The 72,089-nt window shown below is 36.9% G+C and overlaps 4 protein-coding genes and 1 long non-coding RNA gene across 8 annotated transcripts; 2 read left to right on the forward strand and 3 right to left on the reverse strand.

The window, feature by feature from the left end:
• Positions 1-7,543: 7,543 nt before the first annotated feature.
• GPR15 (G protein-coupled receptor 15) lies at positions 7,544-10,295 on the reverse strand. Its single transcript, XM_002813372.5, has one exon. The coding sequence runs from the start codon at positions 10,237-10,239 to the stop codon at positions 9,157-9,159; it is 1,083 nt and encodes a 360-aa protein (XP_002813418.1). The 5' UTR covers positions 10,240-10,295; the 3' UTR covers positions 7,544-9,156.
• A 5,489-nt stretch (positions 10,296-15,784) lies between these two features.
• LOC100443952 (large ribosomal subunit protein eL38-like) lies at positions 15,785-17,160 on the forward strand. The gene has a single exon (XM_054551198.2). The coding sequence runs from the start codon at positions 16,972-16,974 to the stop codon at positions 17,158-17,160; it is 189 nt and encodes a 62-aa protein (XP_054407173.1). The 5' UTR covers positions 15,785-16,971.
• A 2,015-nt stretch (positions 17,161-19,175) lies between these two features.
• CLDND1 (claudin domain containing 1) lies at positions 19,176-26,731 on the forward strand. Of its 4 annotated transcripts, none has more exons than XM_009238655.3 (6): positions 19,249-19,402; positions 20,530-20,580; positions 20,787-21,096; positions 23,210-23,320; positions 25,017-25,154; positions 25,327-26,731. In XM_009238655.3, the coding sequence occupies exons 3-6, from the start codon at positions 20,805-20,807 to the stop codon at positions 25,545-25,547; spliced, it is 762 nt and encodes a 253-aa protein (XP_009236930.1). In that variant the 5' UTR covers positions 19,249-19,402; positions 20,530-20,580; positions 20,787-20,804; the 3' UTR covers positions 25,548-26,731.
• LOC134760973 (uncharacterized) lies at positions 23,408-35,751 on the reverse strand. Its single transcript, XR_010139107.1, has 2 exons — positions 35,249-35,751; positions 23,408-23,561 (listed from the first exon to the last, which is right to left on the reverse strand). It is a non-coding gene; the product is annotated as an uncharacterized LOC134760973 (long non-coding RNA).
• A 7,833-nt stretch (positions 35,752-43,584) lies between these two features.
• LOC100443592 (olfactory receptor 5K1) lies at positions 43,585-44,587 on the reverse strand. The gene has a single exon (XM_009238657.3). It carries the CDS (start codon positions 44,533-44,535, stop codon positions 43,585-43,587), a length of 951 nt encoding a protein of 316 aa, XP_009236932.3. The 5' UTR covers positions 44,536-44,587.
• Between the last annotated feature and the right edge of the window lie 27,502 nt (positions 44,588-72,089).

Below are 72,089 nucleotides of genomic sequence, written 5' to 3' on the forward strand. Positions count from 1 at the left end.
CACTCCTGCAATGATGGAATTAATCCATTTAGGAGGGCAGAGCCCTCTTGGCCCAATCACCTCCCAAATTTCAACATGAGTTTTGGCAGGGGCATTCAAAACACAGCAACAGCCTTTATAGAAGTTATCTTCTGATCAATTGTTTGACTTCATAATCCCACTCTCACTCTCTCTCAAAAGTGCATAGTCATATAAGTTACTTATTATCTAATGCAGAATATATGTTTGAGTTTGTGGAAAGATTTATAATACCCTGGCAATAGCTGGTGGAACTCCTGACTATCACACAATGATTAGAAATCACTATTTTTGGTTACTAGTCATATTGGACCTGTATTCATAAAAGTCTTCCATTTAAATAGAAAATCAATGTTACACCAAGAAAGGGCTGAAGTAAAGGATATTGCATCACTTATTTCTCTAGTCAAATACAGCTGGAATGATCAAAAAAGTTAAAGGACAGTGGCAAGATTGTTCCTGATGACCTGTGACTGTAATAGACTCCCTGTCCCTCATAGTTACAGCATATCAGAAGCAAAAGACATTCAAGCAAAAATATGAATATAAAAATGTAATATTTAGCACTTGCAAATGTTTTTCATTTTCATTTTAACCAATGGTGAGATTTTCTAGCATATTCAGTTTAGTTCAACAATGATGAGTGCTTGATATGGAAGAAGTCAAACATATGGCTACACAAAAATGAAGATGTGGCTTCTTCTGTTCCCCTACCCCCAGGGTGGAGGGAGCTCTCTTCCTACCTGGTGGACAGACATGGCACCAGATGAGTCACTATGCAGGATGCAGTAGTTGCTGTGCTAAGAGACATTATGGGAAAATAAAGGTCCTGCCTGCATGCTGAAATGTTCACCACCATTTTCAAATTTTAAATGCATAGCAGTTCTACAACTGTTGCTTTTAAGGAATTGGGTACATGTAAAGGAAACAGAGGGTCATCCTAGAAAGAAACAGATGATTACTAAGGGAGGTTTCAAGGCCAATGTAGGGATTATACTCACAGATCAGAAACACAGTAATTGAAAAACTAGAGGACCTACAACTCAGAAATGATGTTTTATAATAAATTTAGCTACTGTTTTTATCTTGTGTACTTCATTGAAAGCCTAAACTAAATTTTAGCCTTTTTTATTACTACAAAATTAATGCATGTTGTTTTTGGAAAATACAAGTAATAATAAATATAAAAATCACTTGTAACTTCACAAAGTTAACATTTTGCTGTATAGGGTTCCAGTATTTTTGCATTCATATATGAATAAAATAGTCACAAATAATGTGGTCATCCTATAGATATAGTTTTGTAGTCTGCTTTTTTCCCTTAATTTCATTGGATTTATTATTAAGGTCTTTCCACTTCAGTATATGGTACAGTATTTTTAAAGACTGCATAGTATTCCATTGTAAGAAAGTACATGAACTTTAATTTACTCAGCCAATTTGGACATTTAGATTGTTTTCACTTTTCTGCTTTTATGAACTATGCTGCAATAAAAATACACGTGCATATATCTTTTCACCTGGCCGTAATGATTTTTTAGGGCAAAATCTTAGAAGTGGAATTGCTTTTGATATAGGTTTCTAAATTTTTTCTACAAAGCTTAATCAATTTACACTCAATAAGCTTCCCTCACACCCGCAGACCCAATCCTGGTCAGCCTTAGTATTTAATGTTTCACTCTTTGTCAGTTTAATAGGTAAAACCATATTTTGTTTTTTTTAATATTATGTATCATGCTAAATATAAATTTACAAACTTTTTGGCAGTATTCTTTTCTACGTTTGAATTATTATAGGAAAGACACATTGATTTGAAATCCTGAGGACTAAGTTATACAGTTCTGAATTGACTTTTACTCAATTCTTTACTAATTTTCTGATGTTTAAGCTATTTCTATTAACATACACAAGTCAGGTCTGAGTTGCATAAACATCTTTTTTATTAGAAATAAGGTAGCCATTCTCATCTATCTTCAAGTGCTCTGAATCTGTATTTTTGCTTTAAACATGAAACCACAGGCCAAGTTTCGTTTCTCATTTACCACTTCTCCACCTGAGTTGTCAGTTTTGCTTTTGCTCTAACTCAAGGGCAAATGAAAGGGCATCTCATTAAATCACTGTGCTGGGCAAGGTTCATGTAGAGTTACCTACTTTGCTTTGCATACTTTTTTTAGTTTGTCATTTGGAAATAAATGTAAACCTAATGCTGTTCCAGATGTGTTCTTGTGTTTAAAATAATGAGTCTATACTTTTAAAGTCTTAAAGATTTTTAAGACTCGAGAGTCTTAACATCTATAAAGACAATGATAGCATTTTCATTTGAGGATGCTAATGTGAACATTTTAAGGAAATGTAACAATGTTTAGGAAATAACCATATCAAAATGACAATTACATAAGTGACTTGTATATGGACTAAGTATGGGCTTCTCCTAAACGTTGGAAAAGACCAAGGAAAGTTATTTGACTTGTAATTTTCATTGTATATACCAAGCTCTTCTTGGGTGTCACAATTTCATTCTCTGATTAAAAAAAATAAGCAACTATGTGGATTCTAAACTCCACGAGAAACAAGTTCTGCTTCTACCTTTTTAACTCCTATAGAGTCGAATAAAGTGATATACATATATCACTATATGTATTTATTGTGAACAAATACAAATATATATATATATATTTGTTCAACCTTTTTTTTTTTTTTTTTTTTGAGATGGAATTTCGCTCTTGTTGCCCAGGCTGGAGTGCAATGGTGTGATCTCAGCTCACCGCAACCTCCACCTCCCAGCTTCAAGCGATTCTCCTGCCTCAGCCTCCTGAGTAGTTGGGATTACAGGCATTTGGCACCATGCCCAGCTAATTTTGTATTTTTAGTAAAGACAGGGGTTTCTCCTTGTTGGTCAGGCTGGTCTGGAACTTGCAGCCTCAGGTGATCCACCTGCCTTGGCCTCCCAAAGTACTGGGATTATAGGCGTGAGCCATCACGCCCGGCCTCAACCTTTTTTTTTTTTTTTTTTACATAGAGATGGGGTCTCACTGTGTTGACCAGGCTGGTCTCAAACTCTTAGCCTCAAGTGATCCTCCCATCTTGTCCTCCCAAAGTTCTGGGATTACAGGCCTGAGTCACTACGTCCAGCCTTGTTCAACTTTTTAGTAGAAATTTCAATCCATTTATATGCTTTTTGTAATTGCTGATATATTTATGCATACATATGCCCTTTTATTTTGTGTTTTTTATTTACTATGCTTTTTCTTTGCTTTATTTTCTCCTTTCTTGTATTCTATATTTTGTCAGTGGATAAAATAGTTATATTCATCTCAAGTACTTCAGTCTGAATATTAAGAGCAACATTCAACAGATGCTTTTCAGCTGCAACTGTATACAGTATGTTTGTGTGTTTTTGTATGTGTATAAGAGAAAGAAAGGCTGGGTGCAGTGGCTCATGCCTGTAATCCCAGAACTTTGGGAGGCCAAGGTGGGTGGATCACTTGAGGTCAGGAGTTTGAGACCAGCCTGGCCAAAATGGTGAAACTCCATATCTGCTAAAAATACCAAAAAAAAAAAAAAAAAAAAAAGGAGCCTGGCATAGTGGCGCATGCCTGTAATCCAGCTACTCGGGAGGCTGAGGCAGGAGAATCACTTGAACCCTGGAGGCGGAGGTTGCAGTGAGTCAAGATCGCGCCTCTGCACTCCAACCTGGATGACAGAATGAGTGAGACTCCATCTCAAAAAAAAAAAAAAAAGAGAAAAAAAGATATTTTGTGAATGTGTAACTGCAATATGCCTGTTTTAGAATCCACCAGTTACAATAAAAAGATTTAACAATTTTTATGGTTGTCATAGTGCATTGTGTACGATAGACATTTTGCATTCACAGTTTGATGTTTGAGATTTTGGCTGAAACTCCACAGTTGTGTGACATAAAAAGCAGACATTTAAACCACTGACCTATGAGGTGATGCGGAATGAGTCACTTAACTAGTGAGTCAGGCCAAACACTTAGGATAGATATCTCCTTTCAACTTTTCTTTTTATACATTTCGCAATAGCTCTGAAAACATTACATTTTATTCAATTTGTATGAAGTACATTATATGCTGTATTGAAGTTGGCAAATTTAGGGATTTGTGAAGGTTTTACAATGGATGGTTATGAAATACAAAGGGTCTATATATACTCTGTAAGGAAAAGAGCAGTATTGCTTGCTGAAGACTTTGCCACAGATCTTTTTAAATTAAAAATAAAGTCTCCAGTCATATGTAATTTTTGATGCACAAAATTTTAATTTCTGCATAAACATCACAATAGTAGTTTATATCTCCTGTTTTGTATATAATTAAGAGCAAACGAAAGAGTGCATTTATAGTATACAGATCACAAATATGCTAGGCAGGAGTACTTTTTTGTTTTATTTTGAACTAATAGAAACACAGAAATAAAATATTTTAAATCAGAATTGATAGGACCTAGCAAGTAAAAATGTTAAATCTCCTATCAATGTTGACAAACATGAGATACTCATAGATGATGTTTAACTCTCTCTAACATGGAAGTGTTAGAAAACTAGTTAATTATTACATATATTTAATTAGCAAATAAGAAAAATCACCGAATAATACCAAATTGATGAACATCCTTTACTAGGTTGGCAGATAATTTTAATAATAATGTGAATATTTTATCATAGATCCTTAAGCATATGCAGCTAACTCAGAAAGTTTCACTGTAATTTGAAAGTACCTTTGGATCTTAGAAATTTGGTGCTTATATATATAAACCAGAAATTTTTTAGTTTAATAATGTCTGCCCAACTAGCAGAATACTTTCCCCCTACTTTTAGGTGAACAATGAACATTTTATGTAAATTTACATTTCACTACCATTTACCTTGTCATAAGAACCTTTATGAATAGTTTGATACTTTGGATATTTAAAATAGCGTTTTTTTGTTTTGGATTTTGTTTTCAATGCATAGGTTTATCTTAGGATGCAATTTCCACTTGTCATATATGTTTAGGAAATATAGCTCTATTAAGGAAATGACAAAGATAACAAGAACCAATGAGTGTAACTCACCCTAGGGTGGATTTTTACATTTGCAATATAAAATCAAGTCAGTGGCACATTTGTTTTTCCCTGTACACTTATATGTAAAGTCTAGTCATAATTGTTTACTTCTAAAATTGATAAAAACAAAGACTGTTGGCTCAAAAAAAAAAAACCTTTAAATAATAACCGGCATTTGCAGGGGAAAATCCAATCCACATCAAACTCCGTGAAAGACAAAAGGAACTCGCATTAGTCAGTAACTGTTCGCAAATATTTTGGTAGTTAAAATTACCCTCTTGCTTTTTCTCCTGTGGCACCTCTTTCTCTAATGGGGCTGGAGCCATTATCTTGCTGGCAGGTTACACCAATGGTCTGGTTTTAGAAGCAAATTTGTAATTCTTTTAGTTTTGCTCAGCTTTTATGAATGAGCTCTGTAGGAAAACAGGTTCTTTGTGGCATGCACATTTGACAAGTCATTTCTCACTTCTGAGATCTCTAGGTAGAATAGAGAGTGATTTGAGGAGTCAAGATGAATCACAGAGGAAGATTTTTTTCCACTCACCTTACCACCATACTGTGCATTTCTGCATCTATTTAAAAATTAACTTGTGACCCCTAGTAATAGTCCGTTCTCAGTCACGCACATAGCTTCCCTTTAAGACTGCTGTTAAAACTTTTCACTACAGAAGTGATTTTGACTTGTTAAGAGTGGACAGGTTAAGGGACTCCCAGGAATATCAGGTTAGTTTCAACCTAAAATTAATTATAAACTATCAGACAACACATTACCTAGGATTTAATGGAGAGCTTTTCTGGGGTAAGTTTAAAAAAGTGATTTGAGAAATGCTTGAGACATCACTATCTTTTTATATTTGTCATTTACATCCTCGCAGTAACTTTGGACTACTTATGCAAATGACAACAAATAATGTTAACCTGTAGTGATTTCCTTGTGTATTACTCTGAATTGTAAAAATTTTATTTTGTTTTCCTAACTTTGGATATAACTGGCAAGGCATGATTGTGTTAGGATGAAAGGGTAATTTTCCGGAAATTCTTGGCCATGTGTTGATTTGTTCTTTAATGACATTAAATTATCACAAAATAGCCTTTAGGCTAGTTTAATTCAGGTAATAAAAATAATGAAAAGGTATAAATATGAGTCTGTGATTCTATGTATATCTGTGTGTATATGTATATGTAGAATATCTACATATGTATAGAAATAGAAATTGTTCAAATTAAAAATGAAGAAATATTATTATTATTATTATTATTTTTTTTTGAGACAGAGTCTGGCACTGTCACCTGGGCTGGTGTGCAATGGCGCAATCTTGGCTCACTGCAACCTCCGCCTCCTGGGTTCAAGCGATTCTCTTGCCTCAGCCTCATGAGTAGCTGGGATTATAGGTGCCTGCCACCATGCCCGGTTAATTTTTTGTATTTTTAGTAGAGACGGGGTTTCACTATATTGGTCAGGCTGGTCTCGAACTCCTGACCTTGTAATCCGCCTGCCTCGGCCTCCCAAAGTGCTAGGATTACAGGCATGAGCCACTGCACCCAGCCTGTGGTTTTAAAAATATGCAAAATGTCAGACAACTAATTTGTAATAAACTTTTTAATGCTATTATAATGTAAATTACATTTCATACCAGCAGAATCCATATATGACAAAATAACATGTGAACTTAATCAAGCTTTGAACTTTTTTCTATTAGAGTTATACTACCTACAAAATTATATCTATTTTTTTCTTTCACAACTGGTACATTATGAATATAAAATAAACTAAGATTTTATTAAAGCCTACAATTATTATATCTATTTAAAGTACTAAAAAACCAATAATACATATTTTTATTTGGTGTTATTTTAAATATTCTTAGCAAAATTAAAGTGAAGAAGTAGAAATAAAATCTCAATATTTTAAAAATGAGAATGATTAAGTATTATTTGATGTTAGTTTGAAAATTTGTAAGGAGTAGTCAATAATTAATAATAGAAATCAAATCACTTTATAAAGTAACTTTTTACTCCACATTTAAAACTTTATTTATATTTATTATTTTTACAGTATCCTTGATAATTCTATAGACATAGATATTACCAACTACATTTAGGTATGAAAGATTAAAATGACCTTATTAGTATCACAACATTAAGGGTGAAGCTAAAATTAATAGCACAGGTTTTCTCCTTTCCCAACCAATAACTTAGCTGATTGATTCGCTATTTTTTTAAAGGCAGTATTTTTTAAAGACAGTAACTTTCATGATTAGTAACAGTGCTTTTGCTGATTTGTTTTAAAGAAATATGTGTCTTCTACCTTCTGTATTTTGTTTTTGTTTAACTTTCGGAGATCTATTCAATTGCATTGAATTTAGTTTTGAAGTTTTCCAAGAATATTTATTTGTTATTATTTACATGGCCTTTTTTTCTGTAACCATAATAATTTACTAAAAGGTTATTAGAATTAGTATTAATATTAATATGTTGTTAGAAATTAATATAGTCCAGAAGAATACTTATGTAAGGAAATTATATTTTTATTTAATAACAGTTTAAGAAAAATTAACAAGTTAGCCAATTTATAAAACCAAAAACTGTATTTTCAGCATCTAATTAGGCTACAAGGAGATGTCTGATATTTGAGGTTTCTCTTAATGTGAAAGACACATGAGATGAAATTAAATTGGCTAGTCTTTGAAAGGATTCTAAATTTTTTCTGATTTTCAAATCTGATATTTAGAAGTAAAATGGTAATTCATCCAAGTCAACAGTGGAGGTAAAAACATAACCCACTTTCCCTTGAATCAAAAGACGTTTACAATAGCATGCTTGCTGCTGCAGACTCTTTTGTGGTTGCCACTAATTAACATGTTTTTCACATCAAAGTCTTCAAAAGGAATATAGGTACAAATTGACTCAATAAATATTTATTGGGTAAAGGAATTCAAGAAGGTTTCTGGGTATGGAAAAAAATATATAAAATACTAGTGAGATCTTCGTTAGAGATTTTCTACTTCGGCTGAATACAGAGCAGCCTGTCTCCCTATATTACTGGATCTTATCTTGAAATTATAGGTACCAAGCAAATGATACTACAGGGAATGTGTAGCACTAACATTTTAATTAAAATACAAAATGATAATCTGCATCGGGGTACAGCTAAGCATTTGATGAGTTCCAATTATATTAGTAATAGCATTTTCATTTGATAACTAGATAACTGGGTAATTAAAAACATCTAATTAAAGCAAAGTCAAATCCTAATTTATAAAGGCAATGAAAACAAAAGAGCATAGTAAAACCCCATTAAAAAGTAGTTGCTACACCATTATGAATGAGATACATTTTTATCAATATCTTATAAAGCAAACAGAGGTTGAATCCTGCCATATGCTGATGTGTTAAAATACTAGAAGACCATATGATAAAGTAAGTCCCAAATCATAAACACAATACAAAATCCCCATGAGTTTTTTTTTTTGCCAGTCCAAAGCCATTGTGAATAGGCATAGGATGAAGCACAATGTTGGGAGATGATGAAGAATCACTATACAAAGCTTTAAAGATTGAGGTCAGAATCTAGCTTAGTAACTCAGAAACAATTAATTGCACAGTGCAGGTATGTTATATTTTTGTTACCTGCATTGTTACTGCATTTCTCATCAGATGAAAGTAGGCAGAATCATTTAAATGTAGTCCAATTTGGAGTCCAGTATGAAGGGTGGTGGGGATGAAGTTACCACGGTTTTTGAGAAAGGAAAGGCCCAAATGTGCATTAACAATCGTGAAGAAAGGGACTGGTTCAAGCAGGAGCCTTTATCCAAGAGTTCAAGGACAGATGGGTATTGGATTTTGTCTGGTGGACTTGATTGGCAAGGGTCAAAGAAGGCTGCTCAGCTGAGAAAACAGCACATGGCCTAATTATATCCACAACACAGGGATTTTTCAGTCCTCTCTTTAAAAATGAACTCTTCCTTGCATCTATGAAACAACGTGAATCCTATCATTAACACTTCTTTCTTTGTTGCTGACAAAAATTAACTCCTAAACCCACCAACAGAGCTTGAAATGTCACAGTTCCCTTTAGAGTGACACAGACCTCTTCCTCCTCCTGGCAAAATCTTCTGCATGAATGAAGGTTGAGAGAGCCTTAGTGAGGTGACTATCTGATGTCTCAGTGCTATTCCCAAAGTCATAGTTTTTCAGGCAAGGGCACAAGCAGTGGACAATGGCCCGGCGGATGTAGCTGTCGAAGATATAGTAAATGAAAGGGTTGACACAGCTGTTGGCAAATGCCAAGGGTCCACTCACCTCCATACCAAGCTGAAGAATGGCTGAGGGAAGATAGTGTTCCTGCTGCAACCCAGAGATAATGGCCAGGAGCTTGAAAGTATTGAAGGGCAGCCAGGAGACAAGAAAGGCTGCCACGACAATAAAGATGATCTTTATAGATTTCTTCAGCTTTTTGTTGTGCTTTCCTGACTGCTGGTAATGGGCACACAGCTTCCTTGCAATGCAACAGTAGCAGGTCACAATGCTCAACAAAGGGACAAAAAAGGTGAAAATTAAGGCCACCAGGGACCATATGAGTTTAATTGGAGTTGCCTTTTTCTCTGCACAGTATGGCTTATCATCAATCAGCGTGAGCTCCCTGGACAGAAGAGTAGGTAACCCCAGCAGGCAGGAGATAAACCAGATGCTGGCACAGACTACATATGCACAGTCTGTCCTTCTGAATTTCCTGGATACGGCTGGCCACACAATGGCCAGGTAGCGGTCAACACTCATGCAAGTGAGCAGGAGGACACTGCAGTGCATATTGACGGAGATCATGTAGGAGCTCCCTTTGCACAGGAAGGAGCCCGTCCTCCACAGTCCTAAAGATGCTTCTTTATCCACCCAGAGAGGCAATGTGACAAGGAAAATGAAGTCAGAGGCAGCTAGATTGATGATAAAGATGTCGATCAGTCTTCGGCTGCCGGGTTTGAAATGCAACGCTCCCATGAGAACAAGGTTCCCCAGCACTCCAGTCAGGAACACAGCTGTGTAAAAGACTGGAAGGAAGACAGAGGTGTAAGGAACATGGGAGTGGGTCTCCCTGATGTCAGAGTTTGGGCTCGTAGCATAGTAATAATCCAGATAAACTGAAGTTTCTTCTGGGTCCATCACCAAAGAGCAGATGCCAAATCTGGTGAGTTTCCTTACATATGATGTTTTTGTATAAATTTTAGAAACCTCAAGGGAGCTTCTTTTATACAGTGCCTGCCTCTCTCTCTCTTTTTTCCCCTCCCTTTAAAGATCTTGGACAAACATGAAAGCCGAGATTAAAAAATGCAGTTTCTACCAATCCTCAGAAAGGGCACACAAGGAGCACCACTCTGATTGGTGTTGGTTGGTTGTGGTTGTGGTTTTTTTAATTTGCATTTGCTCGTGAAACTGAGGTGCTTTTTGAGTTCTTTTTTCAAGATATTCAATTTATTTCTTTAAGGCCAGTAATTAAGAAGTGAATTAACTTGATTTTTTCACTTCCCTTAAAGACCTCCTTTGCTTTTGGCACTGAAATTTATTTTGATCTAGTCTTCTGTTTCACATAGAAGATACTGTTCTGCTTTTAGAATTGTAAGGCAACAATGATGTATTCTTTTTATTTACTGTGTTGGTGAACTAGGAAGAAAACTAGTCTTTCATTGTGTAAAGAGTGAATGAAAAGTTCCCCAAATCATACCAGTCTACAACTACGTCAAACAACATGATTCCAATTAGGGCATGAGAGTCTCCCCATCTATGTGGCTCTTTCATTTGACATGTAATCAATCCTGTTTCATAAGTTTTTAAAAATCCCCCAAAGACTGGGACCACGTTTTGTGCTCTTATTATTATTATTTTAAATTTTCCACTACAACTAGCATAGCATCTTGCACATAGTTGGTGCTTTGGAAATGGTAGTTTATTAGGTTTGATTCAGAAAATTCTTTTTGTTATCCAGCATAACTAGCAGAAATGAATTCATTGGGGTCTAACTTCAGGTATTGTTGTTATTTATGTAACTTACAAACACAGGTTTAAAAATCTCAAATTGCTATTTTTACCCTCCTACCTGCTATTGTAATTCAACCAGTGAAGTTCCCTTTTGTTAAGCATTAACATCATTGATTAGGAGATTTTCTCCCTACTAACCCTCAAATACACTTCATCAGACTCTGGATCCCCTCTGATCTTCTCTTCATTACACCACACCTGTGTAGCACTGATTTTTTAGCTTCTGAGCCATGGCCTTCTGGTACCTCCACACAGAAGTGAACATCACTTTTGGAATTGCTGATTGCTGATCTGGCAACAGATATACCTATAAGCGACATCATAATGGAGGCGCAGCATGGACACTATAAAAGGGAAGATTTTTTAGTACATTTAAAACACTTGGGGAACAGGCTAAAACAGAAAGAATTCTATCCCATTTTTCTCTCATATGTTTCCTTTTATGTTATGATGACCATAGTAAAATACAACACATTTTGAAACGGACTCCATTTATTTCAGCTCTTTACTGGCCAAAGTGACTCAAGGCTCTCTTGCACTCTCCTTCTCTCCTATCTTATTTAATCTCAGAATTCTAGTTTCAGGTTGATATTGCTATTCATAGAAAAATGTATGTTTGTAGATGAAAATATAGTCATTAAACATTTGAAGCCCTTTGTTAAGTTGTTTTTTCGTTTGTTTGTTTAATTTTTGAGACAGGGTCTCACTAGGGTCTCACTTTGTCACCCAGGCTGGAGTGCAGTGTCTTGAACACAGCTCACTGCCAGGCCCATGCAATCCTCCCATCTCAGCCTCCTGACTGTCTAAGACTACAGGCATGCACCACCATGCCCAACTAATTTTTGCATTCTTTGTAGAGACGGGTTTTCACCATGTTGCCCAGGCTGGTCAGGAACTCCTGAGCTTGAGCGATCTACCTGCCTTGGCTTCCCAAAATGCTGGGATTACAGGCATGGGCCACCAAGCCTGGCCCTGCTCAATCGTTATTTCTTCAGTAATTAGTATATTAAAAAGAATCATCCTGCCGGTTGTACGTCCTCCTTCCCTCTTCCTCCTGATATGGTCTAGTGTCACTTGAGTCTTAGGCAAGTAAGCTGAGGTGAGGGAAGGATGAAGGCTCCTCTGACCTGGGACAGTCCCAGCAGTCACTCTGGAGTTGATTTGTGGGCCTGAGCCTGCCTTCTCCTGTGTCCCTGGCTGCTGTGCGCAATTCATTTAATTTCATGGAGGGCATATTCTTTACTAAATATAGACTACAGATCAGAGAAACTAATTAACCGCTTTGACATTTCTGGGACAGAAATCTTTCCCACTGGGTAGGCTTTAATTATTTAATAGAATAATTCATTTTGTCAAAAATTGAAGGAGGACAATATTTACTCGAAAAAGATTAATAGGGTAATACAGAATATTTAAACACATCATCTATATCTGTGGGCCTGTGTGTTTAGTACTAATCATATATATTCTTTAAGTGCACTGAAATTTTAATATTAGAATTCTGTACCCTACAACCATAAGTTCTTTTGGCATTTGAGAAAATAAGGTTGATTCTGGGTCTACGGTTTTTCTTCTTTTTTTTAATCCTTTGATATGTCTCAAGAATTCAACATAAAGGTATTATAAAATGGAAAAAGAGTTCATGCTCATACTGTAGAGGAAAATATTTGGCTGCACATTCATTCTGTATCCCTTAAATTTTTTTTTTCAAATTTCAAAAGTTGCTGGACTGCTGATGTAAACTATCTCAAATCCGATTTCCTCAGCAAACTATTGAAGCAGTTGTAGATAAAATAGTTTGCTTTATCATATATGGCCACTTTGAAGTATGATATTTAATGGTAGAATGCTACAATGTGAGAATACCCCCCGTGGATCAACAGCATCTTTGTACCCAAATCAGAAAACAAATTAAATGTTTTAAGCCAAAAACGGTCACATAGCATAGTGCCAGTCTTTTAGTACCTCAGAGTACAATGCTAGTACAAGACATAATCCACAATAAAGCTGGCTAAAGTGGGGTTGTAAATAAGCTGGTGCAATGGTCAATTTTAGGACTTTGAGTGTTCTTTAAAATAAACATGAAGATACTAACAATAAAACAGACACCTACACATAGATCAAAACTCAAAAGCAACACTGGGTTCCATAAACATATGAAAAGTCAATGTAAACAGAATGATGGCAAAAAAAAAAAAAGAATAAGATGTAAGTATTAGTAACTGAATTAGGGCATATATGCCACCTCTTTGGAATTTTTTTTTCTCAGAAAATAACGCTCAACTTTCCTCCCTGACTCCTGGCAGAAATAACTGCTTCTTCCTTTGTATTTCCTAAGAACTTTAAAAATACTGGTTACAAAGTACTTATCTCTTTTCACACTGTTAGTTGTCTTTGTATCTGACCCCTGGAGCTGATAATGAGCAACCTGAAGACGGAGTCCATTCATTATCTCTGGACTGGCCTCTAGCATACAGAAGTTACCCAATTAAAGTTCTTTTAGGACTCTTAAAGCCATTGTTTTGAACCTGTGGATGCCAGATCGTATTACCCAGATTAGAGTCATCAGGGACACCTGCTAAGCTGTAGCTTGCCAGACCCTATTCTAGATGTCTTCAGTCAGAATCATTGGGGAAGAAGTCTAGGACTTTATATTTAACAAGCATTCGAGGTGATTCTTATACACACTGAAGTTTAGAATCACTGTTCTAATTTATATAAGTTAACCAACATTATATATTATGCTTTGTTATTATTTTGACTAATTTTTAAAAAAGACTTAAAAGTTATCTCAAAATTTGAAATTTGTGGAAGTCTTTTAGTCTGAATATCACAAAATTTGAGGAATTAATTTAGATTTCCAGGCCCTACTTATTCTATGTTCCAATTCCAGAGTTATGCTCAGAACTGGTTCAGGTGTTGAAGATGAAGACAGAGAAAGGTTTTCTCTACTGAAACGTCTGCTTGAGCGAATCCATTATTATTTGCTGTGGCTTGCAGCCTCTGCTTCACAAGCAGGCTGAAGATTTAATAATAGAGCCACCCCAATTAGGCTTATTGAATTTATGATTATATTACTTCAGCCTCTTCCCTGTCAACCACCATATCAGGTGGAGACTCATTAGATTACATGCATATAGCACAGAAGAAAGAAATCCCTGGATACAAAGCCTTTGATTCACACATGCTCTGCTGATATGTCCCAGAATAAATGGCAAAGAGCATGAAGCAACTAATTATTTCTCAATAATCTCATCGGTCAAACAGTGTCATTATATATTCACTTGTTAGATACATTATCTTGTCCATTTCTTACAAGTATCATAAAGTGCAAAGTCAAATAGTTAAGTTTAAGAAAAATGATTATACTGTTTATACTCTAGGAGTTTATTTTTATTTTTAAATTCTCAGTTAACTTGGAGAATTTAGTACTATATAATGTAATATCACATCATGCCAAATTAAGTGGCATGTATTCACTATTATGAGGACCCCCCACTTAATTTACTGGGTTATTTCTATTGGTAACTAATACTTATATAGATAAAAATGATGTTACTATTCTAGGAATATATACTTTAGGTTTCTTCGAAATAGTAGGTTTAATCTGAATTTAGGTTGTGCATAACAAAAATTATGTTTATTTATGTTGGTGTCCTTGGCATCCAGCAGAGTGTCTGTCAAGCAATAAATGGTCAATAAACGATTGTAGATCTGGGATGAATCATGCTTGAGTTTTGAGTTATTTCCGCAGAGTAGGGACTTTTCACAAACTTCTTAGACAGCTTCCATTTTCTATTTAATCCTGGGATCTTTGTCACATCATAAACTAATATGAAGAGATGTTTCTAAGTTAATGCAGCACATTTTTTGTCAACTTATGCTAATGTTTTCACTTGGCACATCTTGTTGAATCAGAAGCAACTTGCAAACCAATAAATGTGAAAAATATCATTATCATGGCCTCATAATAAGTATGACGGACAGTGATGAGAAGAGGACTCTCTCAATGAAGACTCTTAAGTTTATTAATAATTAAATTAATTGATTATATTAGTTTCTTATCTGCAATAAGATTTTTTGAAAAGTTATTTTTGGGAGGCCCACAATTCATACTCATAACTCTATACTAATAAGTCTCAATTAGAAGAAATCAGAAAAGTTTCCTTCCATAATTTTACCTTCATAATTACTGTTAGTCTTTAATATAGCAAGGGCTGTTTTTTGGTATCTTTTCAAATCAGAATGCACATAGTCTTCCTCCTTTTCTTTGCAATCTACATTTGCCACTATCTCTGCTTCTAGTACATTGCCTAGGCTTGAGGTATAGGGTATATGAATTCTGCAATGAAACTCTAATGCTGTGGATCTATGAAAAACCATATTTTGTAGTTGCATTATTCTTCTTCCAGTAGAATTATAAACTGTAAAATTTTAGAGCTTCAAGTGGTATTAATGATCATTAGTACAACTATTTTACTAATGAGGACCCTAGGGTCCAGAAAGGGGTCATTAACCAAAGATCCATTGACAATTTTTAAATAAAGGATAATTTAAACTTAAACTTCTCATTTACATATGGCTCATTCACTGTCTTTCAGAAGCATGGGCATCTAAAAATTATAGTTTTTTATTATATGTGGCACTTTACAGGAATTACTAAAAAAAAAAGGAGGCATTTTAGATGCACTTTTCTATTTGCCTTGATCTTGATTCTGTTATTGTTCTACAGTGAATGGGTGCAAGGAAATTCAAAGATAGGTACATTTTTAAAAATGGTTTTTGGTTGGAACCCAGAATTGTACGTATTCCCATTTTCTTCCTTTCTGAACTCCAAAGTTCACAAGGAAAACAACACAGGAAAAAAAATTACATGAAGAAACATAATGTAAATATATCTTATAATGTAGATATAACTTTTAATTCCTAAAAATGTGCAATTAAAAATAAAATATTAAATGTATTGGGGAATTTAGTATTGATGGAAATTCTAGTGTGAAGAGTTGTTTCATAAGTACATAATAAAAACAAGTTACAACATCTGAGTATCTAGATTTTCAGTTATTGGTTTTATTTTAAATGTACTATAACTATAATGCCTTCAGGTTGAAACTAGAACCATCTTTAACAAGTTAAGCTAGATGCCTCATTTAACTTTGCTTTTAAACCTAAATTCCATAATCTCTACATGGTTGCACAAAATCATCTTTCATATTTGTGAAAATATGAGGCTAGCTACCGTTTCTCAAACAGCAGAGTAAGAAGCAGAAGTAGAAATTTAGCTCCATTAATTAATTAAGGATTTATTTTACCTACTCATACAACAAGCAAGCATAAATAGAAATTAGGAAACACCAAAGATGCAGAGATAAACCAGAAATACGGTTGTGTGGTTGGTGAAACTGGGTGTGAAGAGGCCGTTCAGGTCCTCTCTCAGAATGATCAAAACTGCAAACACGTGGACACCTCCAGGTTCACACTAGGTTGGTCAGTGAAATGCGTCCTGAGTGTTTTCTAGGCATTCTGAAGACTTGAAAGGTGCAAGTATCCTACTCCTTTGCAAGTCTTCCCAGAAACATCCACCTCCTGAGTCATGACGATCCCAGGCCTGGGAATCTCCTGAGCAGGGCTAAACAAGGATGCCCAAAATACCAGCCCTGGCAAATCTTTCCTAGTCATTTGGTGGTTAGTCCAGAGCTTCTCAAACCTGCTGAAGCGAGCAGGAACACCTCTCTCTACAAATGGCTTATCTCCATTTAGGGGTAGCCTCTAGGGTTCATCCAGGAGCTTTGAAAGCTGTCTGTCTTTTTCCGTCCTTTTTTTCCCGGTCCGCGCCTGCTCCCTGCGTGCCTCGTCGCCATGCTTCCGAAAATTGAGGAAATTCAGGACTTTCTGTTCACAGCCCAGCGAAAGGATGCTGAATCTGTCAAGATCAAGAAAAATAAGGACAATGTGAAGTTTAAAGTTCGATGCAGCAGATATCTTTATACCCTGGTCGTCAGTGACAAAGAGAAGGCAGAGAAACTGAAGCCAGTCCCTGCCTCCTAGTTTGGTAGTGAGGGAGTTGAAATGAACCAGCCACACTGATTTGAACTGTATTAGAATACAAAAAAACAAAACAAAACAAAACACAAAAAAAACTGTTCTCACTAAGCTTACTCAAATATTATATTCAACAAATATTTGCAAATACTAATAATTTAATGATTCTTTCCTAAGCCTCAGGTCCTGTGCTGGGCGTTTATATGTATTTTCTCAGTCTTCACAATGATCATGTGGGATAGATGCTACTGTCAACATCCATATTTTGGAGAAAAGACAACGGAGACTTAAAGAAGGCTAATTCTCCAAAGTCACAAAACGAGTATATTCAAGTGTGTTACCATGGTAGTCAGTTACTCTAATATCCAAGTTTGCTACCAAGTCAGTTACTCTCTCTAGTTCCTTTATCTGTAGACTGAAGTTGTTTCTTCTCTCCCCTTTAAATTTCTCTTTTGCCTGGTTTACTGACCACATGATCTCAGTGGAGAGGTAAATCCGAAAGTGGGGAATTTCTTTTTTTGAGGCGGAGTCTTGTTCTGTCGCCCAGGCTGGAGTGCAGTGGCGTGATCTTGGCTCACTGCAACCTCCGCCTCCTGGGTTCACGCCATTCTCCTGCCTCAGCCTCCCAAGTAGCTGAGACTACAAGCGCCCACCAACACGCCTGGCTAATTTTTTTGTATTTTTAGTAGAGACAGGGTTTCACCGTGTTAGCCAGGATGGTCTCGATCTCCCGACCTCATGACCCGCCGCCTAGGCCTCCCAAAGTGCTGGGATTACAGGCGTGAGCCACCACGCCCTGCGGAAAATAGGGGATTTCTAATGAAGGCCAATGGATGAAGATATTTCCTGGAGTATAAAGGCATTTATGCGTCTTACCACACATTGACAATTTGCCTGTGCCCCTCCGCCACTTTCTCTAGTTGGTACCTCTGACAAATTTTGATTATACGCTGTATATGAAAATCCAGAGTCATGTTTGAATATATTTGGCTACTACCTTATTATGTGCTGCATATGAATATCAGTTTCACCCACTCAGGTGAAAGAAATGTAACTACAGATAGAGAAACATATCATGCCTTTAATCTGTAAAAGTGGTAGAAATCTAATATCAACTTGAAGCTCCCATCTTTCTCCTGTGCTAAATTACAAGGCATAAGGGGACAGGGTGGGGGTTTAAGAGCCCCTCTGGTCCTTGAGTCAGCTTTCTTTATCGGTTACTGTTGAGAAATCCACCATTTGCTGGTCCCAGGCCACGTTAATAGTTCCACTCATGTTATTGTTAAGATGTCTCTGCTTCCTGTCCATGAATTTCTGTGTTAAATCTGAGGGTTCAGAATCATTGTTGCCCCTGTGCCACACATCATCTGCAATCTCCAATGCTGTCCATGACCTTATCTGCTTGAGTGATGTTCCCCAAATTTCAGTCCTTTTCCTACTATACGCACAATTTTTTATTCATTTTTTGACATATCTGGTATCCTCAGTATTATTAACTTAATAGTTTTTGAATTAAATGAAAAAAATTTAAAAGGAACAACATTGCTGCAATAGAAAACTAGTATCACTTGTCATAAAAAGAAGGCAGCTACAAACATTTTATGAAACCCAAATAATGTCATTACATTCTTGATGGATACTGTCTGCTAGGTCACATACTTCTTAGCCTAAACTTATGCAATAAAACCAGAAGGATGCTCTGCTCCAATGGGAGGGATTCTGGGAGAGGGAAATAAAATGGGTCAACGTTTCACAAGTAGAATCCCATTTTTGTTCATTTATACTTAGATCTAGAGGCAGGGTGGTGTGATAGGGAAAGCACAGGCCTAAAAGTCAGACCTAAGTTATACAAGTCACGGTCATTGACTCGAGGTGACCGGAAACAGGACCGCTTTACTTTCTGGACCATTTTCCCTTCCTCCCTAAAATGCAAGAATCCAACAGCCTAGACTTCCCTTCTGCGTACCGGCTTGCCCTGAGGAGCTGAACTACATCTCCCACAATGCACCGCGCGCGGCGCCGGGAATGCCTATCGCCGCCTCAGACATCTTTCAGTCTGTCCCTCCTACAACTCCCACAAGGCCCCTCGGCCCCGGGCCGCGGCCCGGCCCGGAGTGGGGGCGGGCGGAGGCGCGGGAGTTATGGAGGGGGCGGGCTCTGCAGGGAAGTGCGTCAGAGGAGGCGCGGGGAGAGTAGGGTGCTGTGGTCCGAGCTAGAGGGTGAAGCTGGCGGAGCAGGAGGATGGGCGGTGAGTGAGCGGGACCTGCGTCGCCAGGCGGGGGTCGCGTCGCAGTTCGATGTTCCCGGCGGTTTGAAGAGGGGGCCCCTTCCCGGGCGTGGTCGGGACTGGGCGGGTTCCGAGCGGCGGGTTTGTCCCTGGGCCGAGCCCTCTAGGGCGGGGCCTGGTCGGGTACCGGGAGACCCTGGCCCGGGGCCGAGCACGGCTGCCCCGCCCCAGCCCTGGCCTTCTGCGGCCCCGCCGTGAGGCCCGGGAGGTGACCGCTCCAGGCGTCCGGCTTGGACGAACCGCCGTTCCTAGTGCTGGGACCCTTTAAGGTCATTTGAGAGCACCAGGATGAAGGGGGGATTTTTAAAAAATCAAAATACAAATCCAACTTTTTGAGTTATCGTTGTCATTGCCCTTATCTTTCCGGAGTCACTTCCCATTTTCCAAACTCAGCAACCCCAGTTTGCGAGTCTGTTTTCCTGCACCTTTGTAAGGTGTTCGGTGCGGTCACGGTGTATACTTGCCGTGTAGTATTTGACTCAGCGCGATCCGCCTTGAGTCATTTTACCGCGGCCATTTACTACTGCCGTTGAGCCCTGTCCACGCCTGGGGAGTGTTGATATTTTGAGAGTTTTCTGTCTGGCTGAGGAGGGATCATTTAGTTTTTGCGGACATATGTTGCACTTAGGATATAGGGAGAGAGCAAGATTTCTGTTGAGGAGGTTCAGAAGTATAAGGAATAGGGAGAGTAGATAGGAGTGAAGCATTTGGCTTAGCTTTAATGGATTAGGGAGAGATTGCTATCCAGCATTATTACATGTTATTGTTCTCTTTGCTATTTTATACACCTAGAACAACCTTTCCCTCGGGGTTAACAAACATCTTCAACTCTGTTTTCCGTATGGCTCCTGACTCTTACCTTTGTTTTAGGAGGCTTCCCTCTTCAGAGGAAACTGGGAGAAGCCAATTTCCACTGCTTCTTTTTCCTGTGCCTTTTTAACACTCAAACCCGAACACTTACTCCTCTGCAGCTTGTGCAGAAATTCAGTCTGTAATTTAAAATGTGTGCACGGTACACTGCTGACCATGGGCATGTCTATTGTTTGTATCTGTAATGTGTATGTCCATTTCAGTGTTGTCTGTTTTAGTATGCAGGTGATAGACTAGAGAACAAGACCTCTGTCTCCGTAGCATCCTGGGTATGTGAGCATTCAATAAGTACTTTTATGAGAATGAGTTTTGTTTTAAGCTTAATTAAAAACATGCTTGCTTTCTAAAAAAATTGTTAATGGTTATATGTACGAAGGGATGGGGAATTGGGTAAAGGGTGCATTTGGAATAATTCAAAATAATCTTTCTTATTTGTCCGTAAAGTCTAACTTTTCTTTCTTCAACTTTTAAACAGAGCAGTCTGAATGCCAGAATGGATAACCGTTTTGCTACAGCATTTGTAATTGCTTGTGTGCTTAGCCTCATTTCCACCATCTACATGGCAGCCTCCATTGGCACAGACTTCTGGTATGAATATCGAAGTCCAGTTCAAGAAAATTCCAGTGATTTGAATAAAAGCATCTGGGATGAATTCATTAGTGATGAGGCAGATGAAAAGACTTATAATGATGCACTTTTTCGATACAATGGTACAGTGGGATTGTGGAGACGGTGTATCACCATACCCAAAAACATGCATTGGTATAGCCCACCAGAAAGGACAGGTATTTCTCTTATTTTAACTTCTCTCTTCTTTACCTGGTTAATAATAGACAAAACGACCTAATGATTGCCCAATTACATGCAAGCAGGTTTGTTGGTTCTCTCTCTCCTTAAATAAGTAAATCATGTGTATCTTCTCTTTCTACCGCCTTCTCTTCCCAGCTTCTTTGCATTACCATGGTACTCATCAGTATTGGCTGGATGAGGAACTTTTCTTATCTTTGGAAAGCCATTAAAATTTTTTTTCTTATTTACTCACTCATTAAAATACTTTTCGTTATTCTAACACATGTCATAAAGAAATAGTTGGAAAAGTAAATCGAAAGACTTTTAAAAATATTTGGTAACTAGTAAAAGGACTACCATCAAAAATCAACTCAACAAATTGTCCTTTTATGGGTTAGCTGTATTATGATACATATCTATCATTTGCCCCTATGTCTTAGAGGATATAATTTGACCAGCTCTACATTTAAATCTGTGTAATTATGAGACTGTTTTACAACAATCTTGATGCAGAGTTGGTAGGTTAAGAAATTTATTACAAAAGTAAAAAAAAAAAAAAAAACTAAGTTTTTCAGGTTTATTTTGCAGGCATTCTTATTTAACACTTAAAGATTTTAATTTCCAGTTATTAAAATGGTAGCTTTAGAACTCTTTGTAAGGAACAACTTTACAGTTTATTTATGACTACTTCTGTTGGCCCCTTAGTGGGGAAGCATTGTATTCAAATCATAGCAGAGCAGGCTTGAGTTACGATATATCAAAAGGATGATAATATGTCACTGTATCTGGAAAAAAAAAAGGAGATAATTTGGAAGGAAAGGAGGGAAAGTTGGTTAAAATTCATTGTAAAATGTTCAGTTTGACTTACGAGGTTACAGGAGCACTTGATACTGATATTGGAGTTGGAATTGGAGTGTTACCATTTAGTCATTCATTAAACAAATAATTTATTGCATGTCTCCATGTTCCAGGGCCTCTTAGCTGGGAGAACATCAGGAAAGAGAACAAAATCCTTACTCCTGGGGAGCTAGCATTCTAATAAAGGATGACAGGCAGTGAACAGAATATAACAGTATAAACAGAATAAATAATTATTTAGTATGTTAAAAGATGACATGTGCAATGGCAAAATAGAACACAAAAGGGATTTGGAAATATGTGGGAAAAGGAATATTGGTGGCCATAGGTTATGATTTTCAATAGGGTACTTAAGGTAGGTCTCATTGAGAAGACACCACTTGAGTAAAGAATGTAGTTAAAGACTAGACGAAAGAGTTGGCCATATGGGTAAATGGGGAGGAAGTCATTTAGGTTGGAAAGGACATCTACTGCAAAGGCCCTATGGCGGGAGCATGCCTGAAATATTCGGAATGGAGGGAGAGATGGGAAGTTGGGTATGCTGTTAAAGACCTACTTTGGGAGCAGGACTGGGGCAAATCCTGGAGGACTCCAGGCATAATGAGAACTTTGGTGTTGACTCCAAGTACAATGCTGAGCCATGATCTGGTCACCCTGGCTGTTGTGAGAACAGAGGCAGCAGACAAAGGTGGAAGCTAGAAGACTATGGTTAGGAGGCTATAGAAGTAATTCAGGTTAAGTGATGATTATGACTCACACCAGAATGGTAGCACTGAGCAGCAGCTGGGTTCTGGACATAGTTTGAAGGAAGAATTCCTGAGATTTCCTGATGGAGTGTAAAGGTACAAGAATTACTCTAAAGTTTCTGGTCTGAGGAACTGGAAGTGTGGATTTGGCATTCCCTGAGATGGGGATATGGTTGGTAAAGCAGAGTTGGATGAGAAGATCAACATTCCTATTTATTTCGGTCTTTGTTCCCTCCCCTTCTTCCTAGGCTTTCTACATAGCTATTCTGCCATTCATTTTACTGCTTCTACTTTATTTTTCTTCCTTGTGCCTATGTCTTCAGCATGCCACTGAGAACCAGTGGCATCCATTGCACATCTATGAAACCTGTGTGTCAGTCAGAGCCAGAGAAGTTGCTGACCCCTCTGGAAACATCATTTACTTTTTACTTCAGAGAATAATTACTGAAAGAGATTTTTGTTAAATGTTTATAATTAAAACAACAGGCAATTGTTCTTGTTCCAGAGTCATTTGATGTGGTCACAAAATGTGTGAGTTTCACACTAACTGAGCAGTTCATGGAGAAATTTGTTGATCCCGGAAACCACAATAGCGGGATTGATCTACTTAGGACCTGTGAGTACTTTGATTTCACCAGGACAGTTGGGGGAACAAAGATAATTTTATTTGTCTCTTTTTGGACTATGTTTTTGGAATAAGATGAGTTAGTAGATTGTGCCAGCGTGAAATAAAATATCTAATAGTATCAGTGATGTGTATTCTGTTGATATTTTAGAAGGTGGATACATGCTTACCAAATTTCAGATGATTTGAAGTTGACAGGGGCAGCTACTTCATTGGATGATGGGATCTAGACCTTCAAAAGATGTTATTAATGGGCCTGTTTAATAAAAGGAAATTTAGTTGGGATAACTTATAAATTCCTATATTTGAATTAAACACTTTACACTGCTTGAGTTCAGATAAGTATATGTGAAAAAAGTTGACTGCAAGCTCTAAATGAGTCAGTGAGTTGTCAGGCCTGTCAAAAGTGTTTATCCAGTCTTAGGTGATAGTAACAAAAGGGTAGATGTCAAAAAAGATGAAAGTATTTATTAGGAACAGTCTATCCCTTGATGGTCAGGCAGCCCATGAAATACTGTCTTCAGATTTGAGCCTCAGTTTTCAGGGCTATAGGGACTTGCCCAGAAGAATGACCATGTTGTAAGAGAAAAGGTTGAATAAGATGTAGGTATTCAGTTTTATAAAGAGAATGTGTAGCAAGCAGTTTATTACTAGGAGAGTTTGAAAGAAAGTAAGTTAGAAAAACACTTAAGAAGTTCCAGAAAGCAGAACCAGCACCAAAAGGTAAAGTTTGGTCAAGACTGATATGAATGCATTTCTAATAATGAATATTATTGGAAAATGGAATGGCATGTTTTGTGAGGTCATCAGGTTTTCTTCCCATGTTGATGAGAGATTTATGATAATTAAAACTACCTTTAGATTCTCTGCTTTATGCTTTATGTATATTCTTTCAACAGCCCTATAAGACAGGTCATTTATAATTATCATTAATTTACTTGTTGTTATGGCCTTTAGATCCTATAAAGACCTAGAGATTGTTGGTAGGTAGAGTCAGACTGATTTTTGTATCAAATCCTGGCTCTACCACTTACTGTGTTATTTTTACAAGTTATTTATGACTCTTGCCTCAGTTTCCTTAATTACAAAATGGAATTAATAATAATACAGCTGTAGCTATGGGGGATTGGATTCAGGACCCCCTGCTAATTCCAAGGTTGATAAAGTCCCTTATATAAAATGGCATAGTATTAGCATATAACCTACACAATCCTCCTGTATACTTTAAATCATCTTTAGATTGCTTATAATACCCAACACAATATAAATGCTATGTAAACAGTTGTTATACTATATATTTGTAAATTTGTATCATTATTTTTTTTTTCTGAATATTTTTAACCCTTGGTTAGTTGAATCTGCGGATGCAAAACCTGCAGATATGGAGGGCTGACTGTACCTACTTTCTAGGGTTGTTGGGAGGATTAATACAGAAAATGTGTAGACAAACAGCATGGAACATAGTGAACCCTCAGTAATTGCTACTACCTGTTAGTGTCCTTTTACTTTTATCAGGACAAGAGTAGCATCTTTTTGAATAATGTGCTTTAGAAAAGAGGCCTCAATGTTAAAATACTTTCTCACTTTTTGAGAAAAGATCTAATTAGAATATGAAAGAAATTGCCGTTGCGGGGAAAATGGTCTGAAATCACGGTAACATTTCTTTTCTCTCTTTTTAAAAAATCAGATCTTTGGCGTTGCCAGTTCCTTTTACCTTTTGTGAGTTTAGGTTTGATGTGCTTTGGGGCTTTGATCGGACTTTGTGCTTGCATTTGCCGAAGCTTATATCCCACCATTGCCACGGGCATTCTCCATCTCCTTGCAGGTAGGTTTTGTCATCATACTTACCTTTAAGCTTCTTCCTGTCTCTTTAGGGACCAAAGAGTTACAAATCTTAAATGTTCATGTATTAACTGCCCTGTCACACTGCCTGAAAAGCTCTTTACTGTGCTTTTACCCAGCCATGTTTTGTTTTGTTTTCTAAATTTTCCCCCAAGGTCTGTGTACACTGGGCTCAGTAAGTTGTTATGTTGCTGGAATTGAACTACTCCACCAGAAACTAGAGCTCCCTGACAATGTATCCGGTGAATTTGGATGGTCCTTCTGCCTGGCTTGTGTCTCAGCTCCCTTACAGTTCATGGCTTCTGCTCTCTTCATCTGGGCTGCTCACACCAACCGGAAAGAGTACACCTTAATGAAGGCATATCGCGTGGCATGAGCAAGAAACTGCCTGCTTTACAATTGCCATTTTTATTTTTTTAAAATAATACTGATATTTTCCCCACCTCTCAATTGTTTTTAATTTTTATTTTATTTGTGGATATACCATTTTATTATGAAAATCTATTTTATTTATACACATTCACCACTAAATACACACTTAATACCACTAAAATTTATGTGGTTTACTTTAAGCGATGCCATCTTTCAAATAAACTAATCTAGATCTAGACAGAAAGAAATGGATAGAGACTTGACACAAATTTATGAAAGAAAATTGGCAGTAGGAATGTGACCCAAAACAAGTTGTGCTGATGTCTGTTAGACTTTTCAGTAAAACTAAAGTAACTGTATCCGTTCAACTAAAAACTCTATATTAGTTTCTTTGGGAAACCTCTCATCGTCAAAACTTTATGTTCACTTTGCTGTTGTAGATAGCCAGTCAGCCAGCAGTATTAGTGCTATTTTCAAAGATTTAAGCTCTATAAAATTGGGAAATTATCTAAGATCATTTTCCCTAAGCATTGACACATAGCTTCATCTGAGGTGAGATATGGCAGCTGTTTGTATCTGCACTGTGTCTGTCTACAAAAAGTGAAAAATACAGTGTTTACTTGAAATTTTAACTTTGTAACTGCAAGAATTCCAGTTCAGCCAGGCAAGGATTAATATTATTTTTAACTCTCCATAAGATTTTCAGTACCACCAAATTGTTTTGGATTTTTTTTCTTTCCTCTTCACATACCAGGGTTATTAAAAGTGTGCTTTCTTTTTAACATTATATTACAGTTACAAAGTAAAATTCCCCAACTGCTATTTATTTATTCCAGCCCAGTACCATAAAGAACGTTTCACCATAATGACCCTCCAGAGCTGGGAAACCTACCACAAGATCTAAAGTTCTGGCTGTCCATTAACCTCCAACTATGGTCTTTATTTCTTGTGGTAATATGATGTGCCTTTCCTTGCCTAAATCCCTTCCTGGTGTGTATCAACATTATTTAATGTCTTCTAATTCAGTCATTTTTTTATAAGTATGTCTATAAACATTGAACTTTAAAAAATCTTATTTATTTATTCCACTACTGTAGCAATTGACAGATTAAAAAAAATGTAACTTCGTAATTTCTTACCATAACCTCAATGTCTTTTTTAAAAAATAAAATTGAAAATGAAAAGAGACTCAATTGTATATAGAGTGTCTGAATTGATTTAAATCTCAACACTTTAGGATAAAGAAGTGGAGGGAATCTCTGTGGTTGTCTGTGGAAAGTGCATCTTGCTGTACAGGGCTGTCGTTACGTCCTGTGTTTGGGTCTCTTGTTTTATCTTCCGGAAAATGTGGGAACCCCTTCCCCCTATTAGAAATAAGAAAATCTTTATCTTTTATTTTTCAGAATTTTAAACTATGTTCTCAAAAGTAGTTTTGTTATCTCTGCATGTCATACTTAATGTGGCTAGTTTTCAGTAAAGTCATTTAGTGACTGTGGATGTTTGTGTTCTGTAGTAAATAACCAAGTCAGCTTCTGACTTAGGACAAAGTCAGCATTACTCTGTAGCCAATTACTGCCTGTGAAATGGCTGGTTACTCAGGTTTCTATCTAATCTTAATTCTTGAAGATTCATTACCCTTCAGCCTCTTCTGTGGAAGGTGGAAAAGAGAAAAGCTAAATGAACAAACAAAGCACCTTTGGGAATGGGATAAGAAAGTTTTGGCAGCATGACATTTTTGTATTGGTCAGTTATTTTAAACAATGTCCCTGCCTCTTAATGCTCCAGAGTTACATGGGAAGCTAGCACCGTAACCCCTGGTGCTGCATTGTAGTTGGTATTTTTAGCATGTTGCAGGGTAGCTGAGGTTATCTTTCCTGCAAAGACTTTTTTTCTTCGGAATATATAGAGCTGTATTGTTTCATTTAATGTGAAACTGATTCTAATCAGGTTGAACCATATGAAACTGCTGATATTCAACCATTTTTGATCAACCTAATAGATAAAATCAGTGGCAAGGCAAAACCTATTAAATTTAATCTTTGAAAGCAACCCCCAAAGTAAAAAATTCAATTTTCAGATTTTTCAGAATGAAATTTTTTTTTTTTTTTGAGACGGAGTTTCACTCTTGTTGCCCAGGCTGGAATGCAATGGTGCGATCTTGGCTCATCACAACCTTCGCCTCCCGGGTTCAAGCGATTCTTCTGCCTCAGCCTCCCGAGTAGCTGGGATTATAGGCATGTGCCACCATGCCCAGCTAATTTTGTATTTTTAGTAGAGATGGGGTTTCCCCATGTCGGCCAGGCTGGCCTCGAACTCTCGACCTCAGGCGATCCACCCACCTCGGCCTCTCAAAGTGCTGGGATTACAGGCATGGGCCACCACACCTGGCCTCAGAATGAATTTTGTGGCAATTTAACAAATGTGTTTTAAGACCTTAATTTTATAGCTGCTAACTAAATGATGTGGGTAAATATCCTCTATGATTTTTAGCAAAAGACTCATTTCAAAATTTATTAAGTGTAGCCATAAAGCACAATTTGGCACAACAACAACAAAAAAGGAATTCTAGAAGAATTTATTCAGATAACACTTAGTGTGCCTTCTGTCTGCATCATATTACACTAGGATTTCAAATTCATAATCTAATGGGAATGTGTTAAAATTTTACCTGCTGTAGTTGTGTGTGTGCACATGCACACGTGCATTAAGGTTAGGATAGGGTTGACAATCACTCCTAGGTGAACTCATTTAGTCATGTGATTTGAGAAGAATGAGATGATCACAAACCATATCAATTTAGTTTGTTTTTCCATTCCAGAAATATCACCAAATTGCAGACTAGCACAGTTAAAACCTATAGACCCTGTCATGTTCAATTGACTATAACATATATAGATCAGGTCATGTTAATACTTAGCCTTCATATAAACTTTCACCAAAAATGAAAACCTGTTAACCTAATTTTGCTGATTGAAAAACTTTCTTTTTTGTGAAATGGAGTCTCACTCTGTCACCCAGGTTGGAGTGCAGTGGCCCAGTCTTGGCTCACTGCAACCTCTGCCTCCTGGGTTCAAGGGATTCTGCTGCCTCAGCCTATGGAGTAGCTGGGATTACAGGTGTGTGCCACCATGCCCAGCAACTTTTGTATTTTTATTAGAGACGGGATTTCACCATGTTGGCTAGGCTGGTCTCAAACTCCTGACCTCAAGTGACTCACCCACCTTGGCCTCCCAAAGTGCTGGGATGACAGGCGTGAGCCACTGCACGCTGCCTGATTGCAAAACTTTCTGAAATTCTCTAGCAGCTAAAAGAGCAGTTAATGGGTGCACCTCTGAAGATGCAAATTGTTATTTTACAAGCTTGATGCAGCTGTGTCCTAGCACAGATGGGTGGAGGCTTTTGTCCTCCTTTCAGCACTCTTCTCAAAGGGAACAATGATTCATACCTTGAAAAGCGAGGAATAAACAAGGAAACGGATCTAAATTATTTTTCTATTGCTCATCAGGTGTTCTTATACTCCATCGTAATAAGATACATTCTTCCCTGGGGCCAAATTATATGCCATCATCTTGCAAATTCATGATGTGAAAATACTCAATTGTAAAAGGAGTAACAGAATTATTATTTGCCCTATAGAAGAAGTTAGCATAGAGTGATTACATTCCCTTCAGTGCCAGAATTTCTATTACTAGCATTACATGTATACAAATATATATTATTTGACATGTAAATATTTACATACTTTCAGCAAACTTCTATAAAAGCAAGATCCAATTTATATTACTTTGTATATTTGCAAAGGTTTAGAAATGTGAAATGAGAATTTTCTTTCTGCCGTACACCTTTTAAAATATCTGAGTTACTAAGTAATGTGTCATCTTTACTGGTCCAGTGTTAGTGTCTCAGTATGTGAGCTTTACCTCACCTGCCCTGCAGGCTTTCAGTCCCTCCCAGTCTTCCGCATTTTGTTCATTTTTCCCCCCTTAGCTTGTATTGTCATTATATGTTCACAAACATCTTTGGTTCTCTTGCTCCCATAATTTCCCATGACACCTGCCTTCACAATCCTTAGCCCTATCTTCATAGACTGTGCTGTCCAGTTTTCTTAATCTTAAGATATCAATCATGGCTGTTCAGAACTACTAAGTTGATTCTATAAAAAATTATGCTGTTTGACTTCAACTGCTTTGTAATTCTAAGCATCTCTAATAATTGATCTTTTAACACCCTGCCACACATTTTCCAAGTCTCTACAAATGTTAGTTGTTGGAAACCTTTATTCTTCCTGCTTAACTTCCAAGGAAGGAGTTTATGCTCTCTTTTAGAAGGGAATACTGGAGTCAACTCTTGTAGTATCTCCCAGCCTTATTTGCTTCTCTATATAAAAGAAGAATGTATTATCTGGCTGCAGAGGTTGCTGGAATCAGGGCATCCCCAAGGAGCAGCATGGTATATGGTGGTTAAGTATTTAGCTTGGGAAACAGAATATGAGCTTTATAATCCCAGGTCTGTCTTTTGTCTCTTAGCCTTTTTCCAAACACCCCTTTTCCCATCTGTGAAATGCTTTATCATGTGTCTCTTAGAGTTGTGATGAGGATTATGTAAATTGCTTAGGATAAAGTAATCACTCAAAAACTGCTAGTTATGACTGACTGCATTATGAGGGGTTGGGGTTGCCAAGCCTATAAAGTGGTGGCTCTTAGCCTAGGCCGCACATTGGAATTTCCTGGAGAACTTAAATGTTTTCATTCGAGAGAATCTGATTTAGTTGGCCTGGGCTATGGTCGGGTCATTGAAATTTTTAAAACCTTTCCAAGTGATTCCAGTGGAATCTTTTTAAAGAAAGCTATCTTTAAAAGCAAGAAATAGGATTCTCTCTCTCCTAGGCAGATTATGAAAGAGTGGGCTGTGGAGTAAACAGACCTGGCTTGGTGTCTGCCTTCTAAAAGCCATTTCTCTACTGTGCTTTCCACACTCTTCTGTTGACTGGCTCTTTGTGACAGGTCCCAATCCATCCCACCTCTGGTAGTTGGAGATGCGTATGAAGAGTCTGCCCTGCAGATCCAGTGCACCCCGGTTCTCAGGTTCAGATTTGGCGGGATGTAATAGGAAGCCTTGTTTGTTTTGGCTTCAATTCCAAATTATTTTCTCTAATCCGGTACTTTCAGGGACCCTGTAATTTGAGGTCATTAGGCCTCTATAAAGAAAGTGAATATTCTGATCCCTGTCTGCTTATCAATTCATTGTGTTCATACTCTTGGTTAGAACTAGGAAGGAAAGAGGCATGCATGAGTGATTGATGTTAACTTCTACCCAAGCTAGAAATTCTGAGGATGAACATATAATAGCATTATCTATAAAATGGGACATTATCTGCCTCAATAGGTTTTTGTGATGGTTAAATAAGAAGGTATATGTGCAAGTGGTTAGAACACCTTTGGAAACATAAGAGCTCAAAAAGTGTTTGGTACTATTATTTGGACATTAATGCAGTGCATGGGAAGGAGGCAGCCTTTGCTTGCCCTGTGTGGTCCAGCTCTAGGGCATGCGGGACTCTGAGCTGTTGGGGTTTACCACAAGGCTACACTCCAATGGGGATTAGAACTGGGGCTGGTGTTACATTATTGGGGAAGTCTTCTGTTTCCAGTGAAGGTTTGTTTCAAAACAGAAAGAGCTTCATTACATGGGCTTTTTAGCCATACAAGCCTCTCAAGGTGGAAGAATTTTTGCTTTTAAAACTCACATTTTAATCCTTTTTTTCAAGTAGGACAGCAGTGGGGTGGAACTTTTGGCCTTTCAATGATTGTGCTATTGGTAAAGCAAGATAAATGCATCAAAAACCTTTCTATTAGTCCATTTGTGATTCTATAACAGAATACCTGAGACTGAGTAATTTATAAATAATAGAAATTTATTTTTTATGGTTCTGGAGGCTGGAAAGTCCAAGATGCCAGCAGATTTGGCAATTCTGATTCCAAGACAACACTTTGCATGCTTCATGCTTCAGAGGAGAGGAAAACTGTTCCTCACATGGGAGAAGAGTAGAACGGCAAAGAGGGTGAGAGAGGGCCAAACTGTACCAATTCCATCCATGAGGGTGGAGCCCTCATGGCCTAATCACCTCTCAAAGGTCCCACCTCCTAATAGTGTTACAATGGTAATTGAATTTTGACATGTGTTTTGGAAGGGGCAAACTTTCAAACCATAGCACTGTCTTTATGTTGTTTAAAATTGGACTCAGGTCCATTGAGGGAAGTGGAAGAACTTGGATTCCTGCAGCTTGTTTGCAGGCTCCTGAAATCAGCCTCTACCACATGCAATCCAATTAGACTTGGATGGTTCATTTTAAGTTCTGAGGGTGGAAGTAGATTTCAGGGATCCACACCATGGTTCCACTGCTGAGTAATGGTGGGTATTATTCATGAGCACTTAACAAGATGCCAAGTGGCACTTGTTACCATGGACTCAAAGGAGGATTCAAAGATGTGAAAGATAAGACATTATCTAAAAAATTCTAGAGAGAGTTCCAACACTTGGTGCTAAAACACCCTTGTAATGGTTAATATTAAGTGTCAACTTGATTGGATTGAAGGATGCAAAGTATTGTTCCTGGGTGTGTCTTTGAGGGTATTGCCAAAGGATATTAACATTGGAGTCAGTGGACTGGGAGAGGCACATCCACCCTCAGTCTGGGTGGGCACAATTGAATCAGCTACAAGGACAGCCAGAATAAAAAGCATGCAGAAGAATGTGGAAAGACTAGACTGACTGAGTCTTCTGGCTTCCCTCTTTCTCCTGTGTTGGGTGCTTCCTGTCCTTGAACACTGGACTCCAAGTTCTCCAGCTATGGGACTCTTGGACCTTTGACTACCGACTGAAAGCTGCACTGTCGGCTTCCCTAACTGCCTTCCTTGCTCCTCAGCTTGCAGACGGCCTATTGTGGGACCTCACCCTGTGATCATGTGGGTCAATACTTAATAAACTCCCCTTTATATAAACATCTATCCTATTAGTTCTGTCCCTCTAGAAAACCCTGACTAATGCAGCCCTCAAGGACTAATTTAGAGCAGCAGTACCCAGTTTGTCATCTTAACCATTTATCCCAGGCCTTGTACCCTCCACCTAAAACTCCCAACCCCCAAGCATTTGAAATAAGATACCTGGGGGAAGGAAAGGGAGGGAAAGGCCTTGAGCCTTTGAGTGGAGAGTGCTGTGGCCTCTCCCTCTTCACCACAGAAAGTTAGGTGTGGACCCCCTCCTATGCATTAGGCATTATTCTAGCTGAACAAGTAGAGCTACTCTGTAATTAATTCTTGACTTTAACATCCACAGAACTACTCTGGATTTAAACAGATCCGTTTGCAATCCCAGTTCTTTTTACTAGTTGAGAAACTCTGGGCAAGTTCTGTCATTCTTTAGGTCTCAGTAGGATAATAATGCCTATTTTTCACGTTCACCGTGAGGCTTGTAAGGTAATATATGTAAAGTGCTTAGCATGGAGTCTGGTACAATTTAAGCTTTCAATCAACGGTAAGTGTTATTAATCGTCAGATGATTTCAAATCCCCAGCCCTGCCTTCTCCCTAAACTCCAAGTCCAAATTCCTAGGTGCCTTCAAGGCAACTTCATTTGAATATTTTCATGATACCTAAAATGTAATATGTTTAAATTTATACTCATTTGTCTTCTCATAACTGCACCAATTCTCATTTGTTTTACATGTTTTCCCATCAACTAGACTTTTAATGTTGACATCATCTTTGACTCCTTCTGTTCCCTGGCCTTCTATATCCAATTAGTTATCAAGATTTTTTTATTCTATTTCAGTAATGCCTATCTCACTGAAACTCTCCTGTCTAGTCACCTTAGTTCAGGTTCCTTCCTGGATGATGACAGTAGACTCTCTGCTGGTCTCTTTGCCACTAACTAGCTCACCCGAAACCCATTTTACACATCCTGCCAGCCTAATTTGCTAAAGCATAGATAATATCGCATCAACCTTTTACCCCAAAACCATCAACAACTCTCTACTGCTTACAAAAGCAATCTAGAATAAAGTCTAGATTTTGTCTAACATCAAAGCTGTAACATTGTCTAGCTCTATCTTTGGATCATTTTCTCCTGTTCCTCTCCTATACTTTAGTCATAGTCATTGTTACGTTTGGACTTTCTTATATCTGTGATTCATCTTATATTGTCTTTATTTATGGAACGCTATTCTCCACATACTCAAATCTTGATCTATACCACTTCACTGCAATTCCAGTTTCAAAAATCATGACCACTTCTTTACCAGTTGAAATAACTGGAGACTCATCTCAAATGTCTTGCTCTTCTGCATCCCTGTAGCATTCGGAGTAACCCCCTTCTTGCTGCTTTTGCCACTTTCTACTTTTTGTATAACAGTGATTGTTGTGCATATCAACCTTCCTACTAGAACTTGTTGCCTATTTAATCTTTGTATCCTTCCAACATCTTCCACATTGCCTTGCAAAGAATAGTCCCTCAATAAATGAGAGAGTGGCTTCTGAGTTATAATCCTTGAAATTATTAGAAAGCTGCATTGTAAAATATATACATGAAACTAGATGAACTAGGGAAAAATTAGAGTTGATAGACTAGAGCTCAAATTGAACACCTTGGAGAGACTAGGCCATGTAATGGGTCCTTCAAGGTAATTTTGAGATTTACACCTCCTCCACTTCTTGCCCTGGAGCTGGAAGAAGATGAGAGTTTGGTTGTTTGTCTATTGTGATATCACATCCACAATTTTACCCAATCACATAGGCTTTTGTGATTTTTGTTCACTTCATATAAAGTGCTTATACTAGAAAATGTTTAAAGACTTTTGTTGACATAGAAGATAAAAATTCAAAGCTGACCACCGTTGGCAAAGTTTGGTGAAATAAATGTATCCTAATCTGTATTTAAACTATGAAGTAAAATTCTACAATGAAATCGAGTATTGTTAGTTGTAAGTTTAAGAAATGAGGCCGGGTGTGGTGGCTCATGCCTGTAATCCCAGCACTTTGGGAGGTCGAGGTGGGCGGATCACAAGGTCAGGAGATAGAGACCATCCTGGCTAACACGGTGAAACCCCGTCTCTACTAAAAATACAAAAAATTAGCCAGGTGCGGTGGCAGGCGCCTGTAGTCCCAGCTACTTGGCAGGCTGAGGCAGGAGAATGGCGTGAACCCGGGAGGTGGAGCTTGCAGTGAGCTGAGATAGCGCCACTGCAGTCCAGCCTGGGCGAAAGAGCGAGACTCCATCTCAAAAAAAAAAAAAGAGATGAATGGAGGGGAACATAAATACTTTAACAAACCTCAAAATGAAGAGGGCTCTTATTTCAAATGCACATTCATCAAAAGGTAACTTTTCATGAAGAGGAAACTTTACCATACATTTCCAATCTGGCCTGGTTACCCCCAAATCTGCCCAATATTATGCAATGTGTCTTGACTACTATAGTGGAGCTTGTCTTGATTAAAAGTAGATTCTTAACAAGCAATAATTTATTTCTTTCCATAGGAAATTACTCAGATTCTTGGCTCCATGAATAATTTTAATGATCTTCTACATTATCCTTGATAATTACTCATTTCTCAATAATCTTTTAATTTCATCCCATGACTCTGAGGATAGCTTCCAAGCTCTTTAAATGGCCTTACAAACTCATTGGCAATTTCTATACTTCAGGCACACTGACCTTTTAGTTTTTCCAGTGGGCCATGCCTATGGTAGTTTAAAAACATGGCCTTAAAATCCTTTGATCAATCTTGCATTGAGATTCCCATCCTCTTGAATCTAGGCTGGCTTGTGATGGTTTTGACCAATAGATTGTGCCTGAAATGACACTCTTCTCATGAGGTCATAAAGATCATGTGTCCTTAAACCAGTTTTCTTGGAACACTCAGTCTTAGAACACTCCCTCTCCAAACCCAGATACCATGCTGTGAAGTCCAGGCCACATGGAAGGGTCCTGTGTAGATGCTCCAGCTGAAATCCCAAGCTAAGCTCCCAGCTGACAGCCAACATCATTTCCAGCCATATGCAGGAGCCATCCTGGATGTCCAGCCTTAACAAGCCTTCAGAGGACTTCAGCCACAGCTATTATCTTACTACATCCTTGTGAGACTCTAATAAAGAACCAACTAGCTGAGCTCAATCAACCTATAGAACTGATAGAAATAAAATGAATTGTTGTTTTATGCTGCTATGTTTTGGGGTCATTTGTTATGTAGCCACAGTATCTGCAACAATGCTGTTTCCTACCACAGGCTTTCTCACGGTTTTTTTCCCCCTTTTTCTGAATAGCTTTTTCTGAGCTTTACACTCCTGTGTCCCACTCCTTTTACTCTGGTAACCCTTATTTTTCAGACCAAAACTTAATTTTTGCTTCTTCAGTCAAGTTTCCCTAATTATCTATTTTGGGTTAGTTCTCTTACATTTCATCGCATTGTGAAGTTCCTGAATGAGGTAGTTATTGACAGCAGTAGACAGTTAAGTCTAAATATAAGAGTGATTCCACTTGCTACTACTCCTTTGAGACTCTGTAGATCCATTTTTTCTATACCTCCATAAGATCTAAGGTAGGTTTTTTAGTCATTTAATAATTAATTAGCCAGGCACGATGGTTCATGCCTATAATTCCACTTCTTTGGGAGGCTGAGGTGAGAGGATGGCATGAGGCCAGGAGTTTCAGACCAGCCTGGCCTTTGTCTCTACAAAAAATTACCAAAAAAAAAAAAAATTAATGAAGTAATCCCTTTTGAGGTAGAGGAGCACTAAAAAGTCAGTCTAATAATCACACTCCAGTTCAATTAGGGAAGTATAAAAACTCACTATTCAATGTTAAAACTCTTCTCTCTCTTAGCTTCGGTTTGCCTGTCGTTGGGAGGCCCAAAGTGGGGAAGGAGGCTTTCTCAGCCTCTTCTCTCTGTCCTCAGTCACTGACTGTTTCTGACCTCTCTATGGTCAAACCAGTGGGAGAGTAGATTAGGGCAAAGTATATTTTGATTGTGGCTGGTACTGTTATCATCTGAACCTGGAGCCATGGAGGGCCCATGCATAATGCAGGCTCTTTCTCTTTTTAGAGCCATTCTGTGAGTTTCTCAGAGACTTTCCCTCTGCAGATCTTCAGACTGCAGCTTTGCTAACATGTAAAATCAATATCTGTCCTTCATCGGGCTGCCCTTCAATCCCATTCCTGGCAGGCTGGTTCCCCTCTGTTGGGACCACATTGAAGAATTCTCTTTGGGTCTGGACACAGTGGCTCATGTCTGTAATCCCAGTACTTTGGGAGGTTGAGGCAGAAGGATCACTTGAGGCCAGAAGTTTCAGACCAGCCTGAGCAACATGGCAAGACTTCGTCTCTATAAAAAATTTAAAAAATAGGCATGGTGGCACATGCCTGTTCCTGCTACTGGGGAGGCTAAGGCAGGAGGATCGCTTGAGCCCAAAATTTGAGGTTGCAGTGAGCTATGATCTTAGCCTGGGTGACAGAGTGAGATCTTGTCTCTAAAAACTTTTTTAAAAAGAAGAGTTCTCTTTTACTAGGACCCCAGGCCAGCTCCTTCTCTTAGGAAGACTTTTAACCCAAAAGAATCATGAAGGATCAATGAACAGTGGGAATGCAGGTCTCTCTCAACTCACCTTGAGGTCTCACTATTTCAGGGCTGTCTAATCAAGCCCTTTCACCTTTGGACCCCTCAAAGGGGAGTCATATACTCTTCCATAGGTTTTCCAAACTCCAGGGGACATGTATCAAACTCTGAGTAAAGACCCTCTCAACTGGGTAAGTAGAGTGAGCGGGGCCAAGCCTCTTCATTGCAATGGGTGGGACTAGAGGAAAGCCTATAAGTCTTTCTAGAGAATGTCTGTGTCTGAATTCTCCAAATTCTGATTAATTCCCAAGACTTATAAATAGTTGAGGGGAATAATGAGTCAAAGGTCACAAGATAGGTTTTTAAACCACTCTCTGAAAATCCTGCACAGGAGTCTGGTGTCTTAATTTGGAATGTGGAGCTTCTGATAAAACTAAATTGAGATGTCAGGAGAAATTGCACATAAATCTTAAACATTTATTAAATTGTAATGATTTTAGTTTAACATCTTCCTCTCAGGACTTCTGTAAGACCCATGAGAGAAGAAATCTTGGCTGACTTTACTCATAGTGTGTGGTGTATTTTAAAAATGCACAGTAAGTATTTATTGAATGATGGATGAATGAATAAATATATTTAGATTATGCCACTGGCATTTCGTTGTCTATGAACTAATTATTTGGTTATCCATAATACACATTTTTCAAATGTAAAAGTACATAGTCATACTCATAATTATTACATTTTCAGCTTCATTGTTTTCTATCAGTCCTTAAACAAATAAGTTACTTTTTTGGTGTATATTTTCTCAAGGACAGTAATAAATCTTTCTATCTCAAAAATAGTAATTTCCCTTTAAATAAGGGTTATGTATTTAAATATGAAGTTAAATAGAAGAAAAAATTGAGAAGGGAAGTATTGTGAAGGATAAGGTTCTATAGGTTTACTGTTAGTCAATTATATTAAATGTGCTATAAATATACTATACCATTTTATTTTCTTTTTTAATAGCCTGCATTAGATACATTTCTAAGAAGCAGGGATTGTGCCTATGTAATTATTTTGACTGTGTGTGTGTAGCCCTTTATCATTACCCATGTGATATGGTTTGGCTGTGTCCCCACTCAAATCTCATCTTGAATTGTAACTCACAATTCCCATGTGTTGTGGGAGGAACCCAGTGGCAGGTGATTGAATTATGGGAGCAGGTCTTTCCTGCACTGTTCTCATGATAATAAATGAGTCTCATGAGATCTGTTTGTTTTAAAAATGGGAGTTTCCCTGCACAAACTCTCTCTCTCTTGCCACTGCCATTGCCATGTAAGAAGTGCATTTCACCTTCCACCCTGATTGTGAGGCCTCCCCAGCCATGTGGTACTGTAAGTCCATTAAACCGCTTTCTTTTGTAAATTTTCCAGTCTTGAGTATGTCTTCATCAGCAGCGTGAAAACGGACTAATACACCATGTTAAGGGGAACTAACTCAATACATACTCTGCTGGGATGAAAGAAGACATGCTTTACAGGAGGGGATGAGGATGCAAGGAAGAGCAGCAGTAAAGGTGAACAGCCGTCAGATTGCTGAGGAAATTATACCAGATTTTATCTCTTTGGTGCTCATTGCCTGCCTCTCTGCAAGAATTCTCATCATTATACATTTCAGTCTTACTTTTTTTTTTTTTTTGGTGACAGTGTGAGACTGAGAGTGCTCAGGTAATGGGGTTTTTGGAGAGTCACACTCCTAGTTCAGCCAACATGAAACTAAGAAATAGAGCTTGTATGAGGGTCCTCCTCCCACCCACTTTTAGAACCGCCTCTTCCTATGAACCCAGCTGCCCCCAGTCTTCCAGGAACCTCAGTTTGGGACATTATCCGGTCTTGATTTCTGAGAATTAATGGCTTCCTTGATATTTGCCTCATTCATCTAGGCTGTTTCTTGTTGGAGAGCAAGCAATGTAGATTAATTGATTTGTGCTACTGAGACAATGAGTTACACCTCCCAAAGTTTTTGCCATTTTGACACTTGGACTTTCAAGACCTTAATCTTAATTTTTTACTTCTTGTCTTTCATGCTTCTTACCTGCTTGCCTTTCTTTCTTAATATAGTTTTTGAGCACTTCAGTTGGTGTCATGCATTTAATAGACTCTGAGACACAGACCGCCCCACTCCCTGCACAAATAAGGTGGACTATATGCCGCCACATTTGTTTTAAAAATAAATAATTTTGTAAAAATAGGGAAGCATAACACATTTCATTTCTGAGTCCAATCAATCATCCTCTTACTCATTTGGCAGGAAAGATAAAATCTATTCATCATGTTTGCCTCAATTTAGTATTCTAATAGTGCAATATGTACTTGCTATAGAGTTGGAGAAATATTTTGATTAGAATAGTTTAGGTGCCCCTCATATTACATTACTTGACCTACACATTGGGTTAATCTATACATATTTGCCTTCCAGGCATGAGTAAATAAATTTTCCCTGCCCTGTTATCCCCACTTGTGGTAACCTACAGTAACTCATTTAGTCTATATTCAGATTGATTGCAAACATTCAAAACATGTCTCCTCCCCACCCCTGGCCGCCCATCTTAAATGGTATACCAGTAATCTCCGACGCCTGCATTCAGGTTAGGATGTCCTAACATGCCCATCAGGCATCATAGCCAAAAGGCTGTTGTTTACTTCTCATGTTAATTCTCTGGTTTTATGAAGAACTAGTTCACCATAGATACATATCTCTGTATAAAGTCATGTTTAAAAAAATCCCCAGTAAGTTATTCTCCCAGTAGAAATTTTGTGGTTTTTATCTCAGTCAGTTTTCCTTTATTTCATATGTATTATTTTATCCTTATCTTCTAAAGGGAGCATCAAACAAAATAGACCTGTAAGTCATATCGGTATATGACTCATTTCTCCAAAGTTATCATACTAATTTGATAATACGTACTTTCCCACATTAGTATTTGGCTTTCTTTCCTTTATGAAAAGGGAGCTACCTTTATTGTTAACACCTTAAGCAGGACTAACTGGTATCTGTTCTCTCTGTTCCCTGGGATTGATGTTGATTCATCAACAAAAGCAAAACATAAAATTATCATGCAGAGATGAAGCTAATTCAAACCAAATAAAATAGCAAGTTTATAGTTAATAAAAAGGGTTGGTCAATAACCATATTTAGTAAAATATATTTGCTTAAAATGAATTATATTGATTATTATTCTACCATATCTCTATCAAGTTCATACCTATATCTCCCGTCCAATAAAACTGAATAATTTTTTTATAAGGAATGTACAGCTCAACAGTTAACTGTTTACTGTATAAGATTTTCTTTTTTAAAATAATGTATTTGGCTTATTTTTTTCTTTTAAGGTTTTCTTAAGGTTTAAAGGAACAATTAATATTTTATCTCTTTTTTTGTTAACTTCAGTACAAAAACGCAGTTGATGACTTGACAAAAGGGCTGCATCTATGGCTTAAAGGTGCAGCCCTTTCATCAAGTCATCAACTATATCTCTGTACTGTTGAATTTCTCCAACAGTGACAAAGGAGAGCATGCTTCCAGCTGGAGCTGAGTCCAGGCACACAGCCATTCCTGCACACGCATGCGTGCAAACAGGGAAGCCCAAGTAGGAGAAGAGGAAAGAGGTTGTAGGGATTTGGGAAGAACCTTGATTATTCCCTGGAGGAAAAGACAAATCTACTTCCCAGAAATCACCCTCAAATCTACTTCCACCCTCAGAACTTAAAATGAACTGCATCCTTTTTTTCATCTTCTTTTCTTCTCCAGTGAAGATGATCTCCAAACCCTTATTTTTTCTTTGAACTGTAAATTTTCCACTCATGGACGATGCAACCAACAGATGCAATCTCTGTGAAGATGAAAATTGGGGCCTCTTATTATAAAATTGACCTAGCTGGACTCAGGAAACCAGGGAAGAAGTCAATGCAGGCATTTAAAATGTAAAGCTTCTTCTGGTTACATCTATTTATTTTTCTTGTAGGTTGAGTATTTCTTCCCAGTTTTTCCGCTCTGGTGTATAACAAACAGGTCAAAATTTCCCATCTTTCCTCCTGGTACTAGTTGAATCCTGCCTTGCATACTTAATGCATAGTGAAATGGCATCTAGCAGAAATACACACCCCCAAAACACACCACCATTTCATTAGGTGCCCAACAAATTCTGTATTTAGCTTATTTATTTATTGTTATTTTTGCATTTTCTTAACCCGCTATATATTGACTGCAAACGAATTAATAAATTATCCCTTCTGGAACTTTTTGGTCATTTCTTTTTTTTAATGTTTTCACTATAAAAGGTAAGCTGAAATATTGAGAAATTGTTCAAATCAGCATATTTTATAATTCACAACTACAACTTGGTAAATATTTTTACTGTAAGTAAGCACTGAAATAATGAAGTATGATGAGAGGCAGTAGTTTTTAATGCAAAGATGCAAAGTTATAAATTTAAATGTTCAGAGGGGCCAGGGAGGTGACATAAGAATTGTTGCCACTTTTTCAAGAAAAGTCAAATTTTGCTTTTATAAAAATTTTTAATAAAAATTTTAAATAAAAATTCTCCTGATATTTAAATCTCTTAAAATTAATTGTCCAAAGAACACTATGCTGTTCTGCATTGCGTAGGATGAACAATTCTGTGCAATCTCTGGGTGACCTTTTGTGATTTCTTATGTAATAATTGAGAATGTAGTTTTTGTAGTTAGGCAGCCTGGGGTTCAGGTCATGCAGACTTCTGTGGGTCACTGAACAAGTGACTCAACCATACTGTACTTCATATTCTCACCTGTCACATGGGATAATAATTGCAATTCTCTCACAGGATTTATGAGGGTTAGATGAGGTAATGTGTATATACAGCTTAGCACAGGATGGACGCATAGTAAGTATCCAAGTACATTTGGTGATGCTGATGGAAGTGCATTAGGCAAAAGCTCAACTGATGGGGTTTAAATTTGAAACAGGCAAGGAAATACTGAAATGTCTGAGTATAATTGGAATGAACTAGGTTAGGTTTTCTTGGAGGTTACAAATATACACTACATTTTTATAGTTTTGCATTCATGATTTAGGGAATTATATCTAGAAATATATCTGTTTTCTACTCCTTTTTCTATATAGACTCAGCATGCTGATTTTCCATGTAATGCCAGCCTCTGGTGGCTGGCTAGCTTGAGGCCCACTGCAATCTGACAATTGCCTTCTGGAAATTTAGATGTAACCACAGAGCATCAAGAGAGGAGGTGGAAGGGAGAATTTTTCTGTTACTTGTTATGGGTCCTCCTTGTTCCAGAAGTTAGTAATTAAAATAATGGCAATGTTCTATTATTTAAGAAGATGAAAAGAGTGGTGTCTTGGTCATTAATATGTCTCAGCATCTAGAACAGTGCTTGCACATAGCAGAATCTCAATAAATATATGTAGAGCGAGTAATTGGAAAGTATCTCTTTAATGATGTCACATAAGATTATTAGGTTCTATCCATATTAAACAACTTTAAGTTTTGCAATGGTGAAGGAATAAAAGAAAATATTTGAGATAAGCCCCGTCCACAGTTCAACAATCACACTTTTTTACATGTTTGTATATAATATTCCCAAATGTTGTGTCTCCATTGTTTAACCCCTTCCTCACCTCTCAGGAATGGGCACAGAGAAGTTTAGCCTGACTCACTGACAATGAAGGGCTCTTCAGATCTACATGAAGTTTGAAATGTTTGTCTAGAACGTTATGATACGGTATCTTTATGCATGTAGGTTTTGGAGTAAATAAAATTTAATGTAACCTGTCTTGAAATTTGACATTCTGATTTTAATTATTTAAATGTTTAAATCATTTAACAACAACTTCAATATAGAAATATAATATTCATTTTTATTGGCACAATCACTTCCTGACTACCTCATTCTAACTACAGTAATGTCCCCCACACGCTATTACATTTTCTTCCTTAAAATTCACTTGCCATTTTTGTTGTTCATGGATGTAAGTGATTTCGTTGGTTGACTGTTCACATGATCTTAAACACTTGACTGTAATGCACATGTTGTAAGCTGTAGAGTGGGCTGGTTATCAAAGCCCACTTTGTAAATGGAATGGCTTTTTATATTTGTAACTGGTAGTTTTGCTCTTGTTTTGGGTGTTGATCGTCATTGATGCTAACGCAGTCTATAGACATGGTGGCTTTCTACATTGCTGCTTGAATGAATTCAATGTCTGGATGTGCTTTTAAATTCTGAGTAAAGATTTAGCACAGTTCACTCCTTTCCATGAATTTTCCCTGTCACATATTTCTGCTTAATTTGATTGTATTTTGATATGTTTTAATATTTTGTATACAATTAGTACACTTCCTCTGTGTAATTTTATTTAGAAGTTTTTTGAGCATTAAACCATTAAGCTAGGATAGATGTCATTTTTTCACACTTTCTTGAGATTTTACGTTCAGCAGAATTTTTCTTAAGACACTTATTACTTCCTTGTTTCTCAGACTATAAATGAAAGGATTTAGTAAGGGAACTACTATTGTAAATAAAATAGCAGCTGGTATATCATTACCTCCTTCTTCAAGCAAATTCGGTCTAATGTATATGAAAAAAATAGATCCATAGAATAATGAAACTGATGAAAAGTGGGATGCACAAGTAGAAAAGGCTTTGGCCCTTCCCTCTTTGGATTTCATTCTGAAAATAGTAAGAAGAATATAGAGATAAGATATTAAGACACTACCTATGGTAAAGACTTGAATTGAACCTGAGAAGATGAATAGAACCAGTTCATTGATGAAAGGGTCAACACAGGAGAGTCTATACAAGGGAAGAATATCACAGTAAAAGTGTTTGATGTGATTCGATCCACAGAAAACTAACCTAAATACAAGCCCTACATGAATCATGGAATGCAGATTTCCAGCTATGAAGGCCCCTGTGGTCATCTGAATGCAGAGTTTCTTGGACATCATGATGTGGTACTGCAGTGGGCTGCATATGGCCACATAGCGGTCATAGGCCATTGCTGCCAGAAGAAAGCAGTCTGCAGTTTCCACAGTGCAAAGAAAATAAAACTGTACTGCACACTCATAGAAGGAAATCCTTTTGTTCTCAGAAAAGAAGTTCTCTAACATTTTGGGGGTAATGGCACAGGCACAGCAAGAATCCACAAGAGCCAGGTTTCCCAGAAAGATGTACATTGGTGTGTGAAGCTGACGGTGTGTAAATATCAGTGCCACCAAACCAATATTCCCCACCACGGTGATCAGATAGATGGCAAAGAACACCACAAACAGCAGAGTCTTCAGCTCAGGGTGATCTGTAAATCCTGTGAGGATAAACTCATTTTTCATGGTATGATTTTCTTCAGCCATTCCTGACTCTCTGAAAAAAATTGTAGAGGAATAAGGCACTAATTTATAATATGCCGCAATTATTGAGGTCTCTTTAGCAAGGAAGGAGAGCATCTTCCACAATGTTTCCTCATGTTGCCTGGAATTTGGTGCATGCCGAATTCACTGCGAGAATGAGTCTCCTGAGGCTACTACCTTTGTGGTTATTGGTTGAACATGCTTCTAGCATATTTGGAAAAAACATCTGACTGGGTGCACAAGGATGGCTTTTGAGGTCTTGAGAGAAATATTCAGAGCACAGAACTTCTCTATATAGTGTAGGTAAAGCTGATTCGTAATTTAAGTGTCAGTAATTGGTACCAGTGTTCCCAATTTCAATGTTTGTATATGTAGCGGTTAACGATGTGTTTAAAAGACTATTTTTGTACACTAATGTTAACAGCGTTATCTTCAATAGCAAAAAGGTAATAACAACCCAAATGTTCATGGACAGGTGAATGGATAAATAAATTGTGATGGAATATTACTCAGTCTTATAAAGGATTGAAATTCTCATACATGTTACAACATGGATTAACCTTGAGGACAAAATGCTGACTGAAATAAGCCAGACACAAAAGGACAAATATTGTATGATTCCAATTACATGAGAAAGCTAGAGTAGTCAAACTTACAGAGACAGAAAGTTGAATGGTAGTTGCCAGGGGAAGGGGTCTACTGGGAGCTATTGTTTAATGGGTACAGTGTTTCTGTTTGGGAAGATGAAAAAGTTCTAGAGATAAATGATGGTGATCATTGCACAACAATGTTAATGCACTTAATGCACTTAATACCACTGAACTGTACACTTAAATATGACTAAAATGATAAGTGTTATGTTGTGTATAATTTACCCCAATAAAAATATTTTTAAATTACTATTTTAATCTGCCTATTTCAGCAAATTACCATCTCCAATACTGGTGGAATATACACTTAAAAATAAGATGCTCTAGGGGAAAAGGGAATATTTACAAGATATTTATATTCCTGGGAGTTGGGGAGTAAAAGTGTTATGGATGGAAGCTGGGAGAAAAAACAAAAGGCTGTATTTAAAAAGTCTGGCCAGCACATTGGCTTATGCCTGTAACCCCGGCACTTCAGGAGGCTGAGGAGGGAGGCTCGCTTGAATCCAGGAGTTCCAGACCAGCCTGGGCAACATAATGAGGCCCTGTCTCTTAAAAAAAAAAAATTAAAGTATATAAAATTACCAGGGCATTGTGACATGCTCCTGTAGAGCCAGCTACTGGGGAGGCTGAGGTGAGAGGATTCATTGATCCTGAGAGATGGCGGCTGCAGTGAGCCATAATAGCATCACTGCACTCCAGCCTGGGTGACACAGTGAGACCCTGTCTCAAAAAAACCAAACCAAAACAAAAAAGCCTCCTATGTTACTAATGATACTATGAGTAAAACTACTTCTGTGCATAAAGAAATTAATGCTATTAAAAGCAATTGGAGAAATCCTAAGAGTTAAAAATATATTCAATTGTCTAACTACATATCAAAAAATTATGAATAAAATGTCAAACACAAACTGGGAGATTATCTGCAGTAAATTTGATAAAGTTTCTGTACCTTTGTTCTATAAAATCTCATACAATTGAGTAGGAATAATTACTAGAAAATAGGTAAAGCCCAGGAATAGAAAAATCTCAAAGAAAAAAACCTTTTTAAATAAATTAAAAATGTTTGATTTTATTGCTAATCAGAGAAACATCATTCAGAAACGCCTATGAAGCTATATTTATTTTGCCTGCAAAAATAAGATTTAAAAAACTGATAATATTGAGTGTTATCTAGAATACAGTAAAATGGCAACCCAATTGCAATCTTGGTAATTGTATAAATTGGTGTAATGATTAGAAAATAATTTGGTAACAGATTAAAGAAACTCTTAAAGTTCATACCTTTTGACCAGTAAAAATAAATCTGTCAAAAAGAAATAACTAAAACAAGAAAATATGTACATATAATGATGTTCATTATAATCTCACTCATAATAGTGAAAAATTTAAACACCTAAATGGTAGCCAGTTAGTTAACCAGTATGATTAAATAAACATGAACCATCCACATGAATGTATACTGACAAGTATTTTAAATGGTGTTTAGCTTTAATATCTATTATAATAAAACAGACACAAAAATATTGCATAAAAACAAAATAAAAAGTTTTACATGCAGTATAACCGGCATTACCGAATAAATGTTTACATGTAAATGTAATAGAAGGTAGTACAGAAGCACATCAAAATGTTTTTACTAGTTTTTGCTATGTAATAAAAATTATTGGTCATTTTTTCCTCTTTATATTTTTCTCTATTTTAAATTTTCTATAATAACTGTTCCTCATATTCAGAAAACAACCTTTATTAAGTACATAAAATGACATACTCTTAGATCTGCTATGTTTTATACTTTGATAAGTCCATAAAAATCATTGGGGATTCAACTAAGGTTTTCTGCACTTTACAAATCTACAGTGGAGAACATCAGAATGCACTTACTGAACAAGTGCCTGCTTCATTCTCATGATGATGACATTGGTAGTTACAATAATTATTTGCTGACAGTCTTGCATGTATCTCAAAACATTAAGGGATATGTTCGCATCTTGTGGTGATGCATTCTTACAGTCCTTTACCTGTGAAAGCAGTATCACCTTAGTGTCAACTTTTACTCTTTTGAACATCATGATTCTATGGTGTTCCTAGATTCTATGATGATCACATTTGTTCAAATTTGAGAATATTTTTAAAACTTCCATTACTAACCCCTTAGGTATGTCCTTAAACATGGAGTTCTAATCTGTTGGAGCATGTTTTATTTCAATCTACCTTCATTTATTATAGTTACGTTTGGAAGCATATATGCATTGTCCTGATATCGGATGCCTGGTTTATGTTACTTTCTTTAAAATGTAGTTGAGACTGTTCTAGATATTTACAGATTGATAATTTTCTGGATAGTTATTGACCACAAGTACACTCCAAATTTCAGGAACAGAGAAAATGTTTTGGAGAGACATAGAAAGACCTCTTCTATTTTAGTTTCCTGAAAATACTGCTGACTTTTAAATATCAGATTATTTGGGGGATGATATCTTTAGAAACAATATTTTAAAATGAACTTTGAAATGTATATAAATATAATTTGAATACTTTTTAATTAACTGGTTACCCTTGCCAGTTTAAAGTCACATAACATAAGATTTCCTTCAGTATTCTCAGTTGATTATAGTAAATTAAACAGACATAAGGTTTATATTGGTATTTGATTTCTCTAAGAATCGAAAGAGAAACAAGAACACTCCCTAAAATTATATTGGGGGTTTAAAAGATTGGTTTGAAATTATAGTCCTTGCTCAAATAATTTTTTTTAATACATAGGGAATGCCCAATACAAACATTTTCAACACTATTTCATTGTAGAGGTTACCACATCATTTAAAGAACTTTAAAAATCTTCCCTAATGTATTCTGTTATTACTACAAAAGTATACTCTTATTTATTTTTGGATCAGTGTAGGCTCCTCTTGAATTCATAAGTGATACAAATGAATGATAGTAAATTGTCTAGAGTTTACACAATAGACTTTAGATTTAGAAAAAGAAGATAAGAATCTGAAAAAATTGAAAAATTAGAAACATAAGGAAAAAGAAAACCATAAATAACTCAAAGAAAAAATGTTTCAGGATATTAATTTCTCTAGTTTCTAATTTAATAATAAGTGTTAAATTCTCACCTCGATTTTCCTGACAAGAGTTATATAGAGACCAGTTGGTTGCCTGGTATTAGTTTTTAAATTAGATGCAGCAATGAAACTATCTTCTTGATCATTTAGGAGAATATATGCACAGGGAGATCAATGTTAATATTTATGTTGTTGTAGAGAATGACCCAACTATTCAAAATAATTCTAAGAGGATTTATTTAGCATTGACATCAAAGTATAGCCTAAGAGACTTAATCTTCCGAACATTACAAACATACTAAATTGGATTAATTAGCATATCCTTTGAGACCTGGAGAATAAGCCAAAAGCTGATTAATAAACAAATTTTAAGGGCCATATTTTGATTTCCATTCATTTGAGTTTATACCACTTATCCTTATCATCAATCTGAATATAAAATCCTTAGTGGGAAAAAACATTCATACTGGAGAGGTCAGCAAAGGCTTCATGGAGGAATTGGAAACCAGGATTGGTTGCCTTAGAGGGGAGATTGCTTTTTGTGAGCAGAGTTTGGAAATTAACACATTCTCCATATTTTTTTCTTTGGTTAGTGATAGTATTTTATTTCAGGAGCTCTGGCCTTACTGTAATTTTTTAAATATATTTTTTAATTGGCTCATAAAAATTGCATATGCTTATGGCATACAACATGATGGGTTAATATATGTATTTATTGTGGAATGGCCAAATCAGGTTCATTAACATGTATTGCCTAAACACTTATTATTTTTGTGTGAGTCATATCATTTAAAATTTATACTCAAATATTTTCAAGAAATCAATACATTGTTTTAACTATAATCACCATATTGTACAAAAGTCTCCTGAACTAATTCCTTCAGTCTAACTAAAAGTTTGAATCATTTGAGCAATATCTACCCACTTCACTGTCCAACCGTTCATAACCACTCTGCTGTACTCTGCTCTATGAGTTTGACTATTTTTAGATTCCACATATAATCAGATCATATGGTACTTGTCTTTCTGTGTCTGGCTTATTTCCCTTAACCTCATGTCCTCCAGGTTCATCCATGTTGTTGCAAATGACAGAATTTTCTTCCATTTTAAGCAGAATAGTATTTCACTGGGTATATTTATGATGTTTTCCTTATTAATTCATTTGTTGATGAACACTTAGGTTGATTCCATATCTTGGCTATTATAGATAATGCTACATGGTTATAGGAGTGTAGATTTTTTTTGACATATTGATTTCATTTCGTTTGAATATATACCCAGTAATGAGATTGCTGGTTAATATGGAAGTTCTATTTTTAATTGTTTAGATTTGCCTCTATATGTTTTTCACAATGGCTGTATTAATTTTAATTACCATTAACAGTGTGCAAGGATTCCACTTTCTCCATATCCTCACCAACACTTGCTATCTTCTGTCTCTTCAATGATAGTCATTCTGATAGATGGAAGGTCATATCTCTTGGTTTATAACTTGCGTGTATCTGATGATAGTGATGTTGAGCAATGTTTTATATATCCATTATTCATTCTTTTGAGAAATGTCTATTCAGGTCCTTTGTCCACTTGTAAAATCAAGTTGTTTTCTTACTATTGAGTTATTTGGGTTCCTTATGTATTTTGGATATTAATCCCTTATCAGATGTGTGGTTTGCAAATATTTTCTCCCATTTTGTGGGTTTCCCTTCATTGTATGCATGCTTCCTTTGCTGTGCAGCAGCTTTTTAGTTTAATGTAGTCCTATCTATCTATTTTTGCTTTTGTTGTCTGTGAGTTAAAGGTTATATCGAAAAAATTATCATCTAGACCAATGTCAGGAAGCTTTTTTCCTATATTTTCTCCTAATAACTTTATGGTTTCAGGTTCTACATTTAAGTAATAACATTTTGAGTTGATTTTGGAAAATAGTACGAAATAATGGTTTAACTTTATTTTTCTTCATGTGGGTATTTACGTTTCCCAACACATTGAATAGAGGACTGTCCTTTCCCCATTGTATGTTCTTTGCAATTTCATTAAACAGCAATTTGATCTTAAATGCATGGATTTATTTCTGGGCTTTCTATGCTATTCTACTGGTTTATGTGTGGAATGTCAGTACTATGCTGTTTTGTAGTAAATTTTGAAATGGGGCCAGTTTTGATCTTTTTGCTTTACACTGCTTTTGTAATTTGAAATTTTTTATGGTTCCATTGTAATTTAATAAAGTTTTCTATTTCTGTGAAAAATGTTGTTAAAATTTTAATATTTCATTGAATCTGCAGATAGTTTTGAGTTGTATGGACATTTTCACAATATTAATTCTTCTGATACATAAACATGGGATGCCTTTTGTTTTATTTGTGTCTTCAATCTCTTTTATCAATGTTTAATAGCTTTCAGTGTACAGATTTTTTGCCTCACTGGTTAAATTTATTCTTAAGTATTCTATTTTCATTTAATGTTATTTTAAATGAGATTATTTTCTTGGTTTCTTTTTCAGATACTTTGTTGTTACTATTATATAGAAATAGTAATTTTTGTATGTTGATTTTGTATCCTGCAAATTTATGGAATAATTTAGTAATTCTAATGGTTTTTTGGTGGAGTCATTAAGATTTTCAATACTTAAAACTATGTCACCTTCAAATACAGAAAATGTTACTTCTTCCTTTCCAATATAAATATATTTTATTGGTTTTCTTGCCTAATGTCTCTGGCTAGGACTTCCAGTTCTATTTTGCATACAGGTAGTGAGGGTAGACATTCTTGTCTTGTTTTTTTATCTTTCAGAAAAAGCTTTTAGTTTTCCATGCTGAGTATGATGTTACCTCTGGGTTTGTTCTATATGGCCTTTATTATTTTTAGGTACAATTCATCTATACCTAATCTGTTGAGAGTTTTTATCATATGAAAGCATGTTGAATTTTGTCAAATGCTTTTCTGCATATATTGAGATGATTTTTTTAAATTCTTTCATTCTGTTAATGTGGTATATCATATTCGTTGATTAGTATGTCAATCTTCTTTGCATCCCAGGGGAAAATCGCACTTAATCTTGGTTTGTGACCCTTTTAATGTGCTGTGGTATTCAGTTTGCTAGTATTTTGTGGAGGACTTTTGTGTCTATGTTAGTCTGGGAGAGTAGCCTTGTAATTTTTTTTTTTCCCTGAAAAGTCCCAATCTTGCTTTTACCAGTATAATGCTGGGCTCATAAACTGTGTTTGGAATATTTCCCTCTCTTTAATTTTTTTGAAAAGTTTGAGAAAAATTAGCATTAATCGTTCTTTATATTTTTCCTAGAACTCACCAATGAAGCTATCAATTTGCGGACTTTTTTCGTTGTAAGTTTTCTGATTACTGATTCTATCTCTTTACTTGTTATTGATCTGTTGAGATTATTTCTTTATGATTCAGGCTTGGTAAATGTTATGCTCCTAAGACTTATATATCCATTTCTTCTAGGTTAACCAATTTGTTTATATATATATAATCATTCATAACAGTCTCTTTTGATGCTTTGTATTTTCATGATACCAGTTGTAATGTCTCCTCTTTTATTTATAATTTTATTTTTGTGAGTCTTCTTTTTATTTTTCTTAGTCTAGCTAAAGGTTTCTTGATTTATCTTTTCAAAAACAACTCAGTTTCATTAATATTTAATATTTTTTTCTAGTTTTTGTTTTATTTACTGATGATCTGATATCTATTATTTTGTTCTAGTTCCTCGAGATGTAAACTTACGATTTTTATTTGAGATCTTTATTCTGTGTTAATATTGGCATTTATTGCTATAAACTTCTCTCTTAGAACTGCTTTTGCTGCATCCTATATGTTTAGGTATGTAGTTTCCATTTTCATTTGTCTCCAGATATGTTTTTATTTCTCTTTTGATTTTCTCTTTTTCCTATTGGATGCTTAGGAGTGTGTAATTTAATTCCTACGTGTTTGTGTGGATTTTCCAATTTTCTTCCTGTCATTGTTTTCTGGATGCTGTTGGAAAGGACACTTGATATTATTTCAATTTTCTTGAACTTTTAAAGACTTGTTTGGTGACCTAACATATAATCTATCCTGGAAAATGTTTCATGTGCACTTGGAAAAAAATAATACTGCTCAAGTATGCTACTGCTGTTGGTTGAAATATTCTGTATATGTCTACTAGGTTCCTGTGGTCTATAGTGTTGTTAATGTCTACTGTTTCTTTATTGATTTTTTGTCTTAATTACCTGTCCATTGTTGAAAGTGGGGTATTGAAGTCCCTCACTATTATTATATTGCTATCTATTTCTTCATTCAGTTCTGTTAGATTTGTGTTATATATATTTAAGTGTGTCAAGATTGGTATATATATATTTATAATTGTTACATCATTTTGTCGAAGTGACTTCTTTAACATTATATAATGACCTTCTTTGTGTTTTATATCAGTTTTTGACTTAAAGTCTAATTTGTCTGATAGAAGTATAGCCACTCTTTCTCTCTTTAAGGTCAATAATTAAGTAATTATTGATAGGTAAGGACTTACTACTATGATTTTTTAGTTGTCTTCTAATTATATTGTAATTCCTTCACTTCATTCCTCTTCTCTTGTCATCTTCCTTTGTAATTTAATGATTTTTTTTTGTGCTGGTATGCTTTAATTTCTTCTCTTTATCTTTTATGTATCTGCTGCAGGGCTGCAGTTGTTGTTGTTTTGTGTGTGTGTGTGTGTGTGTGTGTGTGTGTGTGTACTTACCATGAGGTGTACATAAAATATCTTATAGCCGATGAGTTTAAGCTGATGACAACTTAGCTTTGACTGCATACAAAAACTATATGTTTTATTTACTTCTCCCCTCACACTTTATGTTGTCAATGTTACAATTTACTTACTTTATATTTTGTGTATCCAAACCTAAATTATAGTAGCTACAGTTATATTTATCCTTTTATTTTTTAACTTCATACTATAGTTAAATGTGATTTGTGTATCACCTTTACAGAATGAGAGTATTCCAGATTTGATTATATTCTTATTCACAGTGAGCTTTATACATTCATATATTTTCATGTTGTTAGATAGCATTCATTAGTTTCAAGTTGAAAAACTCCTTTTAGCACTTAGGCTTTTTTTTTTTTTTTTTTGTCTGAAAAAGTTATTATCTCCTCTCTATTTCTGAAGGACATCTTGCTGAGTATAGTATTCTTTGTTGGTGGTTTTATCCTTTCAGCACTTTGAATGTATCACTCACTCTCTTCTGGCCTGAAATAATATCTCTGGGAAATCTACTGATAGTCTAATTTGGCTTCTCTTGCATATAACAAATTGCTTTTCTCTTGCTGCCATCAAAATTCTAGGTTTGTCTTTGACTTTTTGAGCATTTTAATATAATGTGTCTTAGTGCAGATTTCCATATACTTAATGTATTTAGGGTTCTTTGGGATTCATGGATTTGGATGTTTATTCCCTTCTTCAGATTTGAGAATTTTTTCATCATTATTTTTCTAAATTAGCTTTCTGTCTCATTCTTTTTTGCTGACACTTCTGGATCTTCCATAATGTATATATTGGTTCACTTGATGATGTCTCATAATTTTCATAGACTTTTTCCCTCTTTTTCATTATTTTTGCCCTCTGTTTCTCTGACTGGGTGATCTCCAATGACTTTTCTTCAAGCTCACTAATTCATTGTTTTACTTGATTGAGTCTGCTGTTGAACTCTTTATGGATTTTTCATGAAGTCATCTAAAGCTCCAGAATTCCTGTTTGGCTCTTTTTAATGGTTTCTATTTCTTTAAGTTTCTAATTTTATTTATTGATTTTGTTATTACATTTATTTGTTTATCTGTGTTCTCTTGCATCTTACTAAGCTTCTTTATTATTTTCATTCTTTTTAGGCAGTTCGTAAGTATCCATTTCTTTAGGGTCCAGTTATTGGTGCTTTATTTTGTTCCTTGGTTGGTGTCTCATTTCCCTGATTGTTCGTGTTCCTTGTGGCTACGTATTAGTGTCTGCACATTTGAAGAAGTAGGCACCTATTTCAGTGTTCACCAACTGGCTTCAGCAGGAGATGCCCTTCAGAAGTCAACCAGTCTAGAGATTCTTGTTAGGCCATTTGGTGGAGTTCATGGGTGGGTGGACTTACTGTTGGAGTTCTTGGCAGGTTGGCTGGCAGCTAGTGTTCACTGGGATGGGTCAGGATCTTGGATCCATGAGGAATTGCCTGCATTGTTGGGCTACAGGGTTTTGCCTGGATGTTGGGTTATTCTGTGTCCTGGGGCTCTGGATGTCAGCTTACTCCATGGAGCTGCAGGTGTTATCCTGGAACTGGGTTGGGCATGGAACCTGGGTCTGTAGGAGGTTGGGCTGGAGTCACGGGTTTTGCAAACAGGTCTGTCACAGGGGTCAGCTTGAAGCTTGGGGCCACAGGAGCTGGCCTTTGGATGTGGTGGGCCTGCAGTCTAGGGCTTCAGGTTTGGCCTGATACCTGGGTCCCTGCATACTTACCTGGAGCCTGAAGTTGCAGAGGCCAACCTGTCATGGATGTCAGCCTGAAGTGTGGGACTACAAATGGGGGCATGGCACAGGGATGAGCCTGAATCCATGGGCTGTGGGTGCTGGTCTCACCTGGGTCTGCAAGGGCTGGCATGGTTCTGGGATAGGTCTGAGACCTTGGAATGAGAGGCAATAAGCAAATGAGGCCAGCCTGGAGGCTCAGCTCCTGTGTACTGGGTGGGAATCTGAGGTCACAGGGGATGGCCAGGCGCTTGCATCCATAGTAAATTTGGGTGATTATTTCAATCTCCTTTCCCCAAGCAGAGTCTACCTCTCTCATAGCTGTGCTATGCAGGCATAGGTATGTGTTGGGAGGGCATGACATGAGTCATATGGAATTGTCCTTTTTACTCTCTTTAATCTGTCTTATTTCTGTTTTATGCCCATGTTCTGTAACTTTCAACCTGGTTTCCTTAGTTCTTGTGAAGGTATTTTCACGCATGGATAGTTGTTCTAATAGATGTTTCTCCTAGGAGACAAACACTAAAAAGTCTTATTTCACCATTTTGGTCTATCTCTAAGCTTTATCTTCTAATTCTTAATTTTTTTTAAAAATCTGCTTTTTAAAATATAACATTTCAAATTTTTTAATATTAAGTTTCACTTTTATATTGCTTCTATTCTTGTATTTTGAATGCTACAAATTTTTAATTTGTTTGTGATATGATTACTTTTGGAAATTTTATTTTGTTGTCTGATTTGTCTTTTTTTCTCAAAGTATTTTCTTTCCTTCCTTTTTTTTTAAAAAAAAAAGTTTGCTTGTTTTCCCGTGAGATCTAGGAAGCCCTTCTATGTCCAGGACTCCTGTGGGGTTGATTCAGTCTGTCAAGTGTCTATTGTATTGAATTCCTCTAGCTACCAAATCCTTTTTTTTTCATCCCTTCCATAAGAATTGACTCCAAGAGCATTCCCTATTAAACATCCACACACTAAACTCTATCTAACATCTTATTGCTCTTGAAATCCAATCACTGACAATTAGTTTTGAGAGAGATGGGTTTGGCATAAGAAGGAGAATATATTTTTCATTTCTAGTATGGCATCTACTTGATTAAGCCCCTCTAGAGAGAGAGGTGAGGCAGAACTTAAAGTCTGCATGAAGGATCTGCTGAAACTGTCAGCAAAGGCTGAGGGCCAAACTGCTTATGGAATATCTCAAAGATATTTTAATGAGATTCTAGGTTTAAGAAAAGTTTGATGCTCATGCCTCGTATTGGAATTATTTGTGAAAAAATATATTTTGACAAGCCATCAAATTGCCAGTATTATACCATTTTTTTTGGTTAACAGAAAGGTTTCATATGGGTTAGTCTAAAACATTTTAGCTTCTTGAGTACAAGTTTTACTCTTTGAAGTTGACACTAGGTCTTATTTAATTTTTGTTTTAACTCAGCACCTACCTTAATGCTTCACATATTGCAAACCTCAGAAGTGGGTTGGCTGAATAGAGGAATAGATCTTGCACATATGGAAAAAATAAAAATGAAAGAAAAAGTCTTCTGAATTGATTAAATTAATGGAAAAACAGTAAACAGGGAAATAGTGAGATAGCATAATAAGAAAGGAGTGATATTTTACATCAGTCTTAGGAGAAAATTAGAATTGCCATTTATATGTTATCCCCAGGGAAGGTGAGAAGAGGCCATGTGGAAAAATATTTGTACCATATAATACTCTGAACTTATCCAACTTAGCACTGTAAGAAGTATAGACAGCAAAAGAGCAGCAGAAACCAGAAGCTTAGCCTAAGATAAATTTTGAAGAAATAAAAATGACTGATCTTTGCTACTACCAGAGCCAACATGCAAAGATTCAGGTATAAGTTGCAGGCTGCATGTTTAATGTTTAATAGAATGAATAATTAGTAAATGTTTCTTTAAGAAATATTAAAAAACAAATTGTCATTATAGAGTCTTAAAGTTTTTACAATTATTTTAAAAATTATCTTTAAAATTCAGTTTTCTGAAGTTTTGAAATTGGGTTATTTATTAACTACCAAGGACGAAGGAGGATGAATACATTTTGGTAGTATCAGGACAATATAAATGTTTGTAGGAAAATATAACCTCTTCTACTTGTGACTCAAGAGCTACAGAAAATGGAACTAAATTATGAATATATGTATTATGTATATGCACATGAGATATCTTTTGAATACAGATAGTTAATTTATTGTATATTTTTGTTGTTTTTGTATCACTGCATACATTTTTTCTTGCTATAATTTGGTACGTATCTTTTGAAGAAAGGAATAAGTCCAGCCCACTAACAAGGCTATTCCCTTTGAAAAAGAAATAGAAAATTATATTTTCAAATAGTTAAAATTTTATTATTTATTTTTAATTTTATTTAAATAAACACATTTATGAGATTTCAAATGATAGAAATAATTCATCATAATATCAGTTTTAAATCTTTGAAAGACATGCAAGGCTGACACATCAAAAGGTAGAATAAGGTCAATAAAAGACCTTATTGACCTGATATAGATATTGCTCTGATACAGAAACAATTTCCGAGTAATACATATAACTTTTTTCTTCTCCTGTATATAATCTTAATACAATCCCATCTTAATATATTACAATTACTACCTGAGAGTTATATTAAACTGAAAAATTAATATTTCAACAGTTAGTATGACTCTAGAGTTGAATGGGCCATAGCTATTACATTCTACTTCTCAAATGTTTAATCAGCATCACTTATGACCCAACATTTAAAATTATGTGTTAGCTGGGCAATGTGGCTCGCGCCTGTAATCCCAGCACTTTGGGAGGCCGAGGCAGGTGGATCACTTGAGGTCAGGAGTTTGAGACCAGCCTGGAAAAAATGGTGAAACCCTGTCTCTCCTAAAAATACAAAAATTAGTCAGGCACTTGTAATCCCAGCTACTTGGGAGGCTGAGGCAGGATAATTATTTGAACCCAGGAGGCAGAGGTTGCAGTGAGCCAAGATCACACCACTGCTCTCCAGCCTGGGCAACAGAGTGAGACTCTGTCTCAAAATAAATAAATAAATAATAAAATAAAATAAAATTATGTGTTGAAATAGGCTTACTGATAAAGCAGACTTGTACAAATAAACAGTGTCAACTTTAGAGCACTTTTCCTGAGCTGGTAATGTGTAGGAATTGAAGACTAATATGATCTGAAGGGGCATGATCTGTGGAAGGGAGATAAATGGTGTCCCCAGAGATGAATGTATAAAATAAATATTCTCTAGTCTACCAAACTTTGGATACCCAGATAGTTAGCAATTCATCCTGGATGACAGGAAATGGCATATTAGGATTTAGGTAATACCTCAATAATTAAAATGTAAAAAGAAAGTGCTTAGCAACATTAAAAATTTCTACAAATTAATTTTTCTTTTTTGAAAAAATGGCAGACAGGAGGCAGGACTAACTTGCAGCTCCCTCTTGGATGGACAGAACAGCATGTGGAGACTCACATAGTGAGTCCAAGAACTCCAAGAACTAGCACAGGAACATACGAGGAAAACTGAAAGAATTCACTGACTTTTTGAAAGAAGTGGCTTGCTGATGCAAACTTTGTGAAACAGCTGAAAAACTGTGAGTGCCCAAAGTGTGAGTGGGGAAGGTCCACCTCCTAACACACATCCTCACATCCTCACTGGGGAACCTGAAAACCCAGATCATGGAAGAAGGATTTAACCTTACCTAGAGCTGAAAGGAATTTAGAGAGCTGAACAAAATATAAAAGTAGAAGAAGTACTGAAAAAGCTCTGTAGGCACTCCAGGTTCCCAGGGAAGCCATTTCTGACTTTATCTCACTGAAGTCATTGGGTAGGGCTGCCAGTGGAATTGGGGAAGGACAGGTAGAAGAAAACTTTCAGCTGAACTTTGTAATAATTTTGACTGAGTGCATATTTTCCTGGGCAGAATCCAGGGTGGAGGGAATGGGAAGTACAGACAGGAGCACAGAAGCTGTGGCAGGTAAGGAGGGGTGGGGCCTGAAAGCCCTGCTTGCTTTCTCAGCTAGAAAGCATGTAGCCTGGGGCAATATCCCAGCACTGCTCATTGGCTGCCTGGATATAAACTAGGTGCTATTGGTGGGGCATGGTGGGATTCAGACTGGCCTTGCTGGCTGCATAGGAGACGAGTGAGGCTTGTCATTGCCAACTTTCTCCCACTTCCCTGAGAACCTGTATGATGCAACAGAGGCAGCCATTATGCCCCTGGGAACATAGCTCCATTGGCCTGAGAACCACACCCCCATCATCCACAGCAGCTGCAGCAAGTCCCACCCAAGGAGAGTCTGAGCTCAGACACCACTAACCCTGACCCCACTTGATGGTCTTCCTTTACCCACTCTGATAGCCAAAGAAAAAATATACTATCTTTTGGGAGCTCTATGGCCCTGTCCATCGCTTGAGAAACCCAAATATTTATCCAAGTGACATTAGAGCAAGCTTGTATCTCCCCTATACTACTGCAGCTGATGCTGTCTTGAAAGTGCCATCTCCTGGCTGGAGGCCAACACACTCAAACCATTATATCAACTCATAAAAGAAAAACCCTGCTTCAAGAAAGGAGAAAACAACAGCTAATTCCACCACCGAAACATCCTGGCTAACCAGAGGTCCTGAGTCTGTCCAGGTAACAACTTCACTGCTAGCACAACCACCATTCAAGAAAACCAGCACACTAGAAACTACCACCATGGACCCTCAAAGAGTCTACTTCATTCCCTTGCTACCACCACTGGTGCAGGTGCTGGTATCCACAGCTGAGAGACTTGAAGATGGATCACATGACAGGACTCCTTGCAGACACTCTTCAGTAACAGCCCAGAGCTCAGTAGTGCTGCTGGATGGCTAGACCCAGAAAAGCAATGACATCCACTGCAGTCCAAATCTCAGGAAGCCCCATCCCTAAGGGAAGGGGGAGAGCACCACATCAAGTGATCACCCTGTGGGACAAAGGAATCTGAATAGCAGCTCTTGAACCCCAGATCTTTTATTTGATATAGTCTACTCAGATAAGAAGAAACCAGAAAAACAATTCTGGTAATATGACAAAGCAAGGTTCTTTAACACCCCCAAAAGATCACACTAGCTCACCAGCAATGGATCCAAACCCAGAAGAAATCTCTGAATTGCCAGAAAAAGAATTCAGAAGGTCGATTATTAAGCTATTCAAGGTGGCACCAGAGTAAGTTAATTTCTTTAACTTAAAGAAATTAAAAAATAATACAGGATATGGATGAAAAATCTCCAGAGATATAGGTAGCATAAATAAAAAACAATCACAACTTATAGAAATGAAAGACACACTTAGAGAAATGCAAAATACACTGGAAACTTTCAAAAATAGAATTAAACAAGTCAAAGAAAGAACTTCAGAGCTTGAAGACAAGGCTTTTGAATTGTCTTTGAACACGGCTTTGAATCTGACAAAACTAAAGGAATAAATGAGAAATGACCAAAGCCTCCAAGAAGTATGTGATTATGTTAAGGGACAGAACCTAAGAATAATTGCTGTTCCTGAGGAAGAAGAGAAATCTAAAAGTTTGGAAAACTTATTTGAGGGAATAATCCAGAAAAATTTCCCTAGCCTTGCTAGAGATCTAGACATTCAAATACAAGAAGCTAAAAGAACACCCTGGAAGTTCATCACAAAAACACTTCATCACCTAGGCACACATTCATCTGGATATTTAAAGTTAAGATGAAGGAAAGAATATTAAGAGCTATGAGGCAAAAGCATCAGGTAACCTATACAGGAAAATCTATCAGATTAACAGCAGATTTGTCAGCATAAATCCTTCATGCTAGAAGGGATTGGGGTCCTACCTTTAGCCTCCTTAAAACAGTTATCAGCCAAGAATTTTATGTCCAGCAAAACTAATCTTCATAAATGAAGGAAAGATACTGTCTTGAAAATTACCAAGGATATTCAAGACTTGAACTCAGCTCTGGACCAAGCGGACCTAATGGACATCTACAGAATTCTCCACCCCAAATCAAGAGAATATACATTCTTCTCAGCACCACATAGCACTTATTCTAAAATCTACCATGTAATTGGAAGTAAAACACTCCTTAGCAAATGCAAAAGAATGGAAATCACTCACTCAAAACCACACGACTAAATGGAAACTGAACAACCTGCTCCTGAATGACTACTGGGTAAATAACGAAATTAAGGCAGAAATAAATAAGTTCTTTGAAACCAATGAGAACAAAGACACAGTGTACCAGAATCTCTGAGACACAGCTAAAGCGGTGTTTTAGAGGGAAATTTATAGCACTAAATGCCCACAGGAGAAAGCAGGAAAGATCTAAACTCAACATCCTAACATTACAATTAAAATAACTAGAGAAGCAAGAGCAAACAAATTCAAACGCTAGCAGAAGACAAGATATAACTAAGATCAGAGGAGAACAGAAGGAGATAGAGACACGAAAAACCCTTAAAAAATGAATGAATCGAAGAGCTGGTTTTTTGAAAAGATTAACAAAATAGGTAGATCACCAGCCAGACTAATAAAGGAGAAATAGAGAAGAATAAAATAGACACAATAAAAAATGATGAAGGGGATATCACCACTGATCCCACAGAAATAAAAACTACCATCAGAGAATATTAAAAACACCTCTATGCAAATAAACTAGAAAATCTAGAAGAAATGGATAAATTCCTAGACACATACGCCCTCCCAAAACTAAACCAGCACAAACTTGTATCCCTGAATAGACCAATAACAAGTTCTGAAACTGAGGCAGTAATTAATAGCCTACCAACCAAAAGAAGCCCAGGATCAGATGGATTCACAGCCTAATTCTACCAGCCTTAGTACCATTCCTTCTGAAACTATTCCAAACAATAGAAAAAGAGGGACTCCTCCCTAATTCATTATGAGGCCAGCATCCTCCTGATACCAAAACCTGGCAGAGATACAACAAAAAATAAATAAAAAAAATTTCAGGCCAATATCCCTGATGAACCTCAATGTGAAAATCCTCAATAAAATACTGGCAAACCAAATCCAGCAGCACATCAAAAAGCTTATCCAACATGATCAAGTTGGCTTCATCCCTGGGATACAAGGCTGGTTCAACATATGCATATCAATAAATGTAATCCATCACATAAACAGAACCAATGACAAAAACCACATGATTATCTCAATAGATGAAGAAAAGGCGTTTGACAAAATTCAACACCTCTTCATGCTAAAAACTCCCAATAAATTAGGTATTGATGGAACATATCTCAATAAGAGCTATTTTTGACAAACCTGCAGCCAATATCATACTGAATGGGCAAAAGCTGGAAGCATTCCCTTTGAAAACCAGCACAAGACAAGGATGGCCTCTCTCACTACTCCTACTCAACATAGTATTGGAAGTTCTGGCCAGGGCAATCAGGCAAGAGAAAGAAATAAAGGGTATTCAAATAGCAAGAGAGGAAGTCAAATTGTCTCTGTTTTGAGATGACATGATTGTATATTTAGAAAACCCCATCATCTTAGCCCTAAATCTTCTTAAGATGATATGCAACTTCAGCAAAGTCTCAGGATACAAATCAATGTGCAAAAATCACAAGCATTCCTATATACCAATAACAGACAAACAGAGAGCCAAATCATGAGTGAACTCCCATTTACAATGGCTACAAAGAGAATAAAATACATAGAAATACAACTTAAAAGGCATGTAAAGGACCTCTTCAAGGAGAACTACAAATTACTGCTCAAGGAAGTAAGAGAGAACACAAACAAATGGAAAAACATTCCATGCTCATGGATAAGAAGGATCAATATCATGAAAATGGCCATAATGCCCAAAGTAATTTCTAGATTTAGTGCTATCCCCATCAAGCTACCAATGACTCCTCATAGAATTAGAAAAAACTACATTAAATTTCATATGGAACCAAAAAAGAGCCCGCATAGCCAAGACAATCCTAAGCAAAAAGAACAAAGCTGGAGGCATCACACTACCTGACTTGAAACTATACTATAAGGCTACAGTAACCAAAACAGCATGGTACTGGTACCAAAATGGTTATGTAGAACAATGGAACAGAATAGAGGCATCAGAAATAATGCCACACACACATCTACAACCATCTGCTCTTTGACAAACTTGACAAAAACAAGCAAGGAGGAAAGGGTTCCCTATTTAATAAATGGTGTTGGGAAAACTGGCTAGTCATATGCACAAAACTGAAACTGGACCCCTTCCTTACACCTTATACAAAAATTAACTCAAGATGGATTAAAGTCATAAACATAAGACCTAAAACCTTAAAATGATACCCAGAAGAATTCCTAAGCAATACCATTCAGGACATAGGCATGGGCAAAGGCTTCATGACTAAAACACCAAAAGCAATGGCAACAAACACCAAATTAACAAATGAGATGTAATTAAACTAAAGAGCATCTGCACAGCAAAAGAAACTATCATCAGAATGAGCAGGCAACCTACAGAATGGGAGAAAATTTTTGCAATCTCTCCATCTGACAAAGGGCTAATATCCAGAACCTACAAGGAACTTAAACAAATTTACAAGAAAAAAAACAAACAACCCCATCAAAAAGTGGGTAAAGGATATGAACCGATACTTCTCAAAAAGAAGACATTTATGTGGCCAACAAACATGAAAAAAAGTTCATCGTTACTGGTCATTAGAGAAATCCAAATCAAAACCACAATGAGATATCATCTCATGCCAGTTAGAATGGTGGGCATTAAAAAGTCAGGGAACAACAGGTGCTGGAGAGGATGCGGAGAAATAGGAACACTTTTACACTGTTGGTGGGAGTGTAAATTAGTTCAACCATTGTGGAAGACAGTGTGGCAATTCCTCAAGGATCTAGAACCAGAAATGCCATTTGACCCAGCAATCCTATTACTGGGAATATACCCAAAGGATTATAAATTATTCTACTATAAAGACACATGCATACACATGTATATGTCTATTGCAGTACTATTCACAATAGCAAAGACTTGGAACCAACCCAAATGCCCATCAATGATAGAGTGGATAAAGAAAATGTGGCACATAGACACCATGGAATACTATGCAGCCATAAAAAAGGTGAGTTCATGTCCTTTGCCAGGACATGGATGAAGCTGGAAACCATCATTCTCAACAAACTAACACAGGAACAGAAAACCAAACACTACATGTTCTCACTCACAAGTGGGAGTTCAAAAATGAGAACACATGGGCACAGGGAGGGGAACAGCACATAGTGAGGCCTGTCAGGGGTTGGGGGGCTAGGGGAGGGATAGCATTAGAAGAAATACCTAATGTAGATGACAGGTTGATGGGTGCAGCAAACCACCATGGCAAGTGTGTATCTATGCAACACACCTGCACATTCTGCACATGTATTCCCGAACATAAAGTATAATAATAATAATAATAAAAGGAATGGGAAAAAAAGATACTGTCTTTTTTAGACAAACAAATGCTGAGGGAATTTGCCAATTCCATGCCAGCACTACAAGAACTGCTAAAAGGAGTTCTAAATCTTGACATAAAACCTGAAATACATCAAAATAGAACCTCCTTAAAGCATAAATCTCTCAGGGGCTAGAAAACAATAACACAATGAAAAAAACCCCAAGGAATTCAGACAACAACTAGCACTTTGAATAGAATAGTACCTCACATCTCAATAATAACATGGAATATAAATGGCATAAATGCTGCATTTAAAAGATACAGAATGGCAGAATGGATAAGAATTCACCAACCAAATATCTGCTGCCTTCAAGAGATTCACCTAACACATAAGGACTCACATAAACTTAAGGTAAAGGAGTGGAAAAATATATTCCATGCAAAAGGACATGAAAACCAAGCAGGAATAGGTATTCTTATATCAGACAAAATAGACTTCATTCACACATAACAATATTAACTTTAAATGTAAATGGACTAAATGCTCCAATTAAAAGACACAGACTGGCAAACTGGATAAAGACTCAAGACCCATCAGTGTGCTGTATTCAGGAAACCCATCTCACATGCAGAGACACACATAGGCTCAAAATAAAAGGATGGAGGAAGATCTACCAAGCAAATGGAAAACAAAAAAAGGCAGGGGTTGCAATCCTAGTCTCTGATAAAACAGACTTTAAACCAACAAAGATCAAAAGAGACAAAGAAGGCCATTACGTAATGGTAAAGGGATTAATTCAACAAGAAGAGCTAACTATCCTAAATATATATGCACCCAATACAGGAGCACCCAGATTCATAAAGCAAGTCCTGAGTGACCTACAAAGAGACTTAGACTCCCACACATTAATAATGGGAGACTTTAACACCCCACTATCAACATTAGACAGATCAACGAGACAGAAAGTCAACAAGGATACCCAGGAATTGAACTCAGCTCTGCACCAAGCGGACCTAATAGACATCTACAGAACTCTCCACCCCAAATCAACAGACTATACATTTTTTTCAGCACCACACCACACCTATTCCAAAATTGACCATATACTTGGAAGTAAAGCTCTCCTCAATAAATGTAAAAGAACAGAAATGGTAACAAACTGTCTCTCAGATCACAGTGCAATCAAGCTAGAACTCAGGATTAAGAATCTCACTCAAAACCGCTCAACTACGTGGAAACTGAACAACCTGCTTCTGAATGACTACTGGGTACATAACGAAATGAAGGCAGAAATAAAGATGTTCTTTGAAACCAACGAGAACCAAGACACAACATACCAGAATCTCTGGGATGCATTCAAAGCAGTGTGTAGAGGGAAATTTATAGCACTAAATGCCCACAAGAGAAAGCAGGAAAGATCCAAAATTGACACCCTAACATCACAATTAAAAGAACTAGAAAAGCAAGAGCAAACACATTCAAAAGCTAGCAGAAGGCAAGAAATAACTAAAATCAGAGCAGAACTGAAGGAAATAGAGACACAAAAAACCCTTCAAAAAATTAATGAATCCAGGAGCTGGTTTTTTGAAAGGATCAACAAAATTGATAGACCGCTAGCAAGATTAATAAAGAAAAAAAGAGAGAAGAATCAAATAGATGCAATAAAAAATGATAAAGGGGATATCACCACCGATCCCACAGAAATACAAACTACCATCAGAGAATATTACAAACACCTCTATGCAAATAAACTAGAAAATCTAGAAGAAATGGATAAATTCCTCAACACATACACCCTCCCAAGACTAAACCAGGAAGAAGTTGAATCTCTGAATAGACCAATAACAGGAGCTGAAATTGTGGCAATAATCAATAGCTTACCAACCAAAAAAAGTCCAGGTCCAGATGGATTCACAGCCGAATTCTACCAGAGGTACAAGGAGGAGCTGGTACCATTCCTTCTGAAACTATTCCAATCAATAGAAAAAGAGGGAATCCTCCCTAACTCATTTTATGAGGCCAGCATCATCCTGATACCAAAGCCTGGCAGAGACACAACAAAAAAAGAGAATTTTAGACCAATATCCTTGATGAACATTGATGCAAAAATCCTCAATAAAATACTGGCAAACAGAATCCAGCAGCACATCAAAAAGCTTATCCACCATGATCAAGTGGGCTTCATCCCTGGGATGCAAGGCTGGTTCAATATATGCAAATCAATAAATGTAATCCAGCATATAAACAGAACCAAAGACAAAAACCACATGATTATCTCAATAGATGCAGAAAAGGCCTTTGACAAAATTCAACAACGCTTCATGCTAAAAACTCTCAATAAATTAGGAATTGATGGGACGTATCTCAAAATAATAAGAGCTATTTATGACAAACCCACAGCCAATATCATACTGAATGGGCAAAAACTGGAAGCATTCCCTTTGAAAACTGGCACAAGACAGGGATGCCCTCTCTCACCACTTCTATTCAACATAGTGTTGGAAGTTCTGGCCAGGGCAATTAGGCAGGAGAAGGAAATAAAGGGTATTCAATTAGGAAAAGAGGAAATCAAATTGTCCCTGTTTGCAGATGACATGATAGTATATCTAGAAAACCCCATTGTCTCAGCCCAAAATCTCCTTAAGCTGATAAGCAACTTCAGCAAAGTCTCAGGATACAAAATCAATGTGCAAAAATCACAAGCATTCTTATACATCAATAACAGACAAACAGAGAGCCAAATCATGAGTGAACTCCCATTCACAATTGCTTCAAAGAGAATAAAATACCTAGGAATCCAACTTACAAGGGATGTGAAGGACCTCTTCAAGGAGAACTACAAACCACTGCTCAAGGAAATAAAAGAGGATACAAACAAATGGAAGAACATTCCATGCTCATGGGTAGGAAGAATCAATATCATGAAAATGGCCATCCTTCCCAAGGTAATTTACAGATTCAATGCCATCCCCATCAAGCTACCAATGACTTTCTTCACAGAATTGGAAAAAACTACTTTAAAGTTCATATGGAACCAAAAAAGAGCCCGCATCGCCAAGTCAATCCTAAGACAAAAGAACAAAGCTGGAGGCATCACACTACCTGACTTCAAACTATACTACAAGGCTACAGTAACCAAAACAGCATGGTACTGGTACCAAAACAGAGATATAGATCAATGGAACAGAATAGAGCCGTCAGAAATAATGCCACATATCTACAAGTATCTGATCTTTGACAAACCTGAGAAAAACAAGAAATGGGGAAAGGATTCCCTATTTAATAAATGGTGCTGGGAAAACCGGCTAGCCATATGTAGAAAGCTGAAACTGGATCCCTTCCTTACACCTTACACAAAAATCAATTCAAGATGGATTAAAGACTTAACTGTTAGACCTAAAACCATAAAAACCCTAGAAGAAAACCTAGGCATTACCATTCAGGACATAGGCATGGGCAAGGACTTCATGTCTAAAACACCAAAAGCAATGGCAACAAAAGCCAAAATTGACAAATGGGATCTAATTAAACTCAAGAGCTTCTGCACAGCAAAAGAAACTACCATCAGAGTGAACAGGCAACCTACAAAATGGGAGAAAATTTTCGCAACCTACTCATCTGACAAAGGGCTAATATCCAGAATCTACAATGAACTCCAACAAATTTACAAGAAAAAAACAAACAACCCCATCAAAAAGTGGGCGAAGGACATGAACAGACACTTCTCAAAAGAAGACATTTATGCAGCCAAAAAACACATGAAAAAATGCTCACCATCACTGGCCATCAGAGAAATGCAAATCAAAACCACAATGAGATACCATCTCACACCAGTTAGAATGGCAATCATTAAAAAGTCAGGAAACAACAGGTGCTGGAGAGGATGTGGAGAAATAGGAACACTTTTACACTGTTGGTGGGACTGTAAACTAGTTCAACCCTTGTGGAAGTCAGTGTGGCGATTCCTCAGGGATCTAGAGCTAGAAATTCCATTCGACCCAGCCATCCCATTACTGGGTATATACCCAAAGGACTATAAATCATGCTGCTATAAAGACACATGCACACGTATGTTTATTGCGGCATTATTCACAATAGCAAAGACTTGGAACCAACCCAAATGTCCAACAATGATAGACTGGATTAAGAAAATGTGGCACATATACACCATGGAATACTATGCAGCCATAAAAAATGATGAGTTCACGTCCTTTGTAGGGACATGGATGAAATTGGAAATCATCATTCTCAGTAAACTATCGCAAGAACAAAAAACCAAACACCGCATATTCTCACTCATAGGTGGGAATTGAACAATGAGAACACATGGACACAGGAAGGGGAACATCACACTCTGGGGACTGTTGTGGGGTGGGGGGAGGGGGGAGGGATAGCATTGGGAGATATACCTAATGCTAGATGACGAGTTGGTGGGTGCAGCGCACCAGCATGGCACATGTATACATATGTAACTTACCTGCACATTGCGCACATGTACCATAAAACCTAAAGTATAATAATAATAATAATAATAATAATAATAAAAGAAAAAAAAAAAAGGCAGTATTCACTGCATACATTGGGGTATAGAAAATAAACAAGTAAAATAAGTAAATATCCTTGTTGGCTGGGCGCAGTGGCTCGTGTGTAATCCCAGCACTTTGGGAGGCCGAGGCAGGTAGATCACCTAAGGTCGGGAGTTCGAGACCAGCCTGACCAACATGGAGAAACCCAGTCTCTACTAAAAATACAAAATTAGCTGGGCGTGGTGGCACATGCCTGTAATCCCAGCTACTCGGGAGGCTGAGGAAGGAGAATCACTCAAACCCGGGAGGTGGAGGTTGTGGTGAGCCGAGATCGTGTCATTGCACTCCAGCCTGGGTAACAAGAGCGAAACTCCATCTCCAAAAAAAACAATAATAAAAAAAAAAAAAAATAGACTTCAAAGCCACAACAGGTAAAAAAAGACAAGGAGGGACATTATATAATGATAAAAGGACTAGTTCAACAGGAAAATATCACAATCCAGATGTTTATGCACCTAACACTGGAGCTCCAAAATTTATAAAACAATTACTACTATACCTAAGAAATGAGATAGATGACAACACAATAATAGTGGGGGACTTCAATACTCTACTGGCAGCACTGGACAGGTCATCAAGGCAGAGAGTCAACAAAGAAAAAATGGACTTAAAATATACCCTAGAACACATGGACTTCACAGATATTTACATAGCATTCCACTCAACAACTGCAGAATATACATTCTATTCATTGGCACATGAAATATTCTCCAAGATAGACCATATGATAGGCCACAACACAAGTCTCAATAAATTTAAGGAAATAGAGAATATATCAAGTACTATCTCAGACCACAGTGGAATAAAATAGGAAATCAACTCCAAAAGGTACCCTCAAAACCATGCAAGTACATGGAAAGTAAATAACCTGCTACTGAATGATTGTTGGGTTAACAATGAAATGAAGATGGAAATTAAAAAATTATTTGAACTGAACAATAATAGTGACACAACCTATCAAAACTTCTGAGATTCAGCAAAAGCAGTCCTAAGAGGACTGATCATAGCATTAAATACCTACATCAAAAAGTCTGAAAGAGCACACATAGACAATTTAAGGTCACACCTCAAGGAACTAGAGAAACAAGAACAAACAAAGCCCAAACCCACAAGAAGAAAGGAAATAACCAAGATCAGAGCGGAAATAACCAAGATCAGAGCAGAAATAAATGAAATTGAAACAATAACAAAAAATACAAAAGATAAATGAAACAAAAAGCTGGTTCTTTGAAAAGACAAATGAAATTGATTGACTGTTAGTGAGATTAACCAAGAAAAGAAGAGAGATCTAAATAAGCTAATTAGAAATGAAATGGGAGATATTACAACCGATACCACAGAAATACAAAACATCATTCAAGGGTACTATGAACATTTTCACATGCACAAACTAGAAAGCCTAGAGGCGATAGATAAATTCCTGGAAATATATAACCCTCTTAGATAAAACCAGGGACATAGAAACTCCAAAGAGACCAATGAGAATCAGTGTTATTAAAATGGTAATTAAAAAATTGCCAACAACAAAAAGTCCAGGACCAGATGGATTCACAGCTGAATTTCATCAGACATTCAAAGAATTGCTTCCCATCTTATTGGAACTGTTCCAAAAGATAAAGAAAGAAGGAATCCTCCCTAAATCATTCTATGGAGCCACTATCATCCTAATACCCAAACCAGGAAAGGACATAACAAAAAGAAAAAAAAAGAAAATTACAGACCAATATCCACGATGAACATAGATGCAAAAATCCTCAACAAAATATTAGCTGACCAAATCCGACAGTATATCAAAAGATAATCCACCATGATCAAGTGGGTTTTATACCAGGGATGCAGAAATGGTTTGACATATGCAAGTCAATTAATGTGAGACATCACAGAAACAAAATTAAAAACATAACTCACGATCATCTCAATAGATGCAGAAAAAGCATTTGACAAAATCCAGCATCCCTTTATTATTAAAACCCTAAGCAAAATCGGCATAGAAGAGACATACCTTAAGGTAATAAAAGTCACCTATGACAAACCCAGAGCCAACATTATACTGAATGAGGAAAAGTTGGAAGAATTCCCCTGAGAGCTGGAACAAGACAAGGTTGCCGACATTCACCACTTCTATTCAACATAGTACTAGGAGTTCTAGCCAGAGCAATCAGATAAGAGAAATAAATAACGGACATCCAAATCAGTAAAGAGGAAGTCAAACTGTTGCTGTTCACTGATGATGTGATCATATACCTAGAAAACCCTAAAGACTCCTCCAAAAAGTACCTAGGTCTTATAAATGAATTCAGTAATATTTCGGGATACAAAATTAACGTACACAAATCAGTAGCACTGCTATACACTGACAGCGATGAAGATGAAACTCAAATCAAGAACTCAACCTCTTTTATAATAGCAAAAAGAAAAACAAAACAAAACAAACAAACAAACACGTAGGAATATACTTAACAAGGAGGTGAAAGACCTCTACAAAACTGCAAAACACTGCTGAAAGAAATCACAGATGACACAAATAAATGGAAACACATCCCATCCTCATGGATGGATAGAATCAATATTGTGAAAATGACCATACTGCCAAAAGCAGTCTACAAACTCAATGCAATTCCCGTCAAAATACCACCATCATTCTTTACAAAATTAGAAAAAACAATGCTAAAATTCATACAGATCCAAGAAAGAGCTGGCATAACCAAAGCAAGACTAAGCAAAAGGAATAAACTTGGAGGCATCACAATATCTGAATTCAAACTATACTATAAGGCTATAGACACCAAAACAGAATGGTACTAGTATGAAAATAAACACATAGACCAATGGAACAAAATGGAGAACCCAGAAATAATGCCAAATACTTATAGCCAACTGATCTTTGACAAAGCAAAGAAAAACATAAAGTGGGGAAAGGACACCCTATTCAACAAATGGTGCTGGGTTAACTGGCAAGCCACATGTAGAAGATTAAACTGGATCTTCATCTCTTGCCTTATACAAAAATCAAGTCAAGATGCATCAAAGACTTAAATCTGAGATCTGAAACTCTAAAAATTCGATTCTAGAAGATAACATCAGAAAAATCCTTCTAGATGTTGGCTTAGGCAAAGACATCATGACCAAGAACCCAAAGCAAATGCAACAAAAATACAGATAAATAGATGGGACTTAATTAAACTAAAATCTTCTGCACAGCAAAAGAAATAATCAGCAGCCCAAACAGACAACCCACAGAGTGGGAGAAAATTTTCACAACTTTGCATCCGACAAAGGACTAATATCCAAAATCTACAAAGAACTCAAATGAATCAGCAAGAAAAAAA

The sequence above is a fragment of the Pongo abelii genome, chromosome 2 (assembly GCF_028885655.2).
Source record: "Pongo abelii isolate AG06213 chromosome 2, NHGRI_mPonAbe1-v2.0_pri, whole genome shotgun sequence".
In the NCBI taxonomy this organism is placed as follows: domain Eukaryota; kingdom Metazoa; phylum Chordata; class Mammalia; order Primates; family Hominidae; genus Pongo; species Pongo abelii.

Coding starts and splice junctions, on each gene's coding strand:
- LOC100443952 (XM_054551198.2), top strand. CDS start 16,972: ATGCTTCCGAAAATTGAGGAAATTCAGGACTTTCTGTTCACAGCCCAG.
- GPR15 (XM_002813372.5), bottom strand. CDS start 10,239: ATGGACCCAGAAGAAACTTCAGTTTATCTGGATTATTACTATGCTACG.
- CLDND1 (XM_009238654.3), top strand. CDS start 20,805: ATGGATAACCGTTTTGCTACAGCATTTGTAATTGCTTGTGTGCTTAGC. Junction 21,097..23,209: donor TAGCCCACCAGAAAGGACAG/GTATTTCTCTTA, acceptor TTCTTGTTCCAG/AGTCATTTGATGTGGTCACA. Junction 23,321..25,016: donor GATTGATCTACTTAGGACCT/GTGAGTACTTTG, acceptor TTAAAAAATCAG/ATCTTTGGCGTTGCCAGTTC.
- LOC100443592 (XM_009238657.3), bottom strand. CDS start 44,535: ATGGCTGAAGAAAATCATACCATGAAAAATGAGTTTATCCTCACAGGA.